The sequence below is a fragment of the Lethenteron reissneri genome, chromosome 1 (assembly GCF_015708825.2).
Source record: "Lethenteron reissneri isolate LAM-NWPU_2019-01 chromosome 1, ASM1570882v1, whole genome shotgun sequence".
Classification (NCBI taxonomy): Eukaryota; Metazoa; Chordata; class Hyperoartia; order Petromyzontiformes; family Petromyzontidae; genus Lethenteron; species Lethenteron reissneri.
In genome coordinates this window covers 1,671,042-1,741,795 of record NC_083779.1, presented here as the reverse complement: position 1 = coordinate 1,741,795, position 70,754 = coordinate 1,671,042, and the positions used below count along the sequence as shown (strand labels likewise).

Genomic DNA, 70,754 nt, shown 5'->3' with positions numbered 1-70,754 from the left:
CTATTTTTGGGGCGTGTGCCCGTCACTCGCTCGCCCTCTCGCTCGTCCCGAGTTGATGTCCGGTCGCCTCTTGTGCAGCAGCAGAAGAAGAATCCCTCTTTGGTTCTTTCGGTAAAGTCACGTATAAAGATAAAATAATAAATTAAATAATATTTTCGGTAAAAAATAAAATAATAAATTAAATAACATTTTCTCTTTATACGTGACTTTACCGAAAGAACCAAAGAGTAATTCCTGCAGTCACGAAAGCTCCAAAATTAAGAATAATCCCTTTCGTGCACACGGGGTCACCTCTGCCGTGTTGAGCAAGCGGCCTCTGGGCCCGCACTCGAAGCCGGCTTAGTGGCAAGCAACGCGGTTTGTTGTTGTTGTTGTTGTTGTTGTTGTCGTGTGTGCGTGTGTTTCGGTTGAGAAGCGCACGCCCAGAGCAAACAGAGCCGGTCGGAGGGAAATGAATTCAATAAATGAACAACAACAACAATAATAACAAAAACATGTACACGAATGACCTGCAGGGCTCTCTTGTGTGTGTGTGTATTTGTGTGTTTGTGTGTTTGTGTGTGTTTGTGTGTTTATGTGTGTGTGTGTTTGTGTGTGTTTATGTGTGTGTGTGTGTTTGTGTGTGTGTTTGTGTGTGTGATTGTGTGTGTGTTTGTGTGTGTGTTTGTGTGTGTTTGTGTGTGTTTGTGTGTGTGTGTGTTTGTGTGTGTGTGTTTATGTGTGTGTGTTTATGTGTGTGTGTTTGTGTGTGTGTGATTGTGTGTGTGTTTGTGTGTGTGTGTGCGTGTTTGTTTGTGTTTCTGTGTGTGTTTGTGTGTTTGTGTGAGTGTGTTTGTGTTTGTGCGTGTGTTTGTGTGCTTGTGTGTGTGTTGGTGTGTGTGTGTTTCTGTGTGTGTTTGTGTGAGTGTGTTTATGTGTGTGTTTGTGCGTGTTTGTGTGCTTGTGTGTGCGTGTGTGTGTATTTGTGTGTGTGTGTTTGTGTGTGTTTGTGGAGAGCGGTAGTGTAGTGGTTAGCGCGCTGCGCTATGAACCCGGCGACCCAAGTTCGATTCCCGCTCACGGCAACACCAGTGACGAACGGGTCCCGGGCCTCCCCTCGGTCGACTCAACCTAAAATGAGTACGTGGTGCGATGTGTAGACAAAGGCCGCCGGGCGTGGTGTTGGCCACCCCCACCCCCTCGTGTGCCGTGCCGGCCTTCATAGGTGCTCGCTAACAGCACTTGCCCCTACAGTCTGTTAAGGTTATACGGGGGATCTTTGTCTTTGTGTGTTTGTGTGTGTGAGTGTGTCTGTTTAGGTATTTTGTGGTTTATGACCCTTTAACTGAACACGCTCTCGATGGGATCGAGGTTCGTACGTTTAATTTCACGGCGGTTTATTATTTTCGTTTATTTCTGCTGTATTTTTGCACCCAAAAAAAATCATCTGAAACCGTGTTGTTGTGGTGACGTGACGCTTACTATAAACGATCGGTTTCCACACTTGTTTTTTATTTTTTTGGATTTTTTTTTATTTTAGAAATTCATACAGTCCCAGGTTAAAGTTGAGATTGTTTTTTTAATATCTGAAATGGCGTGTTGCCTTCATCGTAATAAACAAACGCCTCACTGATTCTCAAAGGCAATCGTTTCCAAGAGGATCCTGCTTCTGAGTGTTTGGTCATTTGCTTTCATGAGTTTCACCCGTGGCAGTACAGCAACAATGACGCCGCACAAGGCAGCCTTACGCATCAACATCATCACAATTGCCACATCAGGAAAAAAATCCACATTGCTCTCATGGCTGCACCAACTGGCCCACAACTTCATCTCGCACGGCCGTGAGTTGAATTCGTGGGGGGAAGCGTGAGATGAGTGGGCAGCGTGAGATGAAGTGGGCAGTGTGAGTTGAAGTCGTGGGCAGCGTGAGATGAATTTGGGGGCAGTGCGAGATGAAGTTCGGGGCAGCGTGAGATGAATTCGTGGGCAGTGTGAGTTGAAGTCGTGGGCAGCGTGAGATGAAGTCGTGGGCAGCGTGAGTTGAAGTCGTGGGCAGCGTGAGTTGAAGTCGTGGGCAGCGTGAGTTGAAGTCGTGGGCAGCGTGAGTTGAAGTTGGGGTCATTGCGAGATGAAGTCGTGGGCCGTATCCGGTTCACAGGCCGTACGTTCCTCCCTCCCCGTGCTGTACCACCCCACCCCACCCTCCCTGCTAATTCCACCACGCTCACTTCAACTTGCAGTCTGGCCGGGTGGCGCAGCGGTTGTAGCACTTGACTCACAAATAGAAGGTCACGGTTCAAATCCTGGTCGGCCAGGGGGGGCGGGGGGGGCGGGGGGGACGGGGGGGGACGAGGGGAGGCGGGGGGGGGCGGGGGGGACGGGGGGGGCGGGGGGGGGGGCGGGGCGGGGCGGGGGGGGCGGGGCGGGGGCGGGGGGGCGGGGGGGGGACGGGGGGGACGGGGGGGGGGGACGGGGGGGCGGGGAGGGGGGGGATAACTCGGCCCAAGGTACAATGGCCACTTGCTTCTTGGCAGGACCACTGCGGGTGTATCACGGTGACACTGGCACCCGGCCATGGCAATGTGGAATTGCCACCGCTTGCTCTTGGGGCTCGCCGATAGCGTTTGAGCGTTGATGGCGCGCCGCACCCCGTTTGATTGGAGAGAAACGTCTTTACCGCCCTTGGCTCTGGGAAGGAAATTTTTTTTTTTACTTTTTTAAAATCGCTGCCAGCCACTTTGGTGGTGGGCAATGGCCATCGTGTTGCGGGACTGCGCCTCGGCTGGGCTGCGAGCTGACGGCAAAGTCGACTCACCACTCGAGAAAACAAACCAGCGACATCGCGGAAAGGATAATAAATTGTGGATTCAAAGAGAACTTTGCTTGTCCATAATAGAGGCTTGTTTTGCTTGTTGGGTTAGATGGCGTAAAATGTAAATGCGTCGTTAAACCCGCCACCACCCGACACAGCCAATTAAGTCAGATTCATCTTCTTGGTTCTTTCGGCAAAGTCACGTAGAAGGGAAATAATAAAATAATAAAAATAAAACATAATAAAATACTATATAAAATAGTGAGAATTGTATTTTATCATATTTTATTTTTAATACTTTATTATTTCCCTTCTACGTGACTTTACCGAAAGAACCAAGAAGATGAATCCCTGCAGTCACGAAAGCTTTAAATCGAAATTTAATTCAGGTTCGTTACGTAAACAGAACGCGTCAATTCGTCACGAGTTCATCACTAACCTTCTGTGTGTTGGAGAGTTAAACCCCAGCTACAGCGTTTACAATTCGAGTGCAATGACGTTTAGCCGATAATTCACAATGTAACACAGTACTAAGTGTTATTTTATAATTGCGTATACCTCAAAAGTATAGACAATGGCTATTATTATTATTCCCCACAAACTTTGCTTTTCTGACCAGGACTTTATGTTAAGGAAAGACGCAAACGCACACCACATTTTCTCATTGAAAATAGGTACAATTCAAAATGTCACTGTCCTGGTAACAAATTAAAAGTTTGTGGAAAATAATAGCCACTTTCTGCAATTTTGAGGCATAAGCAATTGGTAAATAACACTTACGACCCAGGAACAACATTTTTTGTTGTCACACAGTGTAGATATAATTATATATGATTATTACAGCAGCCAGCATCCTCAGGCGGCGGCCAAATGTGTGGAGAATTCCTCCTCCCGTGACTGCAGGGATTCATCTTCTTGGTTCTTTCGGTAAAGTCACGTAGAATGGAAATAACAAAATAATAAAAATAAAACATAATAAAACATAATAAAAAAATAATTCCATATGTTGTATTTTTTATTATTTTATTATTTCCATTCCACGTGACTTACCGAAAGAACCAAGAAGATGAATTCCTCCTCCCGTTTCTGTCTCACAGAATCAGAATCAGAAAAGGTTTTATTCGCCATGAAAGTTCGCACAGACAAGGAATTTACTTTGGCCGGAAGGTGCATACATTCAACATATAGGAATCTTAAATCTTAAATAAGTGGTTTACAAGTCTAACTATACTAAAGGTACCAAAGTCTAACTAATACTAAGGAGCTAAAGTATGCAATAATTGAATAAAATAAAATCTAAAATATACAATGGCTATAATATACAACATAAAATTACAAAAATACAAATAGGGATAACATAGTGCAAATATGGCAGGGTTGCGGGTTAAATGCGACGTCATCAGAGGGGTTGGGTGGGGTGGCGGTGGTGGTGGGGGGGGGGTTAACGTCGTCATATAAATCACATATACATCCTATATGTATATCATATAAATTGCAAAGGGCTTAGATGCAAAGTATGTCAACGAGTTGTGGCTTGACGGCAAACATCTTCAGCCGACGCAACTCGCTAATGAAACACTTGCGCGGATAAACGGCGCGTAATGATGAAAAGGAATGGAAGAATCCGCACGCACTCACGCTTTGTTTAGATGTTTGGTTCACGCAAACTGCTAATTACATTTCGTCGTCTCGAGCACGTGTCGACACGAACAACCAGCCCACCCGCGGCGCTCCCATTATCACTTTCTTGCGTTACGGTCGCGTCTTATATGATAAGTTTATTGTTAGTTTGTGAATTATTATATTATTATGTTGTTATTCCTAGTACCAATTATTAAATATTATTTTTTAATAATAAAATGAGTCATTATGAATTGATTATTATATTGTTATGTTGTTATTGTATTACCAATTATTAAATATTACTTTTTATAATAAAATGAGTCATTATGAATTATTATATTATTATGTTGTTATTCTATTACCAATTATTAAATATTATTTTTAAATAATAAAATGAGTCATTATGAATTGATTATTATATTATTATGTTGTTATTCTATTACCAATGATTAAATATTATTTTTTTTATAATAAAATGAGTCATTATGAATTATTATATTATTATGTTGTTATTCTATTACCAATTATTAAATAAAAATTTTTTATAATAAAATGAGTCATTATGAATTATTATATTATTATCCATTATTGTTATTAATTGTTATCATATATTATTGTTAGTAATTATTACGTGACTAATTGTTATATTGTTAATTATTATCGATGGTATAAATCAGTATTACTTATTAATTATGATATCATTATTTTCATCATTTACAACAATGCTTTAACAACTTTCATCTAATTAACCCTAAATCGAATTAACCTCAAATCTAATTAAGTATTAAATTCGCGCAGACGTCATAACTGTGTCGCGCCCCGAAAGAATGGAAATTCGTTGACGTAGCGGTGACGAGCTGATGGCTTGGCACTTCACGGCGTGATCTTGGGGGGGGGGGGGGTATTTACAAAGCCCCGCAAGTGTCCGACGTTTCGCGGACACTTTGTTCGATCCAGTCAAAGAAGTTGGAGGAATTTCATAAATAAATGCCGCAGTGGGAGGGAATTAGGAGGTGGTGGATGGGGGCGCGGAACGTCGGCCACCGTTGCCGAAACTAAACACGCGGTGGCTTCAGGGCCGGATTGAGATTGTGTAGGCCCCTGGACTACAGCTATTGTGAGGCCACCGGTAATATTTTCAAAAGGAAAACAAATGATAATAGGTTTTTTTAGCCTTCTATCTGGCAACAAAACTGACACCTTTTTTTTTACAAGGAGTCATGTTTGCATTAGACCACGATACCTGCAGTCAGAATGCAAACAAAAAACACAACTCTGATAATGTATGCACTGTCCTTGAAGTTGATTGGTCCACACCCGAGACAGCTTTCCTTAGAGCCTAGTCTCACATGGTGTTGACTCCTTGTAAAAAAAAAAGATGTCAGTTTTGTTGCCAGATAGAAGGGTAAAAAAACCAATTATCATATTTTTTACTGGCAAATGAGGTTCCAATGGTGAAGGAAAACAAAGTTAAAGAAAAAAGAAAATGTATTTTTACAAGGCTCACAACGAATATAATTCAGCATTCACAAATTAAATAACTTTCACTTCATCTCTGAAAGTCCTCCAGCTGCAGCCCCTAAGGGGCCGTCCATAAATGACGTCACGCACCCAGGGGTGGGGAGGGGGGGTCAGACATTTGTGACGATGCGTGACGAGGGGGGGGGGGGGGTGAGAAATGTGACGTCACATCAAAATGCGCAACTTTAAATAGATCAAGACAACACGTTCTACTTAATTAAATAGACTCTTTAAGAAATGTTTTCTCCTACAACATCAGAGTGCAGCGCCACATTAAATACGCACTACAATGACAATAGTTTAAAGCGATTTGAAGCGTGTTTTATTTTGGTGGAGGGGGGGGCAGAGCTTTGTGACGTCATATTTGAGGGGGGGGGGTTCTGACTTTTTGCGAAGCCGTGTGACGAGGGGGGGGGGGGAATAAAAATCGTCCTAAATCGCGTGACGTCATTTATGGACGGCCCCTAAAGCCCTGGATGGGCTCGTGGTTACAAACCCCCGAAAAGCCACGTGGGCGATTCACGCAGCAGCAGCCTGCGGCTCCGACATGCGGTGTCTTAGCGTCCTCTGGTGGCACGAGCAGCCACCACGCCTCGGAGATTGTCCACCACGCCTCGGAGATTGTCCACCACGCCTCGGGGATTGTCCACCACGCCTCGGAGATTGTCCACCACGCCTCGGGGATTGTCCACCACGCCTCGGGGATTGTCCATTCTGGTGTCGTGCGCCTCGATGTTACAGCGTGTGGTGCCGCACGTGGTTTGCTGCGTGAAGAACTTCTTTCGCGCCGTACGTCGCCTGTGGTTTCTCAAACTTGTTCAGGCCCGCGGAGCACTCAGCCGACGCACCACATTTTCCGCGGAGTCAAAACTTACTCACTTCTCTCTCTCTCTCTTTAAATACCAGCGCAGTCATACAACATTATTCATATAACCGGAATTTTTTTTTATGTGCGGGGAACATTTAGATCTTAGGGTTCGGCTGGTTAAAATCAGGGTAGTTTATCTATCAATCATTTTTTAAATTAATTAAATATCACGAGTAAAATGTGAATCAATGTCCGAAACAGAAGGTGGTAAATTTCGATTTGAAGCTTTCGTGACTGCAGGGATTCATCTTCTTGGTTCTTTCGGTAAAGTCACGTAGAAGGGAAATAATAAAATAATACAAATAAACATTATAAAATACAATTCTCACGACGTTTCGGCCACAACGCAAGCAGCCGTCCTCAGGTGAAGAACAGGTCTGTCGGAAAGACAGCGTCTGAATGAACACCACCAAGCTTAGCAGCGTATATTTAAGCTGGGTTGGAGGGGAAGGGCGCCTTGACAAAGGAATTTGCATATCAACAGAGTAATTTAGCATATTTATGGAAAATGCAGATATGGGATTAGTCACTACTTGTGGAATGCGTAGGAGGGTGGGGGGTCTCAAAGTCATATTATGCCCGTGCATTATGTAGGATTAGCAGCATCAAAGGGAGGGAGTAGGGTTAGCAGTAATAATGGGAAGGAATTTTATTAGTAAGGAGCTGCAGCAGCCAAACCACGTAAAAAAACTAAAATATAAACTACATCAGTATCATCAATATACTAAATATACTCTCCAATAAGCTGAGCTACTAACAGTAAATCATACATTACAATTCTACGTCGCAAAAAATATAATATGCCTCCAGCTAAACGTTTTCCTTACATCACACGGATATACCCCGTACTATGCACTGCCATAGACAAACCCCACATTAAATTATATACTGCATTGCTATACACCTTAGACTATACATTGTAATATTACACTATGTATTATTCTACCCACCCTACTGTATACCACACTGCTGTATATTCACTATACAATTACGAGGCCTCAACAGACCAGCTTCATCAACAGCCGTGGTCAATCCACTGCTGGATGGAGGCCTCTCTACCCAAATCGCCAGCAACGGTGGCGATCCTACGAGCTAATAAATAGTCGCTCCATCTCCCATCGGCATCGTCCTCGCCCCGATGTTTATAATTCCTGTGATCACGAGGGGGCGACACACAGTCACGCGATCTACACCGGGAAAATCAACACGCGCGTGGCTTTAATGGTGAAACAAGTATAACCCGTAAAAAGTTTTTCACTCTAAATCCTTTATGTGCGTGGCGGCTAGAGTCCTCTCGTCCTCTGGCTTGAGATGGCTGCCACCTATGGGTCAGATGATTGTCTGCAGTATTAAACAATTGGTAATTAAATATTTAATTTGTTTTCCCTAAACAGTGTAAAATTTTGGAAATTTTTTTCACGAACATTAATTGTCTCGCACAACGAGTCTGTGTGCAAAATGTCAGCTCGATTGGATCACGGGAAGTGGGTTAAAAAACGACCGAAAGGTTTGCACGGTCGTAAGCAAGCACGCAAGCACGCAAGAAAGCAAGCGAACTTAATATAAAGGATTTAAATATACACCGTAATCATCGACGGTTCGGGCAACGACCCTACGACATAGTTCATATAGAGGCCAGAAAGATGAGAGATGGATGATAACAGTTGCAGATTGCACTACTCTATGCCCCGTGTGACTCTGATGAGAACTAATTATGTAAATAAATCAATAAATCTGATGACCATTTGTTTTTTAAATGTGTATGATTAGTTACTTAATCGTCAGCATCTGGTAGCAAACAAACCCGTCAGTAATCACACGTGTCTACGTCGTATGTGTGTTGCTCTGTGTTGGACTTCTTTGGCACCGTACGTAACAAAGCAGTTGTAAAGAAATCAGTTTTCGGTCTATAAACTAATTTCTATATTGAAAGTAAATGTGTACAATGTTTCTGGCACATTCCACTCGGGTTCTTAAAATCTGAGTTTGTTTTTGCATCACCGGTAACCGGATTGAAAAAACCCGGTTTTGGCAAAGCGGTTACCGGTAATTCGAGAAACACCACTTCAACAACCCTGCTATTTACCCACACGGCTGTATAACTATCGAGTATTTGTTTTATTTTACAAGCTTTTCTGGAAGCGACCTGGCGATCACAAATGATCGTTCACAGAAGTGACGGCTCATCATCAACATCATCGTCGTGTGGAAATTCATAGCAGCAGCCAAACACTCGAAACGCGTGGTGACGTTGATTCTAAATGTGGATGGGAAAACCGCAGGACCCCGGAGGAAAACCCAAACGGCCACGGGGAGAGACAACACATTGTCCTGCGGAGGGAGCTGGTAGGAACGTTGGGTTGCTCGGTCAATGGGCAGGGTCAACGGCGGCGTGGTGTATTCCGCAAATATGCCCGACTGTGAGGGCGGGCACAGCCGGCGTGAGTAGGTTAAACGTTGAGTTTTATAAGGGCACCACGGAGTGACCAGCCCCTCTCCACCCAGCCCCAACCCTCTCACCCCCACCCAGCCCCACCCTCCCCACCCAGCCCCTCCCCACCCTCCCCACCCAGCCCCTCCCTGCACGACGGATGGACGGACACAATAATCCCCTGTGGGCTGGTGGAACCAGTGGGTTCCTACCAGTAAGAGACGCAGACTCCAAATATACAGCAGCAGGCGTATCGGTAGGGCTCAAACCCACGGCCTCCTGTAGACCAGGCGAGGTAGTTAACATCTCCTAGCCACCGTGATGATGATGAAAGAGAGACACGCAAACACTAAACACAGCAGCAGACGTAAGGATCGGGTTCGAACCCACGACCTCCTGCATACCAGGCGAGGTAGTCAACATCTCGAGCAAATAATCGATTATGGCTAACGCACCTTTGCTTGACATCCGTAAAAAATACCTTCATAGCTGATCGGATTCCTCCAATCCTCATAAAGGTTCTGATTTTCATCATTCCTAATTTATCGTGGTCTCAGCCTGCGGTGAATGCAGCGCCCTCTAGCGGCTGCAGGTGTCCAATCGATTCTCTGATTCGACGAGTTTCGTTCAACACACAAAAACAATCCGTCATTAATCGATTAATCGTCGATGCATCGTGACACCTCGAGCAGAGGCAGCCACGGGTTAACGCGTGTGCATTATTGTTTTTTTACCCTTCTATCTGGCAACAAAACTGACACCTTTTTTACAAGGAGTCATATTTGCATTGACCACAATACCTGCGGTCGGAATGCAAACAAAAAATACAACTCTGGTAATGTATGCACTTTCCTTGAAATTGTTGCCAGATAAAAGGGTAAAAAAAACAATTATCATATTATGCTACTGGCAAATGAGGTTCCAATGGTGTAAATGCTTACCCCGAGCTCTCATACTCTGATGGTGCATTGTCTTTGAGTTGTGCGCCTTTTGGTGTCATCTGGTCCAACACCATGTGAGACTAGGCTCTAAGGAAAGCTGTCTCAGGTGTGGACCAATCAACTTGAAGGACAGTGCATATCATTATCAGAGTTATGTTTTTTGTTTGCATTCCGACCGCAGGTATTGTGGTCAATGCAAACATGACTCCTTGTAAAAAAAAAGGTGTCAGTTTTGTTGCCAAATAAAAGGGTAAAAACCCAATTATCATATTTTGCTACTGGAAAAGGAGGTTCCAATGGCGTGTGCATTAATTAAGAGAGAGACGGGGGGGGAGGAGAAGGGGGAGCGGTAAAATATATAACATGCGACGTTTCGGGTAACGAGCCTTCTCCGCAGCAACATAGAGTGGGCCAGATCGAACACATGAGGGTGCACTCAACACCACGGGACAGAATGAGAGAATTAAATTCAAGTGGTCTAGTGAATGTATGTGCTGTGCAAAAGGGGCATTGACCGAAACGTCGCTCATCGTTCACGCGGCGAATTGACAACCTGTCCGGAACCTTTTTTTCATTCCCCTGGTCATATAAATAACGCCCCCCCCACCCGCATATAGCATAATATTTCCATTGGCATTGCAATTAAAAGTTAAAACGACAATGTTGTAACCCCGTGTAAGACATTGTGGCATCTGTTACGTGACCGTTTAAAAAAATGTATGAACTAACTTAATCAAAAATGTGTACTGTATACCCACGAACCGGAACTATTCTTTGTTACGTTTGGTGTTTCCATCCGGGCTGGTTTACAAAGGGACCGGAAGTTCGTAGCACGTGTGTGTGTGTGTTCGCGCGCACACGTGTGCAGTTTAAACGCATTGCGAATTAAAATCCAACATTTAACGTTAACGACAAACATTTAATCTTCTTCGCGGATAGACCCGGCTTAAGTTTGTCCACTTGCCGAGCGAATAATGGCGAAGCCCATGATTGTGAATAACGAGGTGAGGATTTCACGCGCGCGTTCCTGGTGCGGTGTGCAGTCAACATCGCCACGAAGGGAGACAAAGGCGGCCGGGCGTGGTGGTGGTGGTGTGGTGGTGGTGGTGGTGTGGTGGTGGTGGTGGTGGTGTGGTGGTGGTGGTGGTGGTGGTGGTGGTGTGGTGGTGGTGGTGGTGGTGGGGTGGTGGTGGTGGTGTGGTGGTGGTGGTGGTGTGGTGGTGGTGGTGGTGTGGTGGTGGTGGTGTGGTGGTGGTGGTGGTGTGGTGGTGGTGGTGGTGTGGTGGTGTGGTGGTGGTGGTGGTGGTGTGGTGGTGGTGGTGGTGGTGTGGTGGTGGTGGTGGTGTGGTGGTGGTGGTGGTGTGGTGGTGGTGGTGGTGTGGTGGTGGTGTGGTGGTGGTGGTGGTGGTGTCGTGGTGGTGGTGGGGTGGTGTGGTGGTGGTGGTGGTGTGGTGGTGGTGGTGTGGTGGTGGTGGTGGTGGTGTGGTGGTGGTGGTGGTCCTGGCCATCCACCCCCACTCGTGTGCCGCGCCGGCCTTCATAGGTGCTGCTACTCGCTGACGGCACTTGCCGCAAAAGTCCATTCGAAGGCTATACGGGGGAGCTTTGCTTTGATGACTCCACTGCTGGATGAGGGCCTCCCACCACGCTGTGTGGGGATGTTATTTGAACACACTTCACCATACTTTACCATACTTGGCTGGTCACCCCGTGGTGCCCTTATAAAACTCAACGTTTAACCTACTCACGCCGGCTTGTGCCCGCCCTCACAGTCGGGCATATTTGCGGAATACACCACGCCGCTGTTGACCCTGGCCATTGACCGAGCAAACCCAACGTTCCTACCAGCAGCTCCCTCTGCAGGAATGTGTTATCGGAAGGAAGAGCGTTCCAGACGGCCGCAGAAGTGCATCTGAAAAGCCGCCGCTGCTGCTGCTGCTGCTGCTGCTGCTGCTGCTGCTGCTGCTGCTGCTGCTGCTGCTGCTGCTGCTGCTGCTGCTGCTGCTGCTGCTGCTGCTGCTGCTGCTGCTGCTGCTGCTGCTGCTGCCTGCTGCTGCTGCCTGCTGCTGCTGCCTGCTGCTGCTGCCTGCTGCTGCTGCTGCTGCTGCTGCTGCTGCTGCTGCTGCCTGCTGCTGCTGCCTGCTGCTGCTGCCTGCTGCCTGCTGCTGCTGCTGCTGCTGCTGCTGCCTGCTGCTGCTGCTGCCTGCTGCTGCTGCTGCTGCTGCTGCCTGCTGCTGCTGCTGCTGCCTGCTGCTGCTGCTGCTGCTGCTGCTGCTGCTGCTGCCTGCTGCTGCTGCTGCTGCCTGCTGCTGCTGCCTGCTGCTGCTGCTGCTGCTGCTGCTGCTGCCTGCTGCTGCTGCTGCCTGCTGCTGCTGCCTGCTGCTGCCTGCTGCTGCTGCGTGGATGAGTGGAGTTGGCGTGATTGTGCTTTACGCCCCTCGACGAGATCAACCGAGTTGTCGTGGTTCATTTGCGGCAAGATCTTTGTGTGTATTGAGCGCGACCTTTTCGTTCGGCAACCGGACTAGCAACAATGTCTCACGGGGCTGATGCTGCTGCTGCTGCTGCCTGCTACTGCTGCTACTACTGCTGCTACTACTGCTGCTGCTACTGCTGCCTGCTGCTGCTGCTACTGCTGCTGCTACTACTGCTGCTGCTACTACTACTGCTGCTACTGCTGCCTGCTGCTGCTGCGCGCATGTTTGCTGTGTCTCCAGATTGTGGGCATGAGGAAGGACGTGAGGAAAGTGAAGATTCTCGTTGTGCGGAAACTCGCTCGCTCCCTCGCTGCGCTCAGGAAGAAAAAGTAAGTCTCCACGAACGACTCTGGGGTGGGGGCAGTGGGAGGGGGGGGGGGTCATAATGGCCGTGTCAGAGACACTGACCCAGCAGCCCAGAGAGCCTGGGTTCACACCCTGACACTGGTTTCCTCTCTCTCAGGGTGTTCTTAGTGGCCGTGTCAGAGACACTGGCCCAGCATCTCAGAGAGCCTGGGTTCACACCCTGACACTGGTTTCCTCTCTCCCAGGGTGTTCTTAGTGGCCGTGTCAGAGACACTGACCCAGCATCTCCGAGAGCCTGGGTTCACACCCTGACACTGGTTGCCTCTCTCTCAGGTTGTTCTTAGTGGCCGTGTCAGAGACGCTGACCCAGCATCTCAGAGGGCCTGGGTTCACACCCTGACACTGGTTTCCTCTCTCTCAGGGTGTTCTTAGTGGCCGTGTCAGAGACACTGACCCAGCAGCTCAGAGGGCCTGGGTTCACACCCTGAGACTGGTTTCCTCTCTCTCAGGGTGTTCTTAGTGGCCGTGTCAGAGACACTGACCCAGCATCTCAGAGAGCATGGGTTCACACCCTGACACTGGTTTTCTCTCTCTCAGGGTGTTCTTAGTGGCCGTGTCAGAGACACTGACCCAGCATCTCAGAGAGCATGGGTTCACACCCTGACACTGGTTTTCTCTCTCTCAGGGTGTTCTTAGTGGCCGTGTCAGAGACACTGACCCAGCATCTCAGAGAGCATGGGTTCACACCCTGACACTGGTTTTTTCTCTCTCAGGGTGTTCTTAGTGGCCGTGTCAGAGACACTGACCCAGCATCTCAGAGAGCATGGGTTCACACCCTGACACTGGTTTTCTCTCTCTCAGGGTGTTCTTAGTGGCCGTGTCAGAGACACTGACCCAGCATCTCAGAGAGCATGGGTTCACACCCTGACACTGGTTTCCTCTCTCTCAGGGTGTTCTTAGTGGCCGTGTCAGAGACACTGACCCAGCATCTCAGAGAGCATGGGTTCACACCCTGACACTGGTTTTCTCTCTCTCAGGGTGTTCTTAGTGGCCGTGTCAGAGACACTGACCCAGCATCCCAGAGGGCCTGGGTTCACACCCTGAGACTGGTTTCCTCTCTCTCAGGGTGTTCTTAGTGGCCGTGTCAGAGACGCTGACCCAGCAGCTCAGAGGGCCAGGGTTCACACCCTGACACTGGTTTCCTCTCTCTCAGGGTGTTCTTAGTGGCCGTGTCAGAGACACTGACCCAGCATCTCAGAGGGGCTGGGTTCACACCCTGACACTGCTAGCCTCTGTGTTACAGGGCGTTCATAATCATGCTGGCTGACCACATGAATGTGTGTGGCTCTTAAAACACACACACACACACATATTTTCCTGCCAATAGGAAATAATCGTGAAGTTTTGGATGCCGATGTCCTCTGTTTACGTTCTCACGGCCCCCGTACATCGTAGGGGCTCGGAGGAAGATTTGCAAAAGAATGCCAGGAGGGTGAAGCGGCTTCTGGAGGAGATCGATGCCGTCAAGGTGAGTTGGGGAAGAGAAACACAGGAAACGTACCGACCGGCACCAAGACACAGATCCCCCGTGTGTAGCCTTGGGGGCCATCCGTTTAGTACGTACGCATGGGAGGGTAGAGAGGGGGGGTTAACCCAAATGCGTAGCTTGCGTATGGGGGGTCGATTGACAATGTGATTGTACGTACGCAGGTATTGTGGTCGATGCAAACGTGACTCCTTGTAAAAAAAGGTGTCAGTTTTGTTGCCAGATACGAGGGTAAAAAAGCAATCATCATATTTTGCTACTGGCAAAGGAGGTTCCAATGGTGTGAACCGAATGAAACTAAAAAGAATGTCAACACGGCAAAAGCCATAGAATAAAGCCGATGGTCACACCGCATCATCATCGCGCGGCGCTTTCAGATACGCTTCTGTGGCCGTCTGGAACGCTCCTCCCTTCCGATATCAGGAAGCTGCTGGGAGCTGTGATGCACTTTTAAATCACCGAGATTGACAAACAAACGTATTCAGAACTGTTTTTCGTTGTGTTTAGTCTCTTGTCCTTCCCCCCGCTCCTCCGGTGAGCACGATTGGCTACGTACGGTGCGAAAGAAGTTCAACATGCGCGCGTGCGTGCGTGCAGCTCTTTCGTTCAATGGATTGCTCGCAAAGCCGCGGCTGCGAGGATGAGCGGAGTCCCCGTGATGGTTTTTACGTTCCTCGACGAGAAACGGTCGCCCGGAATTACGCAGACAGATTCATCGGATGAGGCTCGTCACGGTCGTTGCGTTTGTCTTTTCCAGGATTTAGATCCAGACACGGTTTCAAAGACTGCCCTTTATGAGAACATCACGTTTGAGTCGGTGTGCAAGAAGGTAAAAACGTGTTCTTTGTTGTTGTTGTTATTTTTTTGTAATCGGTTTGAAAAGTGGTATTTTAAATCACCGTTCAACGAGCGGTCTGCCGGTCTGTTGTTTGTTTTGGTCGAGTGTGACTCTGTCGGGAACCGTCCTGTCGACGTTGTTGATGATCCTGTTGTTGTTGGTCATCATCGTGTGATTGTTGTTGGTGTTGCTAAAGCGGGTGGTGGTAGTGTTGCTGATGATGCTCGTGATTATTAAAGGTGGCATGATGGTTCCGATAATGGTGAATGATAAGTAGGATGGTGATGGGCATAATAAAGGTGATAGTGGTAGTGGGTGATTATGGTGATGATGATGGATTTCATGTGATGATGATGGTGGTTGTGATGGAGATGATGATGGTGGGGATGTGATGGAGATGATAATGGTGGGGATGATGATAATGTTGACAATGATGATGGTGATGATAATGATGATGATGGTGATGATGATGATGGTGATGGGCATAATAAAGGTGATAGTGGTAGTGGGTGATTATGGTGATGATGATGATGGTTGTGATGGAGATGATGATGGTGGGGATGTGATGGAGATGATAATGGTGGTTGTGATGGAGATGATGATGGCGGTGGTGATGGAGATGATGATGGTGGTGGTGGTGACGTTGACGATGCCAGTGATGGTGATGCGCCTGTCATTCCAGGACATCTCGACGGCGAGGGAGCGTGCGTTGGCGCGACTTTCCACCTTCCCGCTCATCAGGGCCAAGATCGACACCATTAAGGGTGAGCGTCTGGAGCGAGCATCTCACAGGGGAGGGGTGCTCACAATGGGTGTGGCGGAGCCACTCTAAACTAAATATCAGACTATTGTTTTTGGTTTAACGCGTAGGCTTCTGCGACCAATAGCATCCATAATATAATATCGTTTTTTTGTGGGTTAGATCGTAAATATGTAAATGTGTCGTTAAACCCGCCACCACCCGACACAGCCAACCAGTAAGGGTTGTCACGTAAACAGAACGTGGCCAATTCGTCACTAATCACTAGTACAGCACTAGTGTGTAGTGTATTGTATAGTAGTGTAGTGTATTGTGTAGTGTATAGTGTAGTGTACTAGTACAGCACTAGCCGGTGTGTTGGAGAGCCAAGCCACGACATTAACGGTGTGCGTGTGTACCACGTTGTAACGTGTGCGTGTGTACCGCGTTGTAACGTGTGTACCGCGTTGTAACGTGTGTACCGCGATGTAACATGTGCGTGTGTACCGCGATGTAACGTGTGTACCGCGATGTAACGTGTGCGTGTGTACCACGTTGTAACGTGTGCGTGTGTACCGCGTTGTAACGTGTGTACCACGTTGTAACGTGTGCGTGTGTACCGCGATGTAACGTGTGTACCGCGATGTAACATGTGCGTGTGTACCGCGATGTAACGTGTGTACCACGTTGTAACGTGTGCGTGTGTACCGCGTTGTAACGTGTGTACCGCGATGTAACGTGTGTACCGCGTTGTAACGTGTGCGTGTGTACCGCGTTGTAACGTGTGTATCGCGATGTAACGTGTGCGTGTGTACCACGTTGTAACGTGTGTACCGCGTTGTAACGTGTGTACCACGTTGTAACGTGTGTACCGCGTTGTAACGTGTGCGTGTGTACCGCGTTGTAACGTGTGTACCGCGATGTAACGTGTGCGTGTGTACCACGTTGTAACGTGTGTACCGCGTTGTAACGTGTGCGTGTGTACCACGTTGTAACGTGTGTACCGCGTTGTAACGTGTGCGTGTGTACCGCGTTGTAACGTGTGTACCGCGTTGTAACGTGTGTACCGCGTTGTAACGTGTGTACCACGTTGTAACGTGTGTACCGCGTTGTAACGTGTGCGTGTGTACCGCGTTGTAACGTGTGTACCGCGTTGTAACGTGTGCGTGTGTACCGCGTTGTAACGGTGTGCACGTTCCACGTGCGACAAGTGATCACGCAGTGCGTGAGGCCTTTGCGTGTATTGTGCGTGTGGGTGTGTGTGTGTGCGTGTGTGCGTGCGTGTTCAGTGTTGATGTGGTTGACCTGTACAGCACGCGGCACGCCGTTTTGTTCACAGCCGCCCTCGACTCGTTCAAAGCGGCACGCGCAACGGTGCCAGACGACAGCAAGGCTTCCCCGAGGCCTGGCGAGGGGGAGAGCGAGGGGGAGAGCGTGGGGGAGATTGCCGGGGAGAGCGAGGTGGAGAGTGAGGGGGAGAGTGAGGGGGAGAGTGAGAGGGAGAGCGAGGAGGAGATTGCTGGGGAGAACGTGGAGGAGAGCACGGGGGAGAATGCCGGGGGGATCGCTGGGGAGAGCGAGGGGGAGAGTGCGGGGGAGAGCGTGGGGGAGAGCGCGGAGGAGATTGCCGGGGAGAGCGCGGAAGAGAGTTCGGACGAGGGAGGAGAGAAAGAAGAGAGACTGAATACGGGGGCGGCGAACAGAGCGAGACTGAGCCGGGTCGGCAAGAGCGAGGAGAGGAGAGGAACGATTGTCGGGACGGAGATCTTGGGGAGAGCGAAGGGAGCCGTGGCGAGCGTGGCTGGCGCGGCGAGCGGAGGGCCCACCGGAGGCTCTTCCGCGGCCACTTGGACCGCGGTCGCCGCGGCGACGACGCCGTCCGGCGGCCGCGTGGGGCCGAGCGGAGAGGAGCGCACGGCCCTCGCGGCCGCCGGTGACGTCGCGAGCGACGAGCCGCCGCCCCCGCCGGAGCCGGAGTTTGACGACAGCACCGAGGAGCGGTTCTGCCGCAGGCAGAAGGGACTCGGGGGGAAGGGCGCGGGCCGGCACGGCGGCGGCGGCGATGACAAGGACGACGACGATGAGAGCGAAGACGACGAGAGCGACGACGATTTCTTCATCGGGAAAGTGCGACGGGGCGGGCCCGGGAGGAGGAGGGGGAAGAGGCGGCGGAAGGAAAGCGGAGCGCTGCGGGGTGGTGACCGGAGTGACAGTGACAGTGACGGTGATGGCGATGGCGGCGATGGAGGTGCGAGGCGAGGGCGTGCGCAGCGCCGAAGGCCGGGAGGCCGAGCGGGGATGACGACGCAGTTCTGCAGCCTCGGGGAGTCGCGGGGAGCGAAGGGCGGACGCGGGTGAGTGTGTGATGTGTGAGCGTGTGATGGGTGAGCGTGTGATGGGTGAGCGTGTGATGGGTGAGTGATGGGTGAGTGTGTGATGGGTCAGTGTGTGATGGGTGAGTGATGGGTGAGTGTGTGATGGGTCAGTGTGTGATGGGAGTGGTGTGATGGGTGAGTGTGTGATGGGTGAGCGTGTGATGGGTGAGTGATGGGTGAGTGTGTGATGGGTGAGTGATGGGTGAGTGATGGGTGAGTGATGGGAGAGTGTGATAGGAGAGTGTGTGGTGGGTGAGTGCGAGCGGCGAAATGTTAACTACCTCGCCTTGTATCCAGAAAATCGTGGGTTCGATCCCGACCCTGACGCTTCTTATAATTTTGGAGTTTGTGTGTCTCTCTCCCCGTAGTCGAGTGGATTTTGCTCCAGATCCTCCGGTTTTTCCTTCCAACATTCATAAACATGCTTTTAATAGCATCTGGTCGCTATACACTTCCACATGATGATAAGCCACTTCGTTGAGCTGTCATTAGTAATAGCCAGCTTTCTTTTACCATACCTGTTAAAAAAAAAGTTTAGTTTAGCCGTTCTCCTAGGTTACTGCGCTGCTCACTCACACCACTTGCCCCGACAGCCTGTGTAGGCTACACAGGAAGGGGGGAGGGTGTGTCTGTGTGTGTGTGTCTGTGTGTGTGTATCTGTGTGCGTGTGTGTCTGTGTGTGGGGAGCGGTAGTGTAGCGGTTAGCGCGCTGCGCTATGAACCCGGCGATCCGGGTTCGATTCCCGCTCATGGCCAACACCAAGTGACGATTATCTGAACCGGTCCTGGGCCTCCCCTAGGTCTACTCAGCCTAAAATGAGTACCTGGTGCGGTGTGTAAACATCGCCACTGGGGAGACAAAGGCGGCCGGGCGTGGTGCTGGCCACCCACCCCCTCGTGTACCGTTCTGGCATTCATAGGTGCTCGCTAACAGCACTTGCCCCTACAGTCTGTTCAGGCTATACAGGGAATCTTTGTCTGTGTGTGTGACTGTGTGTGTGTCTGTGTGTGTCTGTGCGCGTGCACGCAAATGCATGTTAAGAAAATAAAGTATCTCGACACTAACCGATACGTTCATAATTCTCCCGTTTCTCTCGTAGCAAACACTTCCCATCGGGCAACGATCGCAAACCCTACCCAGGTACGGCCTCTCCACCCGTCGCGTTGCACCCCCCCCCCCGCCCCCCCTCACCGCCACCGCGTTCCACCGCAGGGGATGTTTGGATTTTTTTATGTGCAAATATTCACACTGATATTATGACACTCTCGCAACTAATCATTTACTCATTTCTACGTTTGATTCAGGGGCCTCCGCTTCTGCCGGCGGGCGTAGGGGAGCTGGCCGGCTCCCCGCTCGGGGGGGCCCGCGGGGTGCGGGTGGGGCCGGCGGCGGTAGTAGGGGCGCTCCGGACGGGCAACGGGCAGCGCTGCCGACGGGCAGCCTCCACCCGTCGTGGGAAGCGAGCCGCAAACGCAAGGAGCAGCTGGGCAAAATCCCCGAGTTCGCCGGCAAGAAGATCAAGTTTGACGACTGAAGGACTGACGCAGGGGAGAGATGTGGCGGCGGTTGGAGCTGGAGCGATCGGTTGCGAGCAATCGGTTGCGAAGAGACTCGGTTGCGTGCAACTGAATCGCTTTGCGTGCGGAGGGCAGCTCTTGCGGCAACCGGTCGCTCGGCGCCGGTGACGTTCTAGCGGCGGATCGTCGTCTTCGTCACCGCGCGACGCCGTTTGTGAACGCGCGATTGGTCGTTACGATCCTGACGTTGATTGGGGGGTTGGTGGGAGGGAGGGAGGGAGGGAAGGGAAGGGTGGAGCTATCGCAGGAAGAGGGGCTGGGGACTTGGGCCACGCCACTCGCTGCCCAGCTGCTCGCTCGGGATGTGGACAAAGCAGTTGAGGGGGGCGGCAGCGATTGAGCCGCGTGGTTTTGAGAGAGCGATGGGCTCCCGGATCGTTTTGGGCGTTGTCCCGGCCTGATGGCTACCACGCAGGACTTGCGATCTAGACGTCGCCGGTTAGATTCAATCTTCCCCCTCCCCGGCGTGGCAGTTGAAGCAACGGGACAAATTAAAGCAAATTTTTATTTTTTATTTTACCAGGTGTAAGGCCCACTGAAGCAACTCTTTCTTTCAGAAGCGACCTGTCATAAATGTTAGCGCAACGAAGTGGCTTATCATCATCACGTGGAAATCTATAGCGGTCAAATTACTCTCTAAATGCGTGACGTTGATTCTAAATAATGTGGAGGGGGGGAAACCCGAAAAGCCCTGAGTAGAATTCACGGGGAGAGAGAGAGAGACACGCAGACTCCAAATACACAGCAGCAGCAGCAGGCGTCAGGGTGGGCATCGAACCCACGACCTCCCGTATACCCGGCGAGGTAGCTAACATCTCCTAGCCACCGTGATGATGAGAGAGAGAGACACGCAGACTCCAAATACACAGCAGCAGCAGCATGCGTCAGGGTGGGCATCGAACCCACGACCTCCCGTATACCCGGCGAGGGAGACAACATCTAGCCACCGCCGGTGCCCCAAGTTCATCAAATTGCTCCCTCCCACCGCTTGTGCACTCCGCAAGTATTTGAATGGCTTCACCGCAGTCGGTCGATCGGCAGGTCCCCCGTGTGGTGCGGCAAAGTGCGGGTGGTACCCCCCCGTGCAGCCTCTTCTTAAGACGTCTTGCCGGCGTGGTCGCGAAGGAACGGATACGCTGCCTAGAGAGGATGGGGCACTCTGTCGAGCTCCCTTCTGCCGGCAGTGTAGGGAACGGGCAATTCCAGGGGCTGCACCTTCATCTCGCAAAGAACATAAAAGCTGGGGCCCCTACACGGGCGAGCGTCGTCTCCACTGGTGGGGCCTCGGCCGTTGCTGAGAATTCCACATTACCCTGGCGAGGGCCAGAGGGTCCATGGGATGACTTGAGAATTACGAAGAGATGGCGATGGTGGTTTCATAATCCCTCATTGTGGTAATGATAATGTTGATGATGATTGTGATGGTGTTGTTGATGTGAAGATATTAATTTGATTATGATTGATAACTCTGATGTGATTATAATTGATGCTTATGATGATGTGACGATGACTGATGATAGCGATGTGATGTGAAGAAGATGACGATGATGCAGATGATAGCAGTGGATGGATGATATCATCATCAGTGGCTGATATCAGCGCCATCGGCTGTTCCTCACCACCCCTCCACCACCGTGTGCGGTGATGCCGCAAAATATTTGTTTTACGTTTGAAACGAAAGAGACAATTTTGTCCGACTTTTTATAACCACACTTTGTCCCTCCGTGGTGTCCGAGACGGCCTGCAAGTCGCAGGGCAGGCGTGCGGGTGGGTGAGTGGGTGGGTGAGTGGGTGGGTGGGTGGATGAGTGGGCGGGTGGGCGAGTGGGCGAGTGGGCGGGTGGGCGAGTGGGTGGTGTGTCCCCATTCACCACGGAATCTCGGGAACGCGTGAGCGGCTCAGCAGTGAGTTTTATTTCGAGAGGCGTAGCAGCAACAGCAGCAGCGCCTTTGCTTGTTAAAGACGTCGTACATCACCGCAGAGAACTGTAGCGACACGACCGCCGCCACTCTACGATAGCCGGCGGCCAAGCTGGGCCACATACGGCCCTTCCCCGCGTGGGCTTGTGAGAGCCTCGGTATCGGTAGAGTTTACTTTATATAATACAGGGGTTGTTTTTTTAGTTAGATCGCGATCTAACTCCAAAAAATAAACCCTGTATTATGGATGATGTTGGTAGCGAAAGCCTACGTGTTAAGCAGAGTGATTATCTTAGTTTTTGTTCCGGTCCAGTTCTGATGACGTTACGTGTACGTCATGGGAACGGAACCGGAAGAAAAACCGATGACGTTACTTGCACGTTAGATCTACATTACACGTACGTCATCGGAATGGGAAGGGGTTAATTAACGCTTGACGGCTCGTGTGGGGTTTAATTGTGTATATACACCCATACTAAACATACTAAACTCAATTACTCTTTTAGTTTACTAGGGCCCACTGAGCTATATAGATAATTTTAAGCAGCGACCTGCCCATCACAAACGTGGAAATGTACAGCTACGAAAGACTCTAAACGCACTTGTTGATTCTAAATGTGGAGGGAATAACCAGAGGACCTGGAGAGAAGAATCCACGCGACCACGGGGAGACTACAAATATACGGCAGGCGATGGGGTCGGGATCGAACCCACGACCTCCTGTGTACCAGGCGAGGGAGATGACATCTCCTAGCCACCGTGATGAGAGAGAGAGAGACACACAAACTCCAAATATACGGCAGGTGTCAGGGTCGGGATGGAACCCACGACCTCCTGTGTACCAGGCAAGGGAGATGACATCTCATAGCCACCGTGAACTCAAAGCGTGGAGTTTGGTTACCGGTTCGTAATACGACCCCCACCACCTCCGCTCGTTCAACGTTACCCTCCGTCAACCCAGCCATCAAACGGGAAGTGTGTTTACGTAAAAGTACGATTAACATTTTCTCGCGTTAAATGGAACACAGATACAAATGATGGCGTGGGTCGGTGTCACGCCGCGCGTGCACCTCGCAAATCGCGGGCGGCCGAACCTCGCAGCCGACAACGTCGTCACTGGAGGCAGGGGACCACCACGTGGCCTGGGAGATGCGACGGGGCATCATGGGAGACAGGACGGAGGGCACAGACAATGGGACAAGACGGTGCCACGTTTGTGTTCTTCCGCTTTGTGCGTGCGTGCGTTCTATCTTGTCCCCTCCCGCCGTACCTCCGATGAGCCACGGTTGGCTACGTACGGTGCAAAGGAAGTTCGGCGTGCAACATCGTCGCGAGCGGCGCAGTGTGGCGAGCGGGCGGCGCACGATGGGCCACCCGCACCGCGTTCGGTGGGAGCCCGCGACACGGCCAAGGGTTGGGGTCTCGCGGTCCATCTCTCAAGTGGCAATCGCTTTCGCGGTTCTAATTTGAACCGAATTATGCGATGACCCCTTGGGGTGTGGGGGTGGGGGGGTGGGGGGGTTATCGGGTCAATTCGCTCGTCGTGGCCCCGTGCGAACAGGATGCGCCACGACTCAAAGTGACGGTCGCCCGCGGCCGGTTTTGGCCGAGCACCTCCGGTCGGCACGGTTGTCCTACGTACGGCGCAGAGGAAGTTCCACTCGGGATGAGAGAGAAGGGGATGGCGGTGGCGTGTGTCCGTGCTTCTGATGCGAGTCGTGCGTTGCCGTGTGACCGCGATACAATGTTTAAACGGCAGAGGTTACAACAACAACAACAATAAAATCCCTACTTTGTAAAAAATAAAATACAGCCTACGGTATGTTTACATATAGAACGGCGTGTGCGAGTGTATGGGTTCAGTCCGCCGTCCTTTAACCGTGTGGGAGGACAGCATTGACATTGCTCATCCCCAAGTGCAGGAGACACCTGGGGGGGGAGACACCTGGGGGGGGGGAGACACCTGGGAGCAGAGACCTGGGGTGGGCTGAATGTTGCCCGCGGGAAGTTGAGATCTGTTTAAAAGAACCACCGGTGACTTTCAGGGCAGCGTTCTTCATCATTGCAAAGGCCCACACACGCGGGCCACTGACAGCCCCGGGGTGGCCTTCAGTGCGGCCCCCGACAATACACAGATGGTGAAAACACCCGCCCATCATCATCACCATCATCACCATCGTGCGGCTGTCAAACCCCCCAATGGTTTCAAAATGTGTGGCGGCGCACGCACGCACGCACGCACGCACGCACACTCACACACTGCCCATGTCTTATCGGCGAAAGTGTCCCGCAACCTCTGGACACGAGTGAAGAACACTGACTTGAGGATGCTACTGCTGCTGCTGCCACCACGGGACGTGACCCCTCGAAGCTTAGAGGGGGGGGGGGGTGGGGGGGGTGTTTTGATTCGAGACTCGGAGGAGAGCAGATTTGAAGATCAAGGTTTTGATTGAGACTCGGATTGATCAGGCCTTGGAATCAGGGGGTTAACATTTAGACGCCTGTAGATCAGGTCTTGGGATCGTTTAGACCGGGTCTTAGAATCTGTTCTTGTTGTCCGAATATCTCTAGACGCAGTTAGTTTTCATTGTTTTTTTTAACGATATGGCTAAGGTTTTAGTATAGTTTCAATGATACAGTACAACCCTCGTCATGGCAATTCTAGTTATTTGTTACTTTAGCAAAATGAAGTAACTTGTGCAGGCTTCCGTCTCGTTTAAGCCGCTCCAAAGCTCCGTCACATTCTGAAAAAGAGAGAAGAGACGTAACACACGTGTGTTACACGCCAAGACACGTCTTGACATTGCGTAGTACACGTGTGTTGTGTCTGTGTTGTCTGTGTGTTGTGTGTTGTGTTTGCGTGTTGTGCATTGTGTCTGTGTGTTGTGTGTGTCTGTGTTGTGTTTACGTGTTGTGTGTTGTACATTGTGTTTGGGTGTTGTGTCTGCTTGTTGTGTTCTTGTGTTTGCGTGCTATGTCTCTTGTGTACAGGCAGACCTCGCTGAACGCGTGGTGGGGGGGGGGGGGTTAGGTTCCTGGAAAATTCCGCGTTGGGCAAGGCAATAATATTCCTCGTGGGTAAGGCAGGGTTGCATTCCTGGGTGCGAAATTATCGCCCCCTCCTGCCCTCGCACTCAAGGATGGCGAGTCGCTCTCAGTGTCTCGTGTGTGTGGTGTGTGTGTAGTGTGTGGTGTGTGTACACTTCATCATTTACATTTCACTGCAACACAAACTCCCGTCTCCATTCCTGCACCGCGGCACTCACACCCAACACTCACCCCTGACCCTGAATTGGCATCCCAACGCTTTGCCCCCCTGCGTTGTGCTGCTTTGTGCTGCTGTGTGTACTCACTGCGTGTACTCACTGTGTGTACTCACTGTGTGTACTCACTGCGTGTACTCACTACGTGTACTCACTGCGTGTACTCACTGCGTGCTGCGTGTACTCACTGCGTGTACTCACTGTGTGCTGTGTGTACTCACTGCGTGTACTCACTGCGTGTACTCACTGCGTGCTGTGTGTACTCACTGCGTGTACTCACTGCGTGTACTCACTGCGTGCTGCGTGTACTCACTGTGTGTACTCACTGCGTGCTGCGTGTACTCACTGTGTGTACTCACTGTGTGTACTCACTGCGTGTACTCACTGCGTGCTGCGTGTACTCACTGCGTGTACTCACTGCGTGCTGCGTGTACTCACTGCGTGTACTCACTGCGTGCTGCGTGTACTCACTGCGTGTACTCACTGTGTGCTGTGTGTACTCACTGCGTGTACTCACTGCGTGTACTCACTGCGTGTACTCACTGCGTGCTGCGTGTACTCACTGTGTGTACTCGCTGTGTGTACTCACTGTGTGTACTCACTGTGTGCTGTGTGTACTCACTGCGTGTACTCACTGCGTGTACTCACTGTGTGTACTCACTGTGTGTGCTGTGTGTACTCACTGCGTGTACTCACTGCGTGATGCGTGTACTCACTGCGTGCTGCGTGTACTCACTGCGTGTACTCACTGCGTGCTGTGTGTACTCACTGTGTGTACTCACTGTGTGTACTCACTGCGTGTACTCACTGCGTACTGCGTGTACTCACTGTGTGTACTCGCTGTGTGTACTCACTGTGTGTACTCACTGTGTGCTGTGTGTACTCACTGCGTGTACTCACTGCGTGTACTCACTGTGTGTACTCACTGTGTGCTGTGTGTACTCACTGCGTGTACTCACTGCGTGATGCGTGTACTCACTGCGTGCTGCGTGTACTCACTGCGTGTACTCACTGCGTGCTGTGTGTACTCACTGTGTGTACTCACTGTGTGTACTCACTGTGTGTACTCACTGTGTGCTGTGTGTACTCACTGTGTGTACTCACTGTGTGCTGTGTGTACTCACTGCGTGTACTGACTGCATGTACTCACTGCGTGATGCGTGTACTCACTGCGTGCTGCGTGTACTCACTGCGTGTACTCACTGCGTGCTGTGTGTACTCACTGTGTGTACTCACTGTGTGTACTCACTGTGTGTACTCACTGCGTGCTGCGTGTACTCACTGTGTGTACTCACTGCGTGTACTCACTGCGTGTACTCACTGCGTGCTGCGTGTACTCACTGCGTGTACTCACTGCGTGTACTCACTGCGTGCTGCGTGTACTCACTGCGTGTACTCACTGCGTGTACTCACTGCGTGCTGCGTGTACTCACTGCGTGTACTCACTGCGTGCTGCGTGTACTCACTGCGTGTACTCACTGCGTGTACTCACTGCGTGCTGCGTGTACTCACTGCGTGTACTCACTGTGTGTACTCACTGCGTGTACTCACTGCGTGTACTCACTGCGTGCTGCGTGTACTCACTGCGTGTACTCACTGCGTGTACTCACTGCGTGCTGCGTGTACTCACTGCGTGTACTCACTGCGTGTACTCACTGCGTGCTGCGTGTACTCACTGCGTGATGTGTGTACTCACTGTGTGCTGCGTGTACTCACTGCGTGTACTCACTGCGTGATGTGTGTACTCACTGCGTGTACTCACTGCGTGTACTCACTGCGTGCTGCGTGTACTCACTGCGTGTACTCACTGCGTGATGTGTGTACTCACTGCGTGCTGCGTGTACTCACTGCGTGTACTCACTGTGTGTACTCACTGTGTGTACTCACTGTGTGCTGCGTGTACTCACTGCGTGATGTGTGTACTCACTGCGTGCTGCGTGTACTCACTGCGTGTACTCACTGCGTGCTGCGTGTACTCACTGTGTGTACTCACTGCGTGCTGCGTGTACTCACTGCGTGTACTCACTGCGTGATGTGTGTACTCACTGTGTGTACTCACTGCGTGATGCGTGTACTCACTGCGTGCTGCGTGTACTCACTGTGTGTACTCACTGTGTGTACTCACTGCGTGCTGCGTGTACTCACTGCGTGATGCGTGTACTCACTGTGTGTACTCACTGTGTGTACTCACTGCGTGATGCGTGTACTCACTGCGTGCTGCGTGTACTCACTGTGTGTACTCACTGTGTGTACTCACTGCGTGTACTCACTGTGTGTACTCACTGCGTGCTGCGTGTACTCACTGCGTGATGCGTGTACTCACTGTGTGTACTCACTGTGTGTACTCACTGCGTGATGCGTGTACTCACTGCGTGCTGCGTGTACTCACTGTGTGTACTCACTGTGTGTACTCACTGTGTGTACTCACTGCGTGCTGCGTGTACTCACTGTGTGTACTCACTGTGTGTACTCACTGTGTGTACTCACTGCGTGCTGCGTGTACTCACTGCGTGATGCGTGTACTCACTGTGTGTACTCACTGTGTGTACTCACTGCGTGCTGCGTGTACTCACTGCGTGCTGCGTGTACTCACTGCGTGATGTGTGTACTCACTGTGTGTACTCACTGCGTGCTGCGTGTACTCACTGCGTGCTGCGTGTACTCACTGCGTGATGTGTGTACTCACTGTGTGTACTCACTGCGTGCTGCGTGTACTCACTGCGTGCTGCGTGTACTCACTGCGTGTACTCACTGCGTGCTGCGTGTACTCACTGCGTGCTGCGTGTACTCACTGCGTGTACTCACTGCGTGCTGCGTGTACTCACTGCGTGCTGCGTGTACTCACTGCGTGCTGCGTGTACTCACTGCGTGTACTCACTGCGTGCTGCGTGTACTCACTGCGTGCTGCGTGTACTCACTGCGTGCTGTGTGTACTCACTGCGTGCTGCGTGTACTCACTGCGTGCTGCGTGTACTCACTGCGTGTACTCACTGCGTGCTGCGTGTACTCACTGCGTGCTGCGTGTACTCACTGCGTGTACTCACTGCGTGTACTCACTGCGTGCTGCGTGTACTCACTGCGTGTACTCACTGCGTGTACTCACTGCGTGCTGCGTGTACTCACTGCGTGTACTCACTGCGTGTACTCACTGCGTGCTGCGTGTACTCACTGCGTGATGCGGCACCCGTTGGCGTACACGACGCGCCCCGTGTAGTGCACGTTGCAGCGCACCACGTTGTTCGTGAAGTCCACCTCCCTCACCAAGTAGTTGGGGTTCACGTGTATCTGCGCGGGGGGGGGGGGGCACAGGCGTGGGGGTTCGGTGTTAGGGGTGGCATCGTGGGTGGTGCGGTTGTGAGTTGGAGGATAGTGTAGCAACTTATGTCTGTTGAGCTTCTTCGTATGTTGAACTTCTTTCGAACCACCGTATGTATCCAACCGTGCTCATTGGAGGTGTGGGGGAAAGGAAAACAAAGGGGGTTAGTATATGGGGTAATACTAGTAGCGGGGTTAGTATATGGGGTAATACTAGTAGCGGGGTTAGTATATGGGGTAATGCTGGGAGCGGGGTTAGTATATGGGGTAATGTAGGAGCGGGGTTAGTATATGGGGTAATACTAGTAGCGGGGTTAGTATATGGGGTAATGCTGGGAGCGGGGTTAGTATATGGGGTAATGTAGGAGCGGGGTTAGTATATGGGGTAATACTAGTAGCGGGGTTAGTATATGGGGTAATGCTAGGAGCTGGGTTAGTATATGGGGTAATGCTAGGAGCAGGGTTAGTATATGGGATAATGCTAGTAGCTGGGTTAGTATATGGGGTAATGCTAGGAGCGGGGTTAGTATATGGGGTAATGCTAGGAGCGGGGTTAGTATATGGGGTAATGTTAGGAGCGGGGTTAGTATATGGGGTAATGCTAGGAGCGGGGTTAGTATATGGGGTAATGTTAGGAGCGGGGTTAGTATATGGGGTAATACTAGTAGCTGGGTTAGTATATGGGGTAATGCTAGGAGCTGGGTTAGTATATGGGGTAATGCTAGGAGCGGGGTTAGTATATGGGGTAATGTTAGGAGCGGGGTTAGTATATGGGGTAATGCTAGGAGCGGGGTTAGTATATGGGGTAATGCTGGGAGCGGGGTTAGTATATGGGGTAATGCTAGGAGCGGGGTTAGTATATGGGGTAATACTAGTAGCGGGGTTAGTATATGGGGTAATGCTAGGAGCTGGGTTAGTATATGGGGTATTGCTAGGAGCTGGGTTAGTATATGGGGTAATGCTAGGAGCGGGGTTAGTATATGGGGTAATGCTAGGAGCTGGGTTAGTATTGGGGTAATGCTAGGAGCGGGGTTAGTATATGGGGTAATGTTAGGAGCGGGGTTAGTATATGGGGTAATGCTAGGAGCGGGGTTAGTATATGGGGTAATGTTAGGAGCGGGGTTAGTATATGGGGTAATACTAGTAGCTGGGTTAGTATATGGGGTAATGCTAGGAGCTGGGTTAGTATATGGGGTAATGCTAGGAGCGGGGTTAGTATATGGGGTAATGTTAGGAGCGGGGTTAGTATATGGGGTAATGCTAGGAGCAGGGTTAGTATATGGGGTAATGCTGGGAGCGGGGTTAGTATATAGGGTAATGCTAGGAGCGGGGTTAGTATATGGGGTAATACTAGTAGCGGGGTTAGTATATGGGGTAATGCTAGGAGCTGGGTTAGTATATGGGGTATTGCTAGGAGCTGGGTTAGTATATGGGGTAATGCTAGGAGCGGGGTTAGTATATGGGGTAATGCTAGGAGCTGGGTTAGTATATGGGGTAATGCTAGGAGCGGGGTTAGTATATGGGGTAATGTTAGGAGCGGGGTTAGTATATGGGGTAATACTAGTAGCTGGGTTAGTATATGGGGTAATGCTAGGAGCTGGGTTAGTATATGGGGTAATGCTAGGAGCGGGGTTAGTATATGGGGTAATGTTAGGAGCGGGGTTAGTATATGGGGTAATGCTAGGAGCGGGGTTAGTATATGGGGTAATGCTGGGAGCGGGGTTAGTATATGGGGTAATGCTAGGAGCGAGGTTAGTATATGGGGTAATGCTAGGAGCGGGGTTAGTATATGGGGTAATGTTAGGAGCGGGGCTAGTATATGGGGTAATGTTAGGAGCGGGGTTAGTATATGGGGTAATACTAGTAGCGGGGTTAGTATATGGGGTAATGCTAGGAGCTGGGTTAGTATATGGGGTAATGCTAGGAGCTGGGTTAGTATATGGGGTAATGCTAGGAGTGGGGTTAGTATATGGGGTAATGCTAGGAGCTGGGTTAGTATATGGGGTAATGCTAGGAGCTGGGTTAGTATATGGGGTAATGTAGGAGCGGGGTTAGTATATGGGGTAATGCTAGGAGCTGGGTTAGTATATGGGGTAATGCTAGGAGCTGGGTTAGTATATGGGGTAATGCTAGGAGCTGGGTTAGTATATGGGGTAATGTAGGAGTGGGGTTAGTATATGGGGTAATGCTAGGAGCTGGGTTAGTATATGGGGTAATGCTAGGAGCTGGGTTAGTATATGGGGTAATGCTAGGAGCTGGGTTAGTATATGGGGTAATGTAGGAGCGGGGTTAGTATATGGGGTAATGCTAGGAGCTGGGTTAGTATATGGGGTAATGCTAGGAGCTGGGTTAGTATATGGGGTAATGCTAGGAGCGGGGTTAGTATATGGGGTAATGCTAGGAGCTGGGTTAGTATATGGGGTAATGCTAGGAGCTGAGTTAGTATATAGGGTAATGCTAGGAGCGGGGTTAGTATATGGGGTAATGTAGGAGCGGGGTTAGTATATGGGGTAATGCTAGGAGCTGGGTTAGTATATGGGGTAATGCTAGGAGCTGGGTTAGTATATGGGGTAATGCTAGGAGCTGGGTTAGTATATGGGGTAATACTAGTAGCGGGGTTAGTATATGGGGTAATGCTAGGAGCTGGGTTAGTATATGGGGTATTGCTAGGAGCTGGGTTAGTATATGGGGTAATGCTAGGAGCGGGGTTAGTATATGGGGGTAATGCTAGGAGCTGGGTTAGTATATGGGGTAATGCTAGGAGCGGGGTTAGTATATGGGGTAATGTTAGGAGCGGGGTTAGTATATGGGGTAATACTAGTAGCTGGGTTAGTATATGGGGTAATGCTAGGAGCTGGGTTAGTATATGGGGTAATGCTAGGAGCGGGGTTAGTATATGGGGTAATGTTAGGAGCGGGGTTAGTATATGGGGTAATGCTAGGAGCGGGGTTAGTATATGGGGTAATGCTGGGAGCGGGGTTAGTATATGGGGTAATGCTAGGAGCGAGGTTAGTATATGGGGTAATGCTAGGAGCGGGGTTAGTATATGGGGTAATGTTAGGAGCGGGGCTAGTATATGGGGTAATGTTAGGAGCGGGGTTAGTATATGGGGTAATACTAGTAGCGGGGTTAGTATATGGGGTAATGCTAGGAGCTGGGTTAGTATATGGGGTAATGCTAGGAGCTGGGTTAGTATATGGGGTAATGCTAGGAGGGGGGTTAGTATATGGGGTAATGCTAGGAGCTGGGTTAGTATATGGGTAATGCTAGGAGCTGGGTTAGTATATGGGGTAATGTAGGAGAGGGGTTAGTATATGGGGTAATGCTAGGAGCTGGGTTAGTATATGGGGTAATGCTAGGAGCTGGGTTAGTATATGGGGTAATGCTAGGAGCTGGGTTAGTATATGGGGTAATGTAGGAGTGGGGTTAGTATATGGGGTAATGCTAGGAGCTGGGTTAGTATATGGGGTAATGCTAGGAGCTGGGTTAGTATATGGGGTAATGCTAGGAGCTGGGTTAGTATATGGGGTAATGTAGGAGCGGGGTTAGTATATGGGGTAATGCTAGGAGCTGGGTTAGTATATGGGGTAATGCTAGGAGCTGGGTTAGTATATGGGGTAATGCTAGGAGCGGGGTTAGTATATGGGGTAATGCTAGGAGCTGGGTTAGTATATGGGGTAATGCTAGGAGCTGAGTTAGTATATAGGGTAATGCTAGGAGCGGGGTTAGTATATGGGGTAATGTAGGAGCGGGGTTAGTATATGGGGTAATGCTAGGAGCTGGGTTAGTATATGGGGTAATGCTAGGAGCTGGGTTAGTATATGGGGTAATGCTAGGAGCTGGGTTAGTATATGGGGTAATGCTAGGAGCAGGGTTAGTATATGGGGTAATGCTAGGAGCAGGGTTAGTATATGGGGTAACTTTACAGGTAGGGTTGTGTCGGCTAAACGCTCGACTCGGCCTTGCCCGAGTACCTGGCGCGCTGCGTATGAAGCGTCAGCAACTGGGGAGACAAAGGCGGTGCTGGCCACCACCTCGTGCGCCGTGCCGGCCTTCACCGGTGCTCGCTAACGGCAGCACGTACCTCAACAGTGCGTTGGAAGGCTGCACGGGGGTTTGGGGGTGAGTGTGGGGGGATCTCAACTCACCCGCAGGATGTATCTGCCGGGGATGACGTCTGTGATGTCGATCCACTGGCAGTCGATGTCCGCGTTGTACGTGTCGTAGCAGCCGGGACTCAGGCCCTGTCCGCGGCGGCGCAGGAGACACGGTGTTAGCGGCCCAGCCGGCCAGCCGGGGGGGGGGGGGGGGGGCGGCGGGGGTCACAGATCGAAACCCGAGCCGCTGACCTACCCATCGCGGCGTAACGGTAACACCGCGGGTGGCGGCAGTGTGACGTCACTCAGCCGGCCAGCCAATGAGCGCGCGCGTCGCTTCCACAAGGGGTCTCCTGCGAGCTGCGGCGCCTCCGATTGGCCGGATCTTGACACACGGCCCCACCCCCCCACCCCGCAACTTCCCGCCCCCATCCACCCACCCACCCACCCATCCACCCACCCACCCACCCACCTACCCACCCACCCACCAAACGCTCAGCGAGGAAGCTCCTTCGGTGGACCGTTGTTAGCTCCCATTACGTACCGGACGTTGAACCTCTCACGCAGCACCGGACCAACCCGGCCGCGGTAATCGGACGCGCGCTCTGCGCTGGTCACGGGTCGTGCGGTCAAAAAGCGCTCCGCTCTGCCCAGTGAACTCACGCCTACCCCAGACACGCGGATAATTGTGCGTCGCGCGTTTACATCGTCGCGTTTACATCGTCGCGTTCCCTCTGTGGCGCGAACCTGCGTGTGAGCGGAGCACGTGTAACGCTTGAGCGAGCCGAAGTCGCAGGACGTGTCCTCCAGACAGAAGCTGGCCTTGTGCCCTTCGGCCACCTTGTGTCCCGACAGGGCGTCCAGCAGGTCGTAGCGGCTGAAGTCGTCCATGCTGTGGTAGTGCCTGCAAGGGATCAACACGAAGGGGCGATCGCCTTGGGATCGCGGGGTGGGGGCGGGGGTTGAGGGGGGGGCGAGCGAGCCGCAGCGCATTCGCAGGCTCGGTGCCTGGCCCGCTGGGGGCCGTAGGGCCTGTTGCAGTAGCACAGTCTGCTACTCGATCGCCGCATAGCTGCACCGCCGGTGGCGTGCATGCCGCGCGTGTGTGCACGGCGTACGCGCGTGTGTGCACGGCGTACGCGCGTGTGTACACGGCGTACGCGCGTGTGTGCGTGTGTGTGTGCGTGTGTGTGGCGTGTGGGCGAGCGTCTTACTGGTGGCAGGTGTGCCACTCCCACTGGCTGCGGGGCCGGTTGGGCAGGAAGTCTGCGAGCCCCTCGTTCTTGACGCGCTGCGGGAACCGCAGGAGGATCCTGATGTCGTCGTCCTTCGCGTCCGCCGCGTAGGCCGTGCTGCGCACGCACGCACAAACACACACCCCCCCCTCCGTTTAGCCTTAACAGGGGCGCCACGGTGGCGAGGAGATGTTAACTCCCTCGCTTGGTGTACAGGAGGTCGTGGGTTCAATCCCAACCCAAAGTTGGCCCTATCGTTGGCCCGACGTTGTCACAACGTTGGCCCGACCTCACGACGCTGGCCCCAACGTCGTCAGAATGTTGTCCCAGCGTTGGCCCGACCTCACGACGTTGCCCCAACGTCGTCAGAATGTTGCCCCAACGTTGGCCCGACCTCACGACGTTGCCCCAACGTCGTCAGAATGTTGCCCCAACGTTGGCCCGACCTCACGACGTTGCCCGAACGTCGTCAGAATGTTGCCCCAACGTTGGCCCGACCTCACGACGCTGGCCTTCAACGTTGTCACAACGTCGCCGGCCCGACGTTGGCCAGAATTTCCCGGCACCAATCGGTCGCGGGGGCCCCGACCAGGGCATGGAGATCGTCTTGGCACATCGCCGTGGCAACCCAGTACTGGCGTCCGGCGACGCGAGTGGAAGAATCCGATGAGCTGGGAAGCTCTTTTTTAACAGAAGTCCATACAATTAACGTCATCATCGTCGTGACGGCGACCGGTGGCACTCACCTGGCGAGACACTTCTCTTCGGCGGCGCAGCGCAGAGAGTAGAGCGGCTTCTGCTCGACAAACACGGACGCCTGGATGTACTCGGGGTCCGCCACCAAGTCCGGCAGGGCTGTGCGGGTCAAGAGGTCAAGGCCAATTAGCTCGTACATACGTAGGTACGTTGCATTGAACGTCTTTCGCACCGCACATAGCTGACCACGTTGATCAGAGGTGCAGGGGGAAGGACAACAAGCAGTCAAGTGGAGTAGTGTATAGTAGCGTAGTGTATAGTGTAGTGTATGGTAGTGTAGTGTGTGTAGCGTATAGCGTAGTGTATAGTAGTGTAGTGTATAGTAGTGTAGTGTATTGTAGTGTAGTGTGTGTAGCGTATAGCATAGTGTATAGTGCAGTCTGTATGAATGTTGAACTTTTCGCACCGTACGTAGCCAACCGTGCTAATCAAAGGTATGGGGGGCAACACACTGAACATAAAAAGCAGTTCTCAACGAATAATTAAAAAGTCCATAGCTCCCAGCGGCTTCCTCGTCGGAAAGGAAGGAACGTTCCAGACGGCCGAGGGGTACCGCATCCGCAAAAGCGTGCCATGCAGTGACCACCGTCTTTATCTGACGGCTCGCAGCCAAAAGCCGCGGCCGCCGCCGCTGCTGCAAGGGTGACCGGGAGTTTGCGTGATGGCGATGTATGCTCGTGGACGAGATCGGAGGGAGGTGGGGGGGGGGGGGTCATGTACTTGACGTGAGTCTCGCTCTCTCGACGGGTGTTAGATTTGCAGCGGTTTATTGCACGCGTGCCGTGATCGCTTCATGTCGTCTTACAAATCCATCCGTGAGGATCTTCGAAGAGAGAAAAGAATGAACTCGTCCGTCGATAGCACTTGAGAGCTTCAGTGTGCTAAGGGGTCGTTCATAAATGACGTCACGCGATTTGGGACGATTTTTGACCCCCCCCCCCCTTCGTCACACGGCGTCACAAAAAGTGAGACCCCCTCCCTCGAATATAATGTCACAAAGCTCTGCCCCCCCCACCCAATATAAAACATGCTTCAAATCGCTTTAAACTATTGTCATTGTAGTGCGTATTTAATGTGGCGCTGCACTCTGATGTTGTAGGAGAAAACATTTATTAAAAAGTCTATTTAATTAAGTAGAACGTGTTGTCTATATTTATTTAAAGTTGCGCATTTTGATGTGACGTCACATTTCTCAAACCCCCCCCCTCCCCTAGGTGCGTGACGTCATTTATGGACGGCCCCTTATTTATAATATCCGTAATCAGTTGTTGTTATGCTCGTTAACACGAGGAAAACCTCACTTGAGTCTCGTGTCTGGTTACCATCAATAATATCAGTTGGGTCATTTCAGAATCAGAATATTGATTTATACTGGAGGAAACCGATGAGCTATTAAGATCTTCTTGGTTCTTTCGGTAAAGTCACGTAGAAGGGAAGTAATAAAATAATAAAAATAAAACATAATAAAATAATGTCTCCCCGACAGACCTGGTCTTCACCTGAGGATGGCTGCTTGTGTTGTGGCCGAAACTTCGTGAGAATTATTTTATTAAGTTTTATTTTTATTATTTTATTACTTCCCTTCTACGTGACTTTACCGAAACAACCAAGAAGATGAATCCCTGCAGTCACGAAAGCTTAAAATCGAAAAAAAAGCTATTAAGATCTTTGTTCACAGATGTTTAGTCAGGGGACACGGGGGCGGTGAGGTGAGAACTTTACAAAAACAACAATTACAAAATCACGACAGGAGTGAAAAGTATAGGAAAGGTACACAAACCTACTTACAAAAAATATACACGAAGAAAACTAAACACATTTTTTTGTATCTTACCAGGTAAAAGCCCTCTGAGCTGATGTATAAATCATTCATTAATTCACTGCAGTACGCCGGATATCCCAAATCCCATAACTGAAAATCCTCTCTCCCTATTGGTTGGGCTTCGAGAGGGTTTGGACCAATCAGAGCGTGGGACGAGGAAACGGAAGAATCCCGTTGCAAACGTCACGTGGGTGTGCACTCTGTGGATTCAGAGCCTCGGTTCTAAGAGCACCTTAACCTCCAAGCTGAACGGTTTTAGTCGATTTTAATTAAGTTAACAATTAATGAGGGAGATTACCGGTACGTAATCGTCGTGGTTGTCGTTTTTTTGTAAACATTTGGAAATTTTAAAAATACGAACCATAATTTAAATAAAAATACAAATCGGCATTAATAATCTCGACATCACGGTATTTTGTTAAACGGACGATAACACAATTATCGTGGACCTTACTGCCGTATATCGTGATGATATATCGTACGATACATACATATAGTCGTATTGCTACTCTGAGCTATCCAGTGTTGACCTTAGGATGACCTAGAAACTTACCTCGGGGAAGAGTGGCAGAGAGGACAGGGTGGGATCGGTACCCTACATTTAAAAATTAAGAAGATAAATTAACCAATTTTTTTTTCATTTTACCAGGTCAGGCCCTCTCAGCTATATAGAGCTCTTTTTTTCAGAAGCGGCCTGGCTATCATAAATGAAAGCTCAACGAAGTGGCTCATCATCATCACGTGGAAATGTGTCACAGTCAAATTGCTCTAAATGCGCGTGACGTTGATTCTAAATGTGGAGGGGGCAAACCGGAGGGCCCGGAGACAAATCCACGGGGAGAGAGAGACACGCAAACTCCAAATGTACAGCAAATATACAGCAGCAGGCGTCAGGGTCGGGATCAAACCCACGACCTCCTGTACACCAGACGAGGTAGTTAACATCTCCTAGCCACCGTGATGATGACGAGAGAGAGACACGCAAACTCCAAATATACAGCAGGCGTCAGGGTCGGGATCGAACCCACGACCTCCTGTACACCAGGCGAGGTAGTTAACATCTCCTAGCCACCGTGATGATGAGAGAGAGACACGCAAACTCCAAACATACAGCAGGCGTCAGGGTCGGGATCAAACCAACGACCTCCTGTACACCAGGCGAGGCAATTAACATCTCGCCACTGTGGCGCCCTCTAAGCTTTTCATATGACCCCCCCCCCCCCCCGCATTAAATGTGAAAACCAACACCACCAATTTATGGTGCTTTGATGGAAAAGGGAGAACATATACCCCCCCCACCACCGCTGGCCCTTAGGATCCACCACTGTAGTTAATTAATAACTTGAACATTACCTGGGTGCCACGGTGGTGAGATATTAACCACCTCGCCTGGTCTACAGGAGGTCGTGGGTTCAATCCCGACCCTGACGCCTGCTGCTGCTGTATATTTGGAGACTGCGCGTCTCTCCCCCACCCCCCACGGTCACTGCGTGGATTCTTATCCGAGTCCCCTCCGTGTTTTGTCCCTCCACATTCAGAGTCAACATCTCCGCCTTTAAGAGTACCTGGCTGCTGCTAGAAACGTCCACGTGATGAGGATGATGATGATAAGCCGCCAGGTGGCTTTCTGAAAAAAGAACCATATATCTCAGTGGGCCTTACCTGGTGAAAAAACATTTGTAATAGTTTTTCAATCGTTTATTACCTGGTCCATCTTGAGGCCTTCTCAACGACCCACCAGGCTGCGCAAACGATCCCGAAGGTGACGAAGTCAGAGACGCCGATCCCCCAACGACGTCTTGGCTCCGTTCCAACGGCGCCCTTGCCCCGAGCGGTTCCCGAGCCGCCGGGAAGACCGCCGCACCTTCATTCGACGGCTGCTGCTGCTGATCTTCGCCCCTTCCTTGGTAGATGCTGGCCGTGTACCTCCTGTCAAGGCCATCCTCTGGAGAGGCCCCGAGGAAGGTCTGAGAGACTCCAGCGCCCGCAGCGGCCGCAGCGGCCGCGGCAGCCGCAGCGGCGGCAGCTCCACCGCCACCACCGGCAGCATCTTGCTCCAAGCCGCCGTCTCTGAAGTGACCGAAGGATCTGTCGAGGCCAGCTTCGGCGGGCAGGCCTCCCCGCGGATAGAACGGGTACGCTCCCGGCGGCGGCGGCGGCGGCGGCTGCTGCTGCTGGAGGTGGTGGTTGAAGCCGCCGTAGAGCCTCGGGTCAGGGTAGCCAAATGGAGGCGCCGGCTGGTAAGGGTACGGCCCTGGCGCCGGCTGGACCTGGCCCGTGGGGTAGTAGGGGCGCAGCTGACCGTGCGGCGGCGGCGGCGGCGGCGGCGGCGGGTAGTACTGACCCTGGTTTGGGTATCCAGGGAGCGGACCGTAGCCTGCCGGAGGAGGCACGCCCTGGGGGTATCCTTGAGGAGGCCTCGGCTGGTATTGGGGCTGGTCGGCGCTACCGCTCTGCGGGTAGCCGGGGTAGAGTTGCGGTGGGAAGGGCTGGATGTTGCCGGGAGGCGGTGGGCCGAGGTTGCGCGGAAGGAAGGGGTTCAGGGCCCCACCGCCGTCTGCCGCTCCTTGGGGGAACGAGGCCTCGTCGGGCAGGAAGGTCGAGGGCCCGGTGAAGGGCGCCCGCTGGGAGGAGAAGGTGGAGGAGGCTTGCGATCGCTGATCGGGCCTCCTGCGAGGGATGGGCTGGAAAGCGGGAGCCGGCCTCTGAGGAGATGCGAACGCCGACGAGGAAGGCAGTGACGATGAGCCCCCGCCAGCTGGATCGTGCAGTGGGAAGGACGCAGCAGCGCCCTGAGGGGCGAAGGAGCCGCCGTTGTCAACTCCGAAGCCCGGCCGCCTCTGTTGGGAGGAGGACGACGACGACCCGCCACGGCGAGCTGGGAAAAAGCCACGAGGCCCACCACCACCACCACCTCCTCCGAAGGCGGCGGCGTCATCCTCCTCCTCAAGCTGCCTCGGAAAGACGGCGCCCGCTTGTCTGACGCTGCTACCGCCGCTGCTTCCGTCGCCCCTCAAGAAGCCTTGGTCCGGCGACTGGGGAGGAAAGCGGCCCGCTTGACTTCTGGATGTCGAGGCGCCACCAGCGCCACCAGCGACACCGCCAGCGGCACCACCAGCGCCGCCACCACCAAAGGTGGCTTGCCACCACTGACTCGGCACCTGACCAAACCCGTACGGGTGTCTCGTACGGCCGCGCACCGTACCCTGGTTGGTGGGAGATCCCGCGGGATTTTGAGGAGACCCCGCGGAGCCTCCAGCTTGATTCCGAACGTCCAGCGACGACGACGACGACGACGACGACGACGACGACGACGACGACGACGACGACGACGACGACGACGATGGGTCTCGGCCGATCTCGGCGCGCACGCTGGTGAAGGTTCGACGGAGGCCGGTTGACGGAGGAAGCTGAGGCTGCGGAGACCTTTGCGGAGGGAACCTTTGCGGAGGAGAACGCGGCGGAGGACCTGCCCTGGAGGAGCTGCCGACGACGTCCTGTCCATCAGACGAGCCCAGCAGGAGGGTGGCGATGACGGCCGCGAAGGCGACGGGGATGAGGCGCCGCAGAGACGGCGAGGAGGTGACCCTCGGGAGGCTTCGTGAGCGGTGGTTCCTCTTTGGAGCCATTGGTGACGAGGTGGAGAGTGGCCTGGCGATGACAGAGAAGACGAGAGAGAGAGATGAGGATTGTTCGGGTGAGCAGAGTTTGCTGCGGATAGAGGAGGCGAAGCTGCCGCCCTTTGTGAGATGGAATATGTTCGTTATTGAGAGCGTGTGTGTGTCAGAGTGTGTGTGTGTGAGCGTGTGTGTGTGTGATAAAGTGCGTGCGTGTGTGTCAGTGTGTGTGTGTGAGAGAAAGTGCGTGTGTGTGAGAGAGAGTTATGTGTGTGTGTTCCAGGGCAGGTACACGGGAGACAGACAGGAGTTACTTCAGGCGGAATCATCTCCGGAGTCATTTCAGAGAGACAAAACAACACATCAATGAGTTACATGCTCTGCGACGGGACAGCCATGCCCGTTGCACTGTGTACGATTCGTACGTGTACACAAACACAGATAAAGATCTCCCGGTTAGCCCACACAGGCTGGTAGGGCAAGTGCCGTTAGCAGCAAGCAACTACTCACTTCACAGACAAAGATCCGCCGTGTATCCTACACAGGCTGGTAGGGCAAGTGCCGTTAGCAGCAAGCAACTACTCACTACACAGACAAAGATCCCCCGTGTATCCTACACAGGCTGGTAGGGCAAGTGCCGTTAGCAGCAAGCAACTACTCACTTCACAGACAAAGAATGGCCTCGAGCAACGATCAACAACAAGCCACGGGTATCGTGAACGCACCAACACCGACCACGGATCAGGCTCCGAGAGAAAGGGGGGCGAGTTCGCTCCGATCCGTCGTCTGGCAGTGATTACAGGGGGAGGGGGAAGGGAGGGGGAAGGGAGGGGGGAGGGAGCCCCCACTCGGAACCACGGAATGTCTCCCAGGGGAGAGAGAGAGAGAGAACACGGTCAAAGGGAGAGAGGGGGTGGGAGAGTCAGTCACCGGGGAGAGCGAGAACGCGGAGAGATGCAGGGGAGAGATGTGGAGAGAGGGGAATGGAAGGGAGAGTTACGGAGGATGGAGAGGCACGGGGAGATTTAGGGAGGATAGAGAGACACGGGGAGAGTTCAGATGGATGGAGAGACACGGGGAGATTTAAGGTGGATGGAGAGACACGGGGAGATTTAAGGTGGATGGAGAGACACGGGGAGAGTTACGGAGGATGTAGAGACACGGGGAGAGTTACGGAGGATGGAGAGACACGGGGAGATTTAAGGTGGATGGAGAGACACGGGGAGATTTAAGGAAGATGAAGAGACACGGGGAGATTTACGGAGGATGGAGAGACACGGGGAGATTTAAGGAAGATGAAGAGACACGGGGAGAGTTACGGAGGATGGAGAGAAACGGGGAGATTTAAGGTGGATGGAGAGACACGGGGAGATTTAAGGAAGATGAAGAGACACGGGGAGAGTTACGGAGGATGGAGAGACACGGGGAGATTTAAGGTGGATGGAGAGACACGGGGAGATTTAAGGAGGATGTAGAGACACGGGGAGAGTTACGGAGGATGGAGAGACACGGGGAGATTTAAGGTGGATGGAGAGACACGGGGAGATTTAAGGAAGATGAAGAGACACGGGGAGATTTACGGAGGATGGAGAGACACGGGGAGATTTAAGGTGGATGGAGAGACACGGGGAGATTTAAGGTGGATGGAGAGACACGGGGAGATTTAAGGTTGATGGAGAGACACGGGGAGAGTTACGGAGGATGAAGAGACACGGGGAGATTTAGGGAGGATGAAGAGACACGGGGATAGTTACGGAGGATGGAGAGACACGGGGAGATTTAAGGAGGATGGAGAGACACGGGGAGATTTAAGGTGGATGGAGAGACACGGGGAGATTTAAGGTGGATGGAGAGACACGGGGAGAGTTACGGAGGATGGAGAGACACGGGGAGAGTTCAGGTGGATGGAGAGACACGGGGAGAGTTCAGGTGGATGGAGAGACACGGGGAGATTTACGGAGGATGGAGAGACACGGGGAGAGTTCAGATGGATGGAGAGACACGGGGAGATTTAAGGAGGATGGAGATACACGGGGAGATTTACGGAGGATGAAGAGACACGGGGAGAGTTCAGATGGATGGAGAGACACGGGGAGATTTACGGAGGATGGAGAGACACGGGGAGATTTACGGAGGATGGAGAGACACGGGGAGAGTTCAGATGGATGGAGAGACACGGGGAGATTTAAGGAGGATGGAGAGACACGGGGAGATTTACGGAGGATGAAGAGACACGGGGAGAGTTCAGATGGATGGAGAGACACGGGGAGATTTACGGAGGATGGAGAGACACGGGGAGAGTTCAGATGGATGGAGAGACACGGGGAGATTTAAGGAGGATGGAGAGACACGGGGAGAGTTCAGATGGATGGAGAGACACGGGGAGGGTTACGGAGGATGGAGAGACACGGGGAGATGAAATGGAGAGGCATGGTGGGAGAGAGGGCAGGGATGGAGATGCGTGTGGAGAGAGGAAGTCAGTGCGTGCCATGAGGAAGCGATGGGGGGGACAGGGGGAGAGTGGAGGGATGGAGAGTCACGAGGAGGGAGGGGGGATGGAGATGCATTGGGAAAGGAGAGGGGAGACGTGGGGGCGAGGGGGGAGAGTCACGGGGAGAGAGGAGGAAGTGGATAGACATGGAGGGCGAGAGGAGGGAGGGGGGGTAAGGGATGGAGAGAGGCGAACATCCGGCTTAATTCAGCCTCTGATTTTCCGATTAGCACGGTTGGCTACGTACGGTGCGAAAGACGTTCAACTGAGTTCATATAAACGACGACCCTCATCTTCGAGGTGGGCACGCCGTCCCTTGCTGGACTGTGGGCATGCAACCCACAATATGGACCTATAGGAAACCCATAAACAACAACAACACAACCGCCATTCGCCACTAAGTGGCGGTGACGTCACCGCGGCGCTTGTACCAGGCTATGTGCACGTTGAGGCCAGTAAACCCATAGAGACTCAAAGAGACTCAGAGATACACAGACACATTGGGATACATAGAGACACACAGCGATCCATATATATAGAGATGCATAGAGACACATAGATATAGAGATACATAGAGATGCATAGAGACACATAGAGGCACACAGAGGCCCATAGAGTTAGACAACCCACACTATGGACCGCAAGGTAAACCCACCGTGGTCTTCGCTCCTTCAATTCAGGGGGAGGAACAGCGGCGACACGACACGAACGGTCTCTGTCTCTCTCTGTGTGTCTCTCTCTGTGTCTCTGTCTCTCTCTGTGTGTCTCTCTCTGTGTCTCTGTGTCTCTTTGTCTCTGTCTTTGTGTCTCTCTCTGTGTCTCTGTCTGCTGAAGCCGTCTCGTCGTGCCAGCAGCAGCAGCATCAGCAGGACCCCCAGTGGCATTTTAGAATCGTTTATTTAAACATTTTTAACCAGGCGAGGCCCATTATAAAACTCCTTTTCAGAAGCGACGTGGCCACGAAATGATAGCTCAACGCAGCGGCTTACCACGTGGACATTGACGAATACTGCGAACTCGCGAGATCTTGATTCCGAAACGTGGAGTGGAAAAACCGGAGGATCCGGAGAAGAATCCACGTGGAGAGAGAGAGAGAGACACGCGCAGGGCTGGGATCGAACCCACACCGGGCGAGAGAGATGGCATCTCATCTTATTGGTTCTTTCGGTAAAGTCACGTAGAAGGGAAGTAATAAAATAATAAAAAAACATAATAAAATAATATTTTATTTCGCGTAGAAGGGAAGTAATAAAATAATAAAAATAAAACATAAAATAATATTTTATTTTATTATGTTTTATTTTTATTATTTTATTACTTCCCTTCTACGTGACTTTACCGAAAGAACCAAGAAGATGAATCCCTGCAGTCACGGAAAAAGCTTTAAATCGAAAAAGATGGCATCTCGTCACACAACACTGCCATGACGAAGGGCCCTACCCTCGCTGTGTCAATCACGGGGGGGGGGGTATTGCTCGACCATACTTCACCACGCTGGTCACTGCGTGTTGGTGAAGGCGTCGCCCATGACTGGTTCAGACACGAATGGCGTCAGTCGAGGCTGGAGAGCATTGACGACGACCAAACATGGTAATTGGCTTCACAAGGAACATGGATTTCACTGATTTGCTGACCTGATTCTACGTATTTATATAACTTGGGGGGGGGGGGGTGAGAATGTGTGAATGCGTGTTCATGAATGTATTACGTCAATGTCACTCAGCCTCAAATTATTACTTGGTGCAGTGTGCAGTAAACATCGCCACTCGGGGAGACAAAGGCGGCCGGGCGTGGTGGTTGCCACCCACCCACCTATACCCCTCGTGTGCCGTGCCGGCCTTCATAGGTGCTCGCTAAGCAGCACTTGTCCCCAACAGTCTGTTAAGGCTACACGGAGGATCTTTATCTTTGTCTACAAATGTGTAACTTGGAGGGCGAACACCGCATTCCTGTGTTCCACTCACACATTCCTGCACGGGAACGTCGGTCCCACTGCTCCACAGATCAAGCCATGCAATAATGCCCAACATATTTCCTCTTAGCCCACATTACATGTAGTACCCACCCCTCCCCAACTACCCCCCCCCCCCGGCCCGCCCCACTGCGTGTGTGTGTGTAAGCCTCTGGCCTTTGAGCATATGGCACACTCGCATGATGTTCGGAATTCCATGGCAAGGGTCGAGGTAGCAACTTGGGGGTTGAGCTCAGGTCGTGGCAGATCAGCTGTGTGGGCGCAGTAAGGAAGACGAGGTTGCGATGGGTGGGACACGTGGTGTGCAGGGTGGAGGAGGAGGTTGTGGTGATGGGTGGGACACGTGGTGTGCAGGGTAGTGGAGGAGGTTGTGATGATGGGTGGGACACGTGGTGTGCATGGTAGTGGAGGAGGTTGTGATGATGGGTGGGACACGTGGTGTGCAGTGTGGAGGAGGTTGTGGTGATGGGTGGGTCACGTGGTGTGCAGGGTAGTGGAGGAGGTTGTGATGATGGGTGGGACACGTGGTGTGCAGTGTGGAGGAGGTTGTGGTGATGGGTGGGTCACGTGGTGTGCATGGTGGAGGAGGTTGTGATAGGTTGTGGACACGTGGTGTGCAGTGTGCAGGCTGGAGGATGGGGCAAGCCACTTGGAGGTTGGGAAAAGAGCGAACTGGTCCTGGGCCTCCCCTAGGTCGACACAGCCTCAAATGAGTTCCTGGTGCGATGTGTGAACATTGCCACTGGGGGAGACAAAGGCGGTCGGGCGTGGTGCTGGCCATCCACCCCCTCGTGTGCCGTACCGGCCTTCATAGGTGCTGCTCGCTAACAGCACTTGCCCCAACAGTCTGAAAATGCTCCAGGGGGGATATTTGTGTCTTTGGTGATGATGATGATGAGAGGAGACTGTGATGGTGGCCCTATAGGATGTTGCTGACTGCATGAGTGAGGGCGACTGCAAGACAGATGGTGGTGGATATGAGTCTGTACGATTGCATGTCGGATAATCATTCGTCGACCCGTGCAGAACTGGTGATGGCGAAACAAATAAATAGATATCGATTTTTCGGATTGCACATTTTATTTCACCGACATCACATACAAGCTAAAGACAGGCATTTAAACAAATTGTAGAGATCTGCGGAAGCACCCACAACCTGAATTTAAAGTGAAATTAGAAGCAAAACCGTCATCACATATCAGCGATGGTGTCAGCCGAATCTTAGATTTGTAATTAACACCAAGTAAGCTATTTACTGCGCATCTTGTAAGGGGTTTCATAATGGCGCTGTAGGAGACACCGTATCAACACTGCTATGATCCAGGTTTAAGCCCTGGGTCTGGGCGTCTCTCAGTGGGTTCATAATGGCCGTGTCGAAGCCAGAAAACCAGCACTGCTAAGATCCTGGTTCAAGCCCTGGGTGTGCGTGTGTGTCCCTCTAGAGGGCTCACAATGCTCGTGTCAGATACGGAGCCAGCCCTGTTGCGAGTCTGGTGTCAACCCCCTGGGTCTGGGCGTCTCTAAGTGGGTTCATAATGACCGTGTCGGAGCCAGAGAGCCAGCAGCAGTGACATCCTGGGTTAGAATGAGTTGCAGCTGGCTCGTGTTTACACCGGGTTCTAAAGTGCAGCGAGTTGGTGGCCTCAGCCACGATCGCTGCTGACTGCAACTAAACAAATGACGTCTTCTGTTTCTTCCCTTCACTCTATTCATCACAGAAAAGCTCCCGATGGATGGAATGATTTACAATGTATCAATGACACGCAGTGAATTCATTAAAAGCGTCACCTCACATTGGTTCAGTTTACATTCAGTAAACGTTTTACCGTCAGTAAACTTCACTAAACTGCCATCGTTACCTCCCGATCAAAGCCTCCTCCCTGTCTTTGTTTCATTTTTTTGTAGTTTTATGTACATACCCAGTAAACTTGAAACATTGCGCCAATGTTGAGGCAACGTTGGTCGAACGTTGAATCAACCAACGTTGGTTGGTCCAACGTTGAGCCAACGTTGCACGTTTCCTGGGTACGTAGCATCGGTGAAATTGTGTCGTCAACACTAACAACGAAGACACAGCACTTGTACGCACACACGCCAACAGCTGCAGCAGCACAAGGACAGCACACGAACAACAACAATGCCACATCCACATTCTCCAAAACACGCGTAATGCATATAATACTCTCAACGACTAATACACTTCCAAGCACGCGTTTAAAACTACCACGTGGGTAAGCCTCGCTGGGTGGTAGAAGCTGCCAATGGCAGGACTGGAACCTTCCTAGGCTGGGCCAGGAGCCATCCCGAAACGTCGAGCTTTTTTTTTTAAATAGGGGCCCCTACGTTATCTTATAGCGGTGACGAGTGTTAACTCTCTCGCCTGGTATGCAGGAGGTCGTGGGTTCGACCCTGACCCTGACGCCTGCTGCCGTGTATTTGGAGTTTGCATGCTCTCAGTGGGCCTTACCTGGTCATATAAAGAAAGTTTCCTTAATTTTACGACGATAGTGATTACAATAAAGAGTGGGTTTATTAAACGTGGTGGTGCGGAGTGGTTAAGGATGGGTAAGGGTAAGATTATTTAAGATTATTGGCTGCTATGAATGTCTACATGATCATAAGCCACTTTCGTTCAGCTATCATTTGCGGCCTGGTCGATTCTGAAAAAGGAAGCTAATCGTGGACTTTACCTGGTAAGATACAATTAGTTTGTTTTAAAGTTATTTGTTTACCTTATATATACTTTACACTCCTATCGTGATGTTTGTATCGTTTGTTGTTGTTACGTTCTGACCCCGCGTCCCTACTGGACATCTGTGAATTAAAGAGCTTCACAGCTCATCGCATTCTTCCAGTACAATACAGATTCAGGTAGGGGTAGAGGGAGTGATAGGGCTAGTGATAGGGGTAATAGTAGTAGTAATAGGGGTTGGGGTAGTGATAGGGGTAGTGATAGGGGTTGGGGTAGTGATAGGGGTAGTAGTAGTAGTGATAGGTGTTGGGGGTAGTGATAGGGGTAGTAGTAGTAGTGATAGGTGTTGGGGTAGTGATAGGGGTAGTGATAGGGGTAGTGATAGGGGTAGTTGTAGTGATAGGAGTAGTAGTAGTGATAGGGGTTGGGGTAGTGATAGGGGTAGTGATAGGGGTAGTGATAGGGGTAGTGATAGGGGTTGGGGTAGTGATAGGGGTAGTAGTAGTAGTGATAGGGGTTGGGGTAGTGATAGGCGTAGTGATAGGGGTAGTTGTAGTGATAGGGGTTGGGGTAGTGATAGGGGTAGTGATAGTGATAGGGGTAGTGATAGGGTAGTGATAGGAGTTGGGGTAGTGATAGGGGTAGTGATAGGGGTAGTGATAGGGGTAGGGGTTGGGGTAGTGATAGGAGTTGGGGTAGTGATAGGGGTAGTGAAAGGGGCAGTGATAGGGGTTGGGGTAGTGATAGTGATAGGGGTTGGGGTATGCCTGATTAATAGGTGTCTAATTAGTATTTGAACATCTTAACACCTCCTGTAATCTTGCCTTAAAGGGTACATCCTATTCTTTTCCCCCCATCACGTCGATACCGGCAAAACGGGTCCCATAGATTGGCCCGTTGCTTCAACTTCCGTACCCGGGGATTGAACCGACGACCTCTGGATTGCAAGCCTCAGTGTGCTAAGGGACCGTCCATAAATGACGTCACGAGATTTTGGACGATTTCTGACCCCCCCCCTCGTCACACGGCGTCGCAGAAAGTCAGACCCCCCCCCCCTCAAATATGACGTCACAAAGCTCTGCCACCCCCTCTCCCCCCAAAATAAAACATGCTTCAAATCGCTTTAAACTATTGTCATTGTAGTGCGTATTTAATGTGGCGCTGCACTCTGATGTTGTAGGAGACATTTATTTAAAAGTATATTTAATTAAGTAGAACGTGTTGTCTATATTTATTTAAAGTTGCGCATTTTGATGTGACGTCACATTTCTCAAACCCCCCCTCCCCTCGGCACACATCGTCACAAATGTCTGACCCCCACCCCCCCCCTAGGTGCGTGACGTCATTTATGAACGGCCCCGAACCATTAAACCACGCCAGATCCCGATCCCAGTAAGACGCTTTTTTAAGTTATCCCAATAAACATATAATACAGTCTTGATTTTACAGCTTTCGTGACTGCAGGGATTCATATTCTTGGTTCTTTCGGTAAAGTCACGTAGAAGGGAAACAATAAAATAATTTAAAAAATTATAAAACAATAAAACTCTCACGACGTTTCGACTGCAACACAAGCAATCATCATCAGGCGTGAAATCCACAGCAAGAACATTTTACCGAAAGAACCAAGAAAATATATAATACAGTGGCGAATGTTTTATCCCACGGGTCAATGCTTTCAAACAGCAACTGAGATAACCACGTGAAGCATGTTCACCCCGTTGCCACGCGAAGCCGCCGTGACTCACGCCCGAGTTTCATGATTCACTGCCTGTCGTACCACGGCCCCGCAACCAAACATCGTTTCACGCTCAAGGAAGCAACAAGGAGCATTGGTTTCGTTTCAAGCGCGGCGTTTTCACTTCCAACCCCGACCCCCAACAGCTGACGTAACACATTCCCCCTCCGACCCCCATCCCCCCAAAAAAACCTAAAGCAGATACAGGCGGTCTCCGGCTTACGTTTCGATTAACGACGCACCTTCCGACACGGCTTCAAACGCGGTGGCTAAGAGATGTTAACTCCCTCTCCTGGTATACAGGAGGGTCATGGGTTTCATCCCGATCCGGACGCCTGCTGTATGTTTGGAGTTTGTGGTGTCTCTCTCATCATCGTCATCACGGCTGCAAGATGTTAACTACCTCTCTTGGTATACAGGAGGGTCGTGGGTTCCATCCCGACCCTGATGCCTGCTGTATACGGAGTTTGCGGTGTCTCTCTCTCTCTCCCCGTGGTCGCGTGAACAATTCTTCCGGTTTATCCCTCCACAAGTATTAGAATCAACGTCACGACGTTTCGACTGCAACACAAGCAATCATCATCAGGTGTGTGTTGCAGTCGAAACGTCGTGAGAATTTTTATTGTTTCATATTATTATTATTTTATTATTTCCCTTCTACGTGACTTTACCGAAAGAACCAAGAATATGAATCCCTGCAGTCACGAAAGCTTTAAATCAAAATTCACCCTGTACGTAGTTCAGAGGGCCGTACTTAACAAAAGTTTAGTTGAAGCATGTGAACAGCCGGTCTGGTTCGCGACGTGACTTGGCGTGGAGATGTTGTTTTTCTCGAGCGAGGGTTTTGTTCGTCGTTGTTGATGTTTACCTCTTGATAAACCGCGTTAAATACGGCTGATGAAAGGTAAAAAAAACACATCGGCAAGTGATGTCTCTCCCGTTTCTACCGTCTACGATGGGGCTTCCCGGGGAACGCGTTGCGACGTCGTGAAAGCGGGGAGCCGCCCAACCTACAAACGGTGCAGGGGATGCAAAGCCGATAACGGAACAACAAATTGCACGCGCACGAACTGCCCGCAAAAAAAATAAAACCCCTCCATTTCAGGATGGAATTAATTCACTCACTCACGACATAATTAACACTCGCGCCGCGCCTCCGTGTTTCGTTATTGTGGGCAATTCACAACATGCTCAATGATAACACACGAATAATATAAATACTGAAAGTCGTGGCCTACTCTCCACCTCCAACGGGGCAATGGATGTTGCCCGTAACCACTCGTGGCCACGATCCAGTGAAGGAAATTCGCCGTTCCCCTGGCAGGGAACTCGGGATTTCCATAGGACAAACCAGTGTTGACTTTCTAACACAACCCCCCCCCCCCCCCCAACAACATCGTCAGTTTTGTTTTAAATACAACCACCAAATAACCGCCACCACTCCGCAGGGAAGATATTAATACATACGGCAAGTCGTGGCTCGCCGTACCCTCGTGCGCAAGCCACTCGTGGCCACAATCCAGTGAAGGAAATTCGACGTTCCCGTGGCAGGGAACTCGTCCAGTGTTTACTTTTCCAAAGGAGAACCCGAACACCGTCGGTTTAAATACAACCACGATGTTATTCTCACCGCGATAACCCCCAAGTCTTGGCGGCCCACCGTGCCCTGCTGTGCAAGTCTACGGCAAGCCGTACCGCCCCAACGGTGTGTCCTGTTCGAGCCGGGTTCAGCTGCCATTTTTCTCGAGTAAACTGCCGGGGTACGCACCGTGACACGCGTTTGGAAGCGACGGGAGTGGAGTTTTACTTACGAACCAATCGACTCACGAACAGACCTCTGGAACCCAACTCGTTCCGTAAGTAGAAGAGTCCCTGTAGTGTTAGCACTGCAGATTCAACAGTTTCCTACCCCTCTTAGCTAGTCGCCGGAGCTTTAACACGTTCGCACCACCACAGAGTCAACAGATTTTTAGCCGATGTGGAATCGACGGATCACTTTGGGTTGGATCGAGCGGTTGTTGTCGCTCAAACTCGTTTAGGGCCGGCACACCCAGAGCACCCCCCCCCCCACCCCGCGCCAGGTGACAAGACGCATTCACTTCTCTCTCTAAATACCGGTCAATCAAAGTGATTCGTATTACCGTAACATAAAAAAAAAACTAATTTTTTCTACGCGGCGACAAGATTTTTTTTAAGGAGGGGTGGGGGAGCCATTTAGATCTTGTTAGGGTTAGTTCAATCAGGGTAGTTTACATAACGTCATTTAAAAATTAAATATCACAAGTCAAATATTAATGTCCTAAACAAGAAGGGATTGAACGTTGTCGTGAATTCCGCGTCGACCGACTTGGAGGAAGGTCGCCGGGGGGTACCTGGGCCCACCGGAGTACCGGTGACCACCGGGGTACGGGAACCGCACTCTGAGAACCACCGCTCTATAGATCCCCGCTGCTGCTGCTGCTGTGCATCATTGATTCACGCCACAGTGGAGTATACGGTGGGCACAGAATAAACGTTTGCGATTGCCAAGCTGACAATGAACGTTCGCGACGACGACAACGATTGAGATCTCAGCGCCCAATCTCAGCGCCCAAGCGCAGCGCCGACGGAAATCGTGCCGAGCAAATTGTCCGTGCTACGTAAAAAAAAACTAACAAAAATCTGCTGTGCGCTCAAGCGTGACGAGAGATTTTTTTTTAACTCGAAAGCGTTCTTACCGCAGTTCACTCAACCCGAAGACTTTACGATCGCGGCGATTCACGTGCCGTCAGTTAGAGAAGAACTAATAAAATTAAGTACGAAGGTAGTCAAACGCTTGCAAGATGCGATGCAGGAAAATGATATGTTTCTAGTGGTTAGCTACTTATTTAGAACTTTCATTACCATGGTTGTTATTTCACATAGTCAGGAAATGAGATATGTATTACAAAAATTAGCAACGATGATCACGATATCGCGGAGAGAAAAAAGAACCGGGTCACTATGGTGATCGTGGATTGTACATATCGTACGGCGAATTTGATTATCGCCAAATCGCAACAATCCTGGCGTATACTGCAGAACCACAGCCATAAAAGAGGTCGTTTTGGGTTCGATCGCGTCAATATGAATGTGTCGTTAAACTCGCCACCACCCGACACAACCAATCAGTAAGGCTTGCCACGTAAACAGAACGTGGCAATTCGTTACTAGTTCAGCACTAACCGGTGTGTGTTTTTATTGTTCACGTGACAAACTTTTACTAATTGGCTGTGTCTGGTGGTGCCGTGTTTTCACGACGCATTCGTATTTATGCGATCGAACCCAAAAAAAGAACCTCTATTGTGGATAGTGGTCACGAAACCCGTACCACCACTACTACTACTACGACTTGTCAGAACCACAACAACCGTTGTGGATTTCCAAAACACTGCACAAGGGGCAATATGAGAACCGATTCGCCTGTCTGACCGCGACCCTGAATCGTGACGATTCATCAAAACCGTTACGTTAAAACCGTCGCCACGCCAACTTCACTCATCCTCGAAGCAGCGGAGGCTTTTGGCTGTTAGCCATCGAACGGCGCTTTCAGATGTGCTGCTTCCGCGGCCGTCTGGAACGCTCTTTCCTTGCGATATTAGGAAGCCACCGAGAGCTACGCACTTTAAAATCATCGAGATTGAAAACTCACTTTCTTTCGAGCTGCATTTTGCGTGTTAGTTTGCTTGTCCTTCCTCCGCACCTCCGATTAGCGCGGTTGGCTACGTATGGTGCGAAAGAAGTTCAACGTGCACGCAACGTACGCAACGTACGTTCCTCGGAAAAAACCTACGCGCGGCCAGAATTGAAGACGTACCGGAAGCCACTTAATCAGTGTAACGAAACGAGAGTGACCGATCGTCGCCTTGTAGCATTGAAACTCGGCAGTAGCGACTCTCGATCTGTCGGTAACAGCAAATCCACACCGAATGATACAAACTAAACGGAAATAAATAGGTAATGAAACACACGCGGACTACGACCCCTCACTTTAAAGTTTCTTTACATCGCTGCAAACCAAAAAAACTAAGAACAAATCACATCTGATTTCCGTAGGAATAACCGGCAGTCGGGTTGGCATTTGTCCCGTATTCGTTTCCATACCCATAACCCCCAGCGTTTCCCCCATAACCCCCGGCACTTCCGCCATAGCCTCCTCCTCCGCCGCCGCCGCCACCGCCAACGCCGCCACCACCGCCGCCGCCGCCACCGCCAACACCGCCGCCGCCACCATACGGATCGGCGGGCGCCATGGGGTCAGACCCATAACCGTAGCTTGGGACGTTGCCGTAAGCAGGCGGCTGCTGCTGCTGCTGCAGTTGAGAGGCGACGGCCTGCGAGGCGGCCTGCTGCACCACGGGACTCTTCCACGCTCCCGTCGTCCACTCCTCCTGCGCCTTGCTCATGCTGCCGCCGCTGCCGCGGTAGTATCCGTGCACCTACAGAATCGACGGTGGCGAGGTGTTAACGGCCTCGCTGGGTACGCAGGAGGTCGCGGGTTTGATCCGGGCCCTGACGCCTGCTGTGTATTTGGAGTTTGTGGTGTCTCTCTCATTATGGTCATCACGGTTGCAAGATGTTAACTACCTCTCCGGGCATACAGGAGGGTCGTGGGTTCCATCCCGACCCTGACGCCCGCGTGTTGTCTCTCTCCCCGTGGTCGCGTGAATTTTCCTCCAGGTCCCCCGGTTTTTCCCCCACCACATTTATAGACAACATCACGCGTTTTCAGAGTATTTGGCTGCCATGGATCTACACGTGATGATGAGGCGAAGCCACTTTGTTGCGCTCTCGTTAGTGATAGCCAGGTGGCTTCAGAGCCATGGAGATCAGTGGGCCTTACCTGGCAAAATCAAATAAGCACGTAGTTTCTAACAGTTTTAATGTAACTGGGATTTATTTTTTCGCTTTAAGGCCACACAGTGCTCTTGACAAAAACAAAAATGTGCCGAGATTTGTGCTGTTGTTGTTGTTGACTGTGGTTGCGCGTCGTGGAGTTGAAACGTCACGGACATCACGCCGAGGGCTTTTCACTCAGCATCGGCAACCCCCCTCCCCCCTGCTCCCCCCCCCCCCCGCCACCCACTGCAGGAACCTCACAAAGAGTCTTGACGCTCGGTGAGGCCCTTCCCCCGGGGTGAACAAAACGCAATAACAAAAGTGATGATGGCAGTAATAAACCCGTGCCGGCGGGGGGGCATTCGACTCGTTGGAGCATCTCAACGTCCCGTTTAATTGCCAGATTAGGTTTCGATTTAAAGCTTTCGTGACTGCAGGGATTCATCTTCTTGGTTCTTTCGGTAAAGTCACGTAGAAGGGAAAAAGAAAAAAAATGTGTTTCCGACAGACCTTTTCTTCACCTGAGGACGGCTGCTTGCGTTGTGGCCGAAACGTCGTGAGAATTGTATTTTATTATGTTTTATTTTATTTTTTATTTCCCTTCTACATGACTTTACCGAAAGAACCAAGAAGATGCCAGATTAGGGTTGAAGCCAACTCTGAAATATATATATTTTCCGTCGTTTGACACTGGAAAAAAAAAAAAGGAGGGGTACCCCGTGGATATGGTCACCTTGGTTAACGCGATGAAGGAGAGCACGGCGAGGCCGGTAAACATGATGGTCGGGATCAGCATCACGACGGCCGCTCCGATGTTGTAGCTGAAGAACGATATGGTCGCAATCCAGCCACTGTGGGGAAGACGCGAGGGTCAACGTAGCGGGGAAGACGCGCGGGTCTCTCCCATGCACTCTCTCACAACAACAACAACCGCCATTCGCCACTAAGTGGCGGTGACGTCACCACGACGCTTGGGCCAGGCCATGTGCACCTTGAGGCCACGTGAAGCGTCGAACGCCCGCTGGCAGGAGGTCACGGGGCAGACCCAGCAGGTGCCACGGGTCGACTGACTGAGAGGACTGAGATGACTGGCTGATGCACCACCTGTGCCTCCTACTGTGCCAACTTGCTGTGCTTTAGCCACCCGGCGCTCCGCTCGTTGTTGTGAGCGTCGCTCCTCCGCCCTCTGTTGTTGTTGGAGGGCGACTGCCTCCAACTGCCCAGTAGCAGGGTCCTTCACGAGCCTCCTCCACAGAGGCCGATCTTGACACCGCTAGTACCAGTCATCGGCAAGTTCACTCAGCTCCACGTCCTCCTGTACCACATCACTCTCTTCTCGAGCCCGTGCCGCGCCCGTTTAGCCCTCTCGATCCGGCCGAACAAAAGCTGTTTAGGCATGCGGTGGCTGGGCATGCGGGCTACATGGCCCAGCCAATGCAGCCTTGCCTGCTGGAGGAGTTCACTGATGGGACTTTGTCCAGATCTTTCGAGGATTTGTGAGCTCCTCACACAATCCAGCCTGGTTAAACCCAGGATTGATTGTAGGCAGGCCAGCCTAAATATTTCTAACCGGCGAAGATGTTCCATTAGGGGGGTCCACGTTTCGCAAGTGTACAGAAGGGAGAGAATGACTGTGGCCGAGAAGACCCGAAGCTTCGTGAGGAGCGACAGACCAGGTAGCTTCCACACAGCGTTACGCAACCGATGAAAAGATAATGCCGCTCAACTGATTCGGAGTGAGACCTCTGCTGCTAAACCAGAGCCGGTCATGACCACACTGCCCAGGTATGGGAATCTCTCTACTCTCTCCACAACTGCCCCATCACTGATTAGGAGTTGTGGGGGTGGAGTGCCCGATGGTACAAAATACCAGGCAGGTGCTTCGTTTTGGTGGGGCTGATGGTAAGGCCCCACCTCTTAGTGGCACACTCCAATTTCAGCAGCAGCGCCTCCAACTCCTCCTCTGAATGAGCAGCTATTACCAATTCATCGGCATACATAACGTGGCTGACCAATAGGCAGCCATCCCTTGACCGCACCCGGGCATCGTTCAGCCTCCCATTGTATCTGTACCAGATGGTACACTCTCACACACACTCTCACACACTCTCTCTCTCACACACACACACACAAAAAACAAAGACAAAGATCCCACATATAGCCTGTACCAGACTGTTGGGCCAAGTGTTGTTAGCGAGCACCTATGAAGGCCGGCACGGCACACGAGGGGGTGTGCGGCCAGCACCACGCCCGGCCGCGTTTGTCTCCCCAGTGGCAATGTTTACTACACACCGCACCGGATGCTCATTTGAGGCTGAGTCGACCTACACACACAGTGAGGGAGCAGCAGGTCTAACGGCAGCCACCGTGGGGCCCCTCACCAGACTCCCCAGCCGGAGATGCCGATGGCCTGAATGACGTTAATCGCGAACTGAGCTGTGAGCACGAAGAAGAACGCCATGAAGTTGAAGGAGCTGTCGGTCCTGGGGCACACAGTGCGGTGAGGGGGGAGGGGGGCACGGAGGGGGGGCAGAGTTATAAATAAATGGGAGAGTCAAGGAGGGACATCACAAGTTTAGCATCCTTAGCCCCGCGTGTATCTACGTTCAACCGAGAACACAGATAGGTCCATAAACGTTGAATACACGGAGGCGGGTCTCGTCTTGACTAGGCCGAGACGTCAAACCCTCGACGACTGAGAACTCCATTTCGCCACTGGTGCACGACACAAAGAGCTGATTCCTGCATCTTAACCCTTTCCCGTACCGATGACGCACCGATATCGATGACGTACCGATGACGATGACGTACCGATGACGTACCGATGACGATGACGTACCGATGACGATGACCTACCGATGACGTACCGATGACGATGACATACCGATGACGTTTCCAAACGGAACCGGAAGAAAAAAATAAAACAACTTCATCGGTACCGAGGCTCCCACCAGACCACGTGGGACGGGCGTGCGTGACACAGTTTAGCGCCGGCTATCGCAGAGTGGCGGCGGTCGTGTCGATACGGTTCCCCGCGGCGAATGACGTCGTCTTTAGAAACGGCGCCACTGCTACGCCTCTCTAAATAAAAAATATCCACCCAACCGCTCGCGCGTCCCGAGATCCAGCGGTGGACGGGGGAACACCCACGCCCTGCAAGCTGCAGTCGTCTCGGACACGCGACAGGGTGTAAGTGGTTCGGTGATGCCAGCATTGCCACCATGAACCCCGAGAAACGGAGATGCGCCCAAACCACGAGCTCAAGTGCAACATCTCAGCTGCACTGACTCAGTGTCTCCGACACGGCCATTATAAATCCGCTTAGAGAGGCATCGCTCCCTTGGCTTGAACTCCAGAGCGTCAGCTGTGCTGTGTCGGTGTCTTTGACCCGCCCATTATGAGCTCAATTATGAAACAGTTCTTTGTTATTTTACCAGGTAAGGCCCCACTGCGCTATATAGTTATTTTTCAGAAGCGACCTGGCAATCACAAAATGATAGCCCACTTAAGTGGTGGAAACTTAAAGCAGCCAAATACTCTGAACGCATGTCGATTCTAACTGTGGAGGGAAAAACCGGAGGACCCGGAGAAAAATCCACGCGGTCACAGGGAGAGAGACACGCAAACTCCAAATGTACAGCAGCAGGTGTCAGGGTCGGGATCGAACCCAATAGCTCCCGTATTCCAGGCGAGGTAGTTAACATGTTGCCACCGTGGCGAGTATTTGAGACACCCAAAGCCGAGGGTTTAAACTCAGCGCTGTGCTGTCGAGGTGTCTTCGGCCCGGCCATTATGAACCAAACCCCCACAACGCCCCCGCCCCAATGGAGAGATTGTTTCTCTGCTTCGACCTACTTGAAGGCTTTGTAGATGGGACGGAACCAGCAGACGTAGGAGCACGGTGTGAAGAGAAGGAGCCACACAATGGCCAGGCCAAAGTTGGTGGCCGAGCCCCCGCCGATGATCCAGGCGAGGCATCCGATCAGGTTCACGGCCAGCGTCAGCCCTTGCACTGAAACGTCCAACGGGAAAGCACGACCGTGATTTGTGACGCGCGGACTAATGCGTTCCGGGGTCGAGCTCGTTCAACACACAGGGAGTGCTGCTGCCCACCACCGAACCAGGGCGCCTCGTTGAAAACCGAAACCGTCATCACGCAAACTCCGGCCATCCTCGCAGCAGCCGCAGCGGCTTCTGGCTGGCCGTCGGACAAAGACGGTGGTCACCGCATCGCGCGCTTTCAGGTGCGCTTCTGCGGCCGTCTGGAACACTCTTCCTTACGATATTAGGAAGCTATTAGAGTTATGCACGTTTAGTTCATCAGCTAGATCAGGGGTGGGGAATGTCCGGCCCGTGGGCCGTATATCATTTGATGTGGCCCTGCCAAGGCAACCGCAGGTGGGACTCGAAATTCAATAAATCTAGGAGCAAACCTAGAAAAGCAGTTGCGAGTAGCAACATCATCAATACCAGCTAACATCATCACACGCCTCGCCAAAGAGAAGCAGTTCCAGCCATCGCATTAGGGGCGAGTTAATTAAATGTTTGACCAAATATAACGGGCTAATTTTTAAGTTGATAATGTTGTATGGCCCGCGAATGATGTTATAAATATCCAAATGGCCCTTGGCAGACAAAAGGTTCCCCACCCCTGATCTAGATGGACAAACTCATTTCTTTAAAAACTGCTATTTGTGTTTCGTTTGGTGTGCTTCCCCCCCGCCACCTCCGATGAGCACGTACGCTGCGAAAGGAGTTAAAACATAGAAACGTACACACGTACATACGTACACCAAAACAAACATACACACAAACATGCATAAAATATACATGCATACGACATACACACATACAACATACATACACACGTACGTACATAGCCAGAGGTAGTAGAGCCGCTTGACGGTCTGCGTGTGTGGCGGAGGAATGTCGCCCTCGATGTCCTGGTAGAAACACGGCTTCAGCCGAATGAACTTGGGCAGTGGGGGGAAGTTATTTTCTTTCTCTGCAAACAAACGGACGCATTGTTGTCATTATTATCATCGCTATGGCTACTATTATGAAGCAGGAATGCTTCGCCAGAGTCTCAAGACTCTTTTCTGGAGGGCCCTACCAAGCTTTTGCAGTAGATGACGGTGGGAGGGTGATGGGGCATTATTGCAACTGCTGTTGTTTATCTTGTGGGGAGCGGTTCAGCGATTTGCGCTACGCTGCCCTACGATACCCCGGGCGGCCCGAGTTGGATTCCTGCTCAAGGCACAACACCAGTGACGATTATTTGAACTGGTCCTGGGCCTCCCCTAGGTTAACTCAGCCTCAAAAGAGTACATGGTGCAGTGTGTAAATATCGCCATTGGGGAGGCAAAGGTGGTCGGGAATGGTGCTGGCCACCCACTCCCTCGTGTACCATTCTGGCCTTCAGAGGAGCTCGCTAACAGCACTTGCCCCCGCGGTCCTTTAAGGCTATAATAGGAGGGATCTTAGTCTTTTGTATTTGTAAGCATGTGACCAAATCACGTGGAATGCAACGCGATCTCATCATCTGATCTTAGAAGCTAAGCAGGGATTTTGAGCCTGGATGGTGCAAAATAAAACTGGGGAAACATTTTAACAACTTTGAATTGCTTGTGAGTTGTTTACCTTTGCTATAATGTGCATTTTTATCGTGTTATTTGTATCGTGTGTTGTTGTACGCTTCTGACCACCCCCATCTCCCCAGGAACTGGACATCTGTGAGAAAAAGAGCTTTATAGTTCATCGGATTCCTCCTGCAGTCCGAATCAAAGTTCTGAGTCTGAGTCGTAGGCCGGGAACGGGAAGAATTGCAAAGGAACAGCAGGCGTTCCGCACTTTGAAAAGACACAAAAGAGCGTTGATACGCATGGTGTTGGAGTGCAATCTCACCTGACATGATTACAAACTCTCTCGCTCGACTGGACACGGGGACGCTTGTTCATTAACCTGAGAAAACAGTTTCAATGTTTACGTTTTTTTTTCTTTTCAACCATCTCCAAACGCCCGTTTCAAGGAAAGGCACGATGGTTTACGGCTGAATGTTCATTCTCATTGTTTATAAAAAAAATAGGGTAAATTAATGACAAAAATAACTATACTCTTTGGTTCTTTCGGTAAAGTCACGTAGGTCGAAAAAATAATAGATCACGACGTTTCGATCGCCACACAAGCAACCGTCTTCAGGTGGGTGGAGAGAAGACGATTGGTAGTGTGGCGATCGAAACGTCGTGATTTATTTTATTTTTTCGACCCACGTGACTTTATCGAAAGAACCAAAGAGTATGGATTCCTGCAGTCACGAAAGCTTCAAATCAAGACAAAAATAACTGTTTGATACAAAGCACCTTTTGCCAATAACATCGTGTTCCAAGCGCTGAACAGAAATAAAAAAAAATTGCCGACTTCTCGATTATCCGCGCGAATGACGGGGAGGATGGCAATGGATCATTAAAAATCACGGATTATCCAAAAATTATCAAACTCCGCCACCCACTGTTGTAAAAAGATATGCAACCACCGTACCGTAGAGGCGGTCACGTTTGATTTCGGATTAACCGGAGCAACATATTTTTTTTCCATTTAAGCACACGTGACTTGCAAGAAACATTTCCAAGAACAACGATGTACAACTGTTTGATCGACCATAAATTTGGGCTTCCGAGGGAAAATCCAAGATTTATCCATTTGCGTCAATCTCAGGTGCGCGGTTAATCCACAAGTCGGATAAACCGCACGCGTGGATAATGGAGAGCAAAAACTCTGAAAGCCTCTAAATTGTCCTGGCTAAAGAAAGAATCTCACCACAACGACCCTTCTCTAACATCCGTGCGTTTCCGGCGACTCTCACTGGACCGGCCCCGCTGAGTTTCGCAAATCTGTCCGCACGCTTTGGTTACAAGGCCGTGTGCTACGAATGCTGACTCGGACTTCTGAGCCAGCGGCTTGGCCAATCGTGGCATCAACGCTGTTACTTTCACGACGAACCATCAGCACGCGTGAGGAAATATCGACGACCGCTTTCAGGGCATGACGGACAGATTTTTTTTTGGCAGAGCTGCTGGCACGCGGGACGAATCCCGCCGAGCCACTTTTGCAGCCAAAAAAAATTAATCTTGGGAGTAAAATCGAATTGTTTTGATGGCTTTCAAAGAGCCAACGTTTAGATATTGGCAAAATCGAACTGATGTTTTGTATGCACCGCGGCCAGGCACTCAGTTAAGGCTGAGTCGACCGTTTATTCGACACAATCGCTGCACCACTTTATCTTTTCCATTTATTAAACGGTATCCATAACAGTATTAACATGCAATATTCCCTTTTAGTTACGAGTTTAACAAAATAATACACGCGATTAAATATAAAACATCGAGTTCCGAGATACAAGCAAATCGTCTTGGGAACGTAACCACGTTCTTAAGTCGAGGACTGCCCCTGTTCCTGTTGCTGATGACAAAGATAACGATGCCAAGAGGCATGGACACCCTTGACTAGTTGGTTGATGGGCCTTATGGGGTGCACAACAAGTCTATATCCGTCAGGGTAATCTCCTTATCCTTTAACTCCTTATCCTTTATTTCTGGATCTCATCTCCCCCCACTCCTCACAACATCCACCACCCTCCCGCCGACGGGCGCATTCAAATGGAGAAGTATTGCACACTTTGACGTGCCAAAAAATATATTAATTTTCCTTTCAATAAAGTCACCAGTGGCATCTACATCTTGCAGAACCAGTGGCATCTACATCTGCAGAACGTAAAGAACCAGTGGCATCTACATCTGCAAAACGTGAAGAACCAGTGGCATCTACATCTGCAGAACGTGAAGAACCAGTGGCATCTACATCTGCAGAACGTGAAGAACCAATGGCATCTACATCTGCAGAACGTGAAGAACCAGTGGCATCTACATCTGCAGAACGTGAAGAACCAGTGGCATCTACATCTGCAGAACGTGAAGAACCAGTGGCATCTACATCTGCAGAACGTGAAGAACCAGTGGCATCTACATCTGCAGAATGTGAAGAACCAGTGGCATCTACATCTGCAAAACGTGAAGAACCAGTGGCATCTACATCTGCAGAACGTGAAGAACCAGTGGCATCTACATCTGCAGAACGTGAAGAACCAATGACATCTACATCTGCAGAACGTGAAGAACCAGTGGCATCTACATCTGCAGAACGTGAAGAACCAGTGGCATCTACATCTGCAGAATGTGAAAAACCAGTGGCATCTACATCTGCAGAGCGTGAAGAACCAGTGGCATCTACATCTGCAGAATGTGAAGAACCAGTGGCATATACATCTGCAGAACGTGAAGAACCAGTGGCATCTACATCTGCAGAACGTGAAGAACCAGTGGCATCTACATCTGCAGAACGTGAAGAACCAGTGGCATTTACATCTGCAGAACGTGAAGAACCAGTGGCATCTACATCTGCAGAACGTGAAGAACCAGTGGCATCTACATCTGCAGAACGTGAAGAACCAGTGGCATCTACATCTGCAGAACGTGAAGAACCAGTGGCATCTACATCTGCAGAACGTGAAGAACCAGTGGCATCTACATCTGCAGAACGTGAAGAACCAGTGGCATCTACATCTTAAGTGTCGTTCGTAAAAAGAGGAGTTCTATGTTCGTGCGTCTCGGCTGACAACGGACACCAAGCCGTGCCACTGCGGTCAACATCCATCCACGCACGCTCCAGGCTCGAGACTTTGCTTAGTTTTTCAGATCTGATGAGTTCACATCCTCCCTGGGCATTACTACAAGGGGATACATAATCGTGACTTGCAAGTCCAGCCAATTGTGACACGTGATCCAGGCGAGTGTTGATGTTGTACATGGATGTGAGGACACGACATCACACGGTCTCTGTATGTGACATACGATGAGTGTCACGACTACAGCATTTATAGAACTGGCTTGGTCTGTTGTGTGTGTATGTATAATGTTGTGTGTGTATGTATAATGTTGTGTGTGTATAATGTTGTGTGTGTATGTATAATGTTGTGTGTCTATGTATAATGTTGTGTGTGTATGTATAATGGTGTGTGTGTATGTATAATGCTGTGTGTGTATGTATAATGTTGTGTGTGTATAATGTTGTGTGTATGTATAATGTTGTGTGTGTATAATGCTGTGTGTGTATGTATAATGTTGTGTGTGTATGTATAATGTTGTGTGTGTATGTATAATGTTGCGTGTGTGTATAATGTTGTGTGCGTACGTATAATGTTGTGTGTGTGTATGTATAATATTGTGTGTGTGTATGTATGATGTTGTGTGTGTGTGTATAATGTTGTGTGTGTATGTATAATGTTGTGTGTATGTATAATGTTGTGTGTGTATGTGTGATGTTGTGTGTGTGTATGTATAATGTTGTGTGTGTATGTATAATGCTGTGTGTGTGTGTGTATAATGTTGTGTATGTGACCTACTATCGATTCGAGTCCATACACGACCGTATGAAACAGCATCTAACAAACAGTCCATAATTCTAATCTGTGTAAATGCAACCCTCCGTGAAATCACGGGGGTCGTTGACCATACTTCACCACGCTAGTCAATGACTCACAGTCTATACATTATACTTAAGCCTCTATAGTTGAGACAGCATGTATATCACATGCAGTCTTGACATGAGAAACACACACATGTATATTTATTGACATGCACTCCATGTGTAACAGTCTATATAAGAAGCGGTAATACACAGTCACATGATACTGTCGGTCTATACATGTCACATACAGTCTACATGACACCGTCTATACATGACACATACAGTCTACATGACACATACATGTCACATGCAGTCTACATTACACGGTCTATACATGTCACATGCAGTTTACATGATACGGTCTATACATAACACATACATGTCCCGTACAGTCTACATGACACGGTCTATACATGACACATACATGTCACATACAGTCTACATGACACGGTCTATACGTGACACATACATGACACACAGTCTACATGATACGGTCTATACATGACACATACAGTCTACATGACACATACAGTCTACATGACACGGTCTATACATGACAGATACATGTCACATACAGTCTACATGACACGGTCTATACATGACACATACATGTCACATACAGTCTACATGACACGGTCTATACATGACACATACATGTCACATACAGTCTACATGACGCGGTCTATACATGACACACACAGTCTACATGACACGGTCTATACATGACACGCACACAGTCCACACGATGGGTCTAGACGTAGTAAGGCTAAACATGACATAACCTACGCTGCATGTAACATACAATCTACATGTAAACTGCACGCTAATGGCGCACTAAGGTCACGTTAACGCTTGAACAGCGGCGTTCACGTGTCCCTCACGCTGGCAACATTAACACGATGACGCCTAAACGTACAAGTTGTCTGCAATCCGCACGGAAGACTGTCGCCGTTGAATCGATGTAAATGAGCGTAAACGTTTAAGAGTAAAGAAATAATTCTCTAAATATCGCGATCGCAAAAACTCACCGTTGTTCAACACTCCGCCCCCCACGCACACACACACACACTGGCCGGTGTCGTGACGTCACCACGTACCGACGTCATGACGTCATCGCGTACCGCCGCCGCAGTGGGATTCGAATTGCGAAGACGTCATCGCGTAAGGGGGCCCCGCCCCCCCCCGGATCACCTCACGGTAACACGCCCCCCTCCCCCATCGTCACGGCGTAACGTCGTGACGTCACGAGCCGATCACGCGTTACGTCGTGACGTCACGAGCCGATCACGCTTTACGTCGTGACGTCACGAGCCGATCACGCTTTACGTGGTGACGTAACGCTTTCGTGACCGTAGGAATTCATATTCTTTGGGTCTTTCGGCAAAGTCACGAAGATAGAAATTTTTCTTTCAATAAAATAATAAAAATGAAAATGAAACTAATCGTCATCAGGAAACAAACTAAACGTCGTGATGTTTTTCTTATTTTTTATTCAATTTATTTTTTATTATTTTATTGTTATTATTTTTTTTATCTTCGTGACGTCACCGAAAGACACAAAGAATACGCGTTACGTCGTGACGTCCCTCCCATCGAGTCACCACTTCGCGCTAATTGGTTTGGCGCATGACGTCACGACGTAATGCGCGGGGAGGGGGGAGGAGTTACGCCTTTTGCGCGATGACGTAACCAGCGCCGGACGAGGCTGACGTCACGTCAAATCTAACCCCACTGCGTAACGCGGTGACGTCATGTCGTTGGGCAGCGGGGAATGTTTGTTGAACAAGGGGTAGGTTTTGCGAATGCCGCTCTTACGAGTAGTACGTTTTAAAATGTACAAGCTTACACAGCACACTGTACGCATACAAACCGCGAGCACCGTTCGATTTTTTTCTGCGCGTAATGAACGTGACGTCACGGCGGCCATCTTGGGTAGGGGAGCGTGTTTACAAATGGCCGACAGCCCGGCGTCGAGTTGTAATGACGTCACCGAGGGTCTTATATTTTTATTTTCTGTTTATTTTGCGTTACGATTCGTGTGGCTGTGAGGATGGGCCATTGAACAAAACTTCGCCTATTATTCATATTATTTTTCATTTTAAGGCCAGACAGTGTTATTGACGAATATGTAAAGTTTTTGCACTGCGTCGAATTATGACCCACGACATTGCTTAGTTAATTTGTAATTAATTACAAATTCTACATTTAATTACAAATTCAGATAATATGGCTAAGGGTTTCATATTCGACAGGTTGAATGCAATTTGATTACTTCGGACTACAATTACAGCATATTTGAACGCTGTTTCAACTACAAACGTCACAATATTTCGTACTAAACTATGAGATTGAAAGCAAAATTAAAAGTCATTGCAAGTGTGGATTAATAACCGCGGAGACTTGGCAGGACCCTCCTGAAAATTAAGTATTGAGACTCGGGGAGGCTTTCCCGGGTGAACGAGCCTAATAAACTATTTGATGTCTGTGACAAAAAAAAAACTGAATAGCTCATCGGATTCCTCCAGGATACATATTCAGCTTCTGAATATTACTGGTAGGAACCTCTGGTTACACCAGCCCACAGGGGATTATTGTGTCCGTCCGTCGTGCAGGGAGGGGCTGGGTGGGGAGGGAGGGGCTGGGTGGGGAGGGTTGGGAGGCAGGGAGGGGCTGGGGAGGGGAGGGGCTGTGTGGGGAGGGGCTGGGTGGGGAGGGAGGGGCTGGGTGGGGAGGGGCTGGGTGGGGAGGGAGGGGCTGGGAGGGTGGAGAGGGGCTGGGTGGGGTGGGGAGGGTGGGAGGGGCTGGGTGTGGAGGGGCTTGTCACCCCGTGGTGCCCTTATAAAACTCAACGTTTAACCTACTCACGCCGGCTTGTGCCCGCCCTCACAGTCGGGCATATTTGCGGAATACACCACGCCGCCGTTGACCCTGCAGGCCATTGACCGAGCAACCCAACGTTCCTACCAGCTCCCTCCGCAGGAATGTGTTTTGATAGCAGGAGGGCATCACGTGCCCCATCAGAGATTCGCTTCGGAATTCCAATGCGGCGGTTCTCATTGGTTCGGGATGACGGACGAACGCAGTGCGGACGATCTGATTGGTCAGAGGTCATAGACAAACAAAGGGGGGTGGGGGTGGTCGTCGTTCAGGTTGGTCACCGATGACAGAGAGAGCGCTCCGATTGGTTAGTGATGATGTATCTGACACAATGACGTTTTGATTGGTGAGTGAAGACGCATCCTCACCGGAGGAGCATTCTGACTGGTCGATGATGACGTAGTGACATCGGAGGTTCGTTCTGATTGGGCAGTGATGATGTATCTGACACAATGACATTCTGATTGGTGAGCGAAGACGCATCCTCACCGGAGGAGCATTCTGATTGGTCGGCGATGACGGAGTGAGACCGGCCGTTCGTTCTGATTGGTCAGGGATGATGTATCTGACACAATGACATTCTGATTGGTCAGTGAAGACGCATCCTCACCGGAGGAACATTCTGATTGGTCGGCGATGACGGAGTGAGACCGGCCGTTCGTTCTGATTGGTCAGTGATGATGTATCTGACACAATGACATTCTGATTGGTGAGCAAAGACTCATCCTCACCGGAGGAGCATTCTGATTGGTCGATGATGACGTAGTGACACCGAGGGTTCGTTCTGATTGGTTAGTGAAGACGGAGTGACACGGAGAGCGTGAAATCAGCAACACCCAGGGAGCGATCTTGATTGGTCCACGATGACGAACACATGGGGGACGTTTTGATTGGTTATTGATTAAACACATTATAATGGTGACGCTGCGTTGGCAGTGGTGAACAAGTGGTGCCATGAAGACGGGTCATTGCCCGAAACGTCGTCTTTTAATTTTTTTTTTCTTTTGAGGCCACGGTGTTATTGGCAAACGTGTCGAATTTTTGTGTGCGCGCGTGTTTAATTATGGGCTGGAGGAGAGATGGAGTGATGTGGTACAGGAGGACTTGGAGCTGAGTGGACTTGCCGATGACTGGTACCAGCGGTGTCAAGATCGGCCTCTGTGGAGGAGGCTCGTGAAGGACGCTACTGGCCAGTTGGAGGCAGTCGCCCTCCAACAACAACAGAGGGCGGAGGAGCGACGCTCACAACAACGAGCGGAGCGCCGGGTGGCTAAAGCACAGCAAGTTGGCACAGTAGGGGGCACAGGTGGTGCATCAGCCAGTCGTCTCAGTCAACCCATGGCACCTGCTGGGTCTGTCCCGTGACCTCCTGTCAGCAGCGAGCCTTCAACATTTCACGTGGCCACAACGTGCACCTAGCCTGGCACAGGCGCCGTGGTGACGATCACCGTCACTTCGTGGCGAATGCCTGGGTGTGTGTTAATGATGGCTGAGTGACACAGGACGTCGTGATGAGTCAGTGATGATAGCCAGACACATCTCTCCGACAGCGACAATTTAATACGCAGATTAATTCTACACGGATGGCACATGGGAAAAGCTGACAAAACGATTCTCTCGGGGTTTTTTTTTGCCCCCTTCCCCAACCCCCCTCCCAGATTTCACAGCGATCCCATTTACACCATTTACACATGCATCATCATGTACGAACATTAAGTCCACGTTTCCATGCTTTACTGGGTAGCAGCCAAACACACGGCTGCCGTGTGCCACTTAGCAAGGACGCCCCGCGCCGCAAGCAACGTCACATCGCCTTAGCTCATAGACGTGAATTTGTGAATCATTAAAACGCATGCTGTGTTGTAACAATCTAATGTGCGTGCGGTGCGTGTCCTTGTGTGCGCGCGTATTTTTTTGCGTGTCTAAAAAAAATGGGACCTTTTTTTGGCAGTATCAAATGGTAAAACCTATTCTTGTTTTTGTTCCATACTTTGTGTGTCTTTGTGTGTATTTGTTTTGTGGGTCTTTGTGTCTTTGTGTGTCTTTGTTCGGGCGTGGTGCTGGCCACCCACCCCCTCGTGTGCCGTGCCGGCCTTCATAGGTGCTACTCGCTAACAGCACTTGCCCCAACAGTCTGTTACAGGCTACACGGGGGTCGCTGTTTTTGTCCATGTAGATATCATGTATCAGTGTCTTTAATATGTATTTGTACACATGTGTGTGTGTCAGTTTAAATATATGCGTCTGTGTCTTTGTGCTCATTGAACGTATGCACGTGGATAGTTGTCTGTCTGTGTGTGTTCATATTTGTAAATGTGTGTGTGTGTGCGGGTACGTGTGATTCTGACCATGTGATTGGGTGTACCGTTTGTGCATGTGGATAGCGATGTGTCTCTGTGTGTGTTCATGTATTCCACGTTAACTTGAATGCCCTATTCACCAGCCCCGAGCGCGCTGAGACTAGCCATCTCGTCTGCAAAAACATGGCTTTTGTAAATGTTAATGATGGTTTATCAACATTGTTATTAATGAATAATCATTTATCGTGTCCGTAATTAATGTGAAATGATTCAACACTGGTCCCATAACACTTTGGGTGGCCTTAAAATTGAAACATACGGTATATAATAGGGGATGTTTCCGCCAATATCGCTTCTTCATGGCAAATTATTATATATTTTTTGACTTTAAAGGCAAAAGTAGTATTGATTAATGTGTTAAGTTGTTGGTGTTGTCATTTGTGCTTGCGAGTCACTAAAAACGAACTATCACTGTACGATGTGTGTCATCGCGTATCGTTTTAAATGTCGGAAAATCTAATTTGACGTAGGGTTAAATTAAAGCTCAGAACGACCAGTCTCTGATGGGGTCTCTAGGCAGTGATGGACCAGGAGACCGGGTCTCTGATGAGGTCTCTAGGCAGTGATGGGCCAGGAGACCGGGTCTCTGATGGGGTCTCTAGGCAGTGATGGGCCAGGAGACCGGGTCTCTGATGGTGTCTCTAGGCAGTGATGGACCAGGAGACCGGGTCTCTGATGAGGTCTCTAGGCAGTGATGGACCAGGAGACCGGGTCTCTGATGGCGTCTCTAGACAGTGATGGACCAGGAGACCAGGTCTCTGATGAGGTCTCTAGACAGTGATGGACCAGGAGACCGGGTCTCTGATGAGGTCTCTAGAAAGTGATGGACCAGGTGACCGGGTCTCTGATGAGGTCTCTAGACAGTGATGGACCAGGAGACCAGGTCTTTGATAGGTCTCTAGGCAGTGATGGGCCAGGAGACCGGGTCTCTGATGAGGTCTCTAGGCAGTGATGGACCAGGAGACCAGGTCTCTGATGGGGTCTCTAGACAGTGATGGACCAGGAGACCGGGTCTCTGATGGGGTCTCTAGACAGTGATGGACCAGGAGACCGGGTCTCTGATGGGGTCTCTAGACAGTGATGGACCAGGAGACCGGGTCTCTGATGCGGTCTCTAGACAGTGATGGACCAGGAGACCGGGTCTCTGATGGGGTCTCTAGACAGTGATGAACTAGGAGACCGGGTCTCTGATGGCGTCTCTAGGCAGTGATGGGCCAGGAGACCGGGTCTCTGATGGGGTCTCTAGACAGTGATGGACCAGGAGACCGGGTCTCTGATGGGGTCTCTAGGCAGTGATGGACCAGGAGACCGGGTCTCTGATGGGGTCTCTAGACAGTGATGGACCAGGAGACCGGGTCTCTGATGGGGTCTCTAGGCAGTGATGGACCAGGAGACCGGGTCTCTGATGGGGTCTCTAGACAGTGATGGACCAGGAGACCGGGTCTCTGATGGGGTCTCTAGGCAGTGATGGACCAGGAGACCGGGTCTCTGATGGGGTCTCTAGGCAGTGATGGACCAGGAGACCGGGTCTCTGATGGGGTCTCTAGACAGTGATGGACCAGGAGACCGGGTCTCTGATGGGGTCTCTAGACAGTGATGGACCAGGAGACCGGGTCTCTGATGCGGTCTCTAGACAGTGATGGACCAGGAGACCGGGTCTCTGATGGGGTCTCTAGACAGTGATGAACTAGGAGACCGGGTCTCTGATGGCGTCTCTAGGCAGTGATGGGCCAGGAGACCGGGTCTCTGATGGGGTCTCTAGGCAGTGATGGACCAGGAGACCGGGTCTCTGATGGGGTCTCTAGACAGTGATGGACCAGGAGACCGGGTCTCTGATGGGGTCTCTAGACAGTGATGGACCAGGAGACCGGGTCTCTGATGGGGTCTCTAGGCAGTGATGGACCAGGAGACCGGGTCTCTGATGGGGTCTCTAGACAGTGATGGACCAGGAGACCGGGTCTCTGATGGGTCTCTAGGCAGTGATGGACCAGGAGACCGGGTCTCTGATGGGGTCTCTAGGCAGTGATGGACCAGGAGACCGGGTCTCTGATGGGGTCTCTAGACAGTGATGGACCAAGAGACCGGGTCTCTGATGGGGTCTCTAGACAGTGATGGACCAGGTGACCGGGTCTCTGATGGGGTCTCTAGGCAGTGATGGACCAGGAGACCGGGTCTCTGATGGGGTCT

The 70,754-nt window shown here is 51.0% G+C and overlaps 3 protein-coding genes across 10 annotated transcripts; 1 reads left to right on the top strand and 2 right to left on the bottom strand.

Moving 5' to 3' along the window:
- The first annotated feature begins 10,998 nt into the window (after positions 1–10,998).
- Positions 10,999–20,225, top strand: SRFBP1 (serum response factor binding protein 1). The gene is made up of 10 exons (XM_061548983.1): positions 10,999–11,179; positions 12,893–12,981; positions 14,414–14,486; positions 15,262–15,333; positions 16,025–16,106; positions 17,421–17,561; positions 17,618–17,621; positions 17,659–18,435; positions 19,557–19,597; positions 19,762–20,225. The coding sequence occupies exons 1-10, from the start codon at positions 11,150–11,152 to the stop codon at positions 19,989–19,991; spliced, it is 1,539 nt and encodes a 512-aa protein (XP_061404967.1). The 5' UTR covers positions 10,999–11,149; the 3' UTR covers positions 19,992–20,225.
- Positions 20,226–21,926: 1,701 nt separating this feature from the next.
- Positions 21,927–40,912, bottom strand: LOC133345085 (lysyl oxidase homolog 1-like). 7 transcript variants are annotated; one of them, XR_009755416.1, is made up of 9 exons: positions 40,434–40,714; positions 38,147–40,092; positions 34,610–34,718; positions 33,843–33,980; positions 33,376–33,532; positions 32,680–32,775; positions 28,386–28,501; positions 22,785–24,697; positions 21,927–22,670 (listed from the first exon to the last, which is right to left on the bottom strand). XR_009755416.1 is itself a non-coding variant. In XM_061555829.1 (8 exons), exons 2-8 carry the CDS (start codon positions 40,068–40,070, stop codon positions 24,691–24,693), a joined length of 2,547 nt encoding a protein of 848 aa, XP_061411813.1. In that variant the 5' UTR covers positions 40,071–40,092; positions 40,784–40,912; the 3' UTR covers positions 21,927–24,690. The 7 variants fall into 7 exon arrangements, 5 of the variants coding, with proteins under 5 accessions (XP_061411813.1, XP_061411730.1, XP_061411978.1 ...); XR_009755413.1 differs by having other exon boundaries at positions 21,927–23,882; positions 23,917–24,697; XM_061555829.1 differs by lacking the exon at positions 40,434–40,714 and adding an exon at positions 40,784–40,912 and having other exon boundaries at positions 21,927–24,697.
- Positions 40,913–45,588: 4,676 nt separating this feature from the next.
- On the bottom strand, positions 45,589–64,439 carry LOC133354137 (secretory carrier-associated membrane protein 5A-like). 2 transcript variants are annotated; one of them, XM_061570778.1, is made up of 7 exons: positions 64,359–64,439; positions 59,713–59,769; positions 58,685–58,813; positions 57,664–57,820; positions 56,190–56,291; positions 54,542–54,659; positions 45,589–53,408 (listed from the first exon to the last, which is right to left on the bottom strand). In XM_061570778.1, the coding sequence occupies exons 2-7, from the start codon at positions 59,717–59,719 to the stop codon at positions 53,007–53,009; spliced, it is 915 nt and encodes a 304-aa protein (XP_061426762.1). In that variant the 5' UTR covers positions 59,720–59,769; positions 64,359–64,439; the 3' UTR covers positions 45,589–53,006. The 2 variants fall into 2 exon arrangements, with proteins under 2 accessions (XP_061426762.1, XP_061426847.1); XM_061570863.1 differs by lacking the exon at positions 64,359–64,439 and adding an exon at positions 64,247–64,337.
- Between the last annotated feature and the right edge of the window lie 6,315 nt (positions 64,440–70,754).

Coding starts and splice junctions, on each gene's coding strand:
- SRFBP1 (XM_061548983.1), top strand. CDS start 11,150: ATGGCGAAGCCCATGATTGTGAATAACGAG. Junction 15,334..16,024: donor TTGAGTCGGTGTGCAAGAAG/GTAAAAACGTGT, acceptor CTGTCATTCCAG/GACATCTCGACGGCGAGGGA. Junction 16,107..17,420: donor CAAGATCGACACCATTAAGG/GTGAGCGTCTGG, acceptor TTTTGTTCACAG/CCGCCCTCGACTCGTTCAAA.
- LOC133345085 (XM_061555584.1), bottom strand. CDS start 40,456: ATGGCTGTCCCGTCGCAGAGCAT. Junction 34,719..38,146: donor AAGGCCTCAAGATGGACCAG/GTAATAAACGAT, acceptor TGACCCGCACAG/CCCTGCCGGACTTGGTGGCG. Junction 33,533..33,842: donor GAGTGGCACACCTGCCACCA/GTAAGACGCTCG, acceptor GATCCCTTGCAG/GCACTACCACAGCATGGACG.
- LOC133354137 (XM_061570778.1), bottom strand. Junction 54,660..56,189: donor ATCTCCGGCTGGGGAGTCTG/GTGAGGGGCCCC, acceptor TCTTCCCCACAG/TGGCTGGATTGCGACCATAT. Junction 53,409..54,541: donor CCTTCATCGCGTTAACCAAG/GTGACCATATCC, acceptor TCGATTCTGTAG/GTGCACGGATACTACCGCGG.